Source organism: Lithobates pipiens, unplaced genomic scaffold, assembly GCF_037356315.1.
Source record: "Lithobates pipiens isolate NorthernLeopardFrog02 unplaced genomic scaffold, aLitPip1_a1.2 Scaffold_13, whole genome shotgun sequence".
Lineage (NCBI taxonomy): Eukaryota > Metazoa > Chordata > Amphibia > Anura > Ranidae > Lithobates > Lithobates pipiens.
In genome coordinates, this window is record NW_027507718.1 from 84,974,916 (window position 1) to 85,047,004 (window position 72,089).

Genomic DNA, 72,089 nt, shown 5'->3' on the forward strand with positions numbered 1-72,089 from the left:
TTGGAGCTCACCCGGACGTTTGCCTGTAGTGACTGCCGCCCTATACATGCCCTCTCGGCTCCCGACACCGATGCTTTGGGGTGGCCTGGGGTCTTTGGCGCCCTGTCTTCCAGTGCATACATATCTGTAAGCCATTTTTTCTTATACAGATCTTTGGGGGGGTTTTATCCATCCCCCCTACCCTGATTGAAAATACTTACCCACAAACATTTTCCTATTATAGATACCTTACATGTCTGCTCCTGAAGAGCGGTTTAAAGCCGCGAAACGCGTCGAGCTACCGATGTATGAACTACATAACCACCATGAGATGTGTTATATTCTTTCCAACATATTTGGGTTTTTGAGCCTATTGACAGTGCAGATACTATTACCCTAACAATTGTACCTAATTATGAGTATGGTGGTCCCTTTTATTTTACTCTGAATACTAATGGTTGTAAATATGTTATTATCAATTGTTACCAGGTTGCAGAGTGACACCATGTTATGGGCGCATTTTTGTATACATGGAATGAATTGTATGTAAATTTGTTTTTTATGTATTATTAAATCTTTATTTTCCACCATTTTACTCATCTTTGTCATCTTGAGCTTCATTTAAAGTCCCACTCCTTTTTGCATCACCGCCGCCTTCTGCCGTGGTGAAGCTTTTTTCAGATGATAGGGATGGAGGCACATGACTTTACCCAGCCATGGCTTCACTCAAAGTCCCAAACCCCCCAATTCCCCCCTTTTTTAGTATTCATTCCGGGATGGAAGCTCTCGATGACATCTATGGCTTTATAATTGTAACTGTCATTCCTGCACTCAGCCTTACTGGCTCAATATTGGCTTTCCCCTGACTAGCTGCATAATTGTTCTAAGTATATAACTTTTTTTACTGATCATTACTGTGATTACCTTATGGCATAATACTATATATTGTTACTTTCAATACTATATGCACTGATTGTCTGGGTAGTCTGAGCTCGTTTGCTGCCCGTATTTGATTGGTGCGGGAGTCGTGACACACACTGGGGTTTTTTTCCCCCCGCCCGCAATTGACGCTCGGGGGGCGGGTCTGCCGCCACTGTGTGTCGACGTCACATATGCGCGCCAGCTGTACGGCGCCTTTGTTGCGTGGTCCCTCTGGTTCAGCGCTGTCCATTCTCCCGACTATAGGTGGGGTTGGGGTGGTGCCGACCGCCTGGCGCATGTGCGTCCGGGCGTCGGCGTCCCCGCGGCCCCCCCCCCTCTATGTCTGTGGTTGTGGCGTAGGGGGCGTGGCTGTGGCGGCGTGTGTTTATGGGCGCCAGTCCGGATGTGTTCTGAGTTCCTCCGAGCCCTACACTACAATGGACATCACATTAACTATGCTCTGCTTCTTTTCTTCCCAAATACAGGTATATCTTACACTCTATCTTCATTTAATTCTTTATCCATTGAATGTTTCGGTGATGACCTCTTACCATGGTCTTCCACCATCACTTCCGTTTGGATTCCATTTTCTCACTTTCACATTCATTATTTTTCATCAATCCTTATCCTCCTTCTCACATCCCACACACTCACTCTTCAAACATTGTTTTCAGTCCTTTTGTATGGTTTGTTTTCTGTTTTTCGTTTTTGGTTTTGGCTTTCACTCATTGCCTTCACCACACCTCACCAGTTCTCATATTCACACTAGGGATGCTTGGAGCTCACCCGGACGTTTGCCTGTAGTGACTGCCGCCCTATACATGCCCTCTCGGCTCCCGACACCGATGCTTTGGGGTGGCCTGGGGTCTTTGGCGCCCTGTCTTCCAGTGCATACATATCTGTAAGCCATTTTTTCTTATACAGATCTTTGGGGGGGTTTTATCCATCCCCCCTACCCTGATTGAAAATACTTACCCACAAACATTTTCCTATTATAGATACCTTACATGTCTGCTCCTGAAGAGCGGTTTAAAGCCGCGAAACGCGTCGAGCTACCGATGTATGAACTACATAACCACCATGAGATGTGTTATATTCTTTCCAACATATTTGGGTTTTTGAGCCTATTGACAGTGCAGATACTATTACCCTAACAATTGTACCTAATTATGAGTATGGTGGTCCCTTTTATTTTACTCTGAATACTAATGGTTGTAAATATGTTATTATCAATTGTTACCAGGTTGCAGAGTGACACCATGTTATGGGCGCATTTTTGTATACATGGAATGAATTGTATGTAAATTTGTTTTTTATGTATTATTAAATCTTTATTTTCCACCATTTTACTCATCTTTGTCATCTTGAGCTTCATTTAAAGTCCCACTCCTTTTTGCATCACCGCCGCCTTCTGCCGTGGTGAAGCTTTTTTCAGATGATAGGGATGGAGGCACATGACTTTACCCAGCCATGGCTTCACTCAAAGTCCCAAACTCCCCAATTCCCCCCTTTTTTAGTATTCATTCAGGGATGGAAGCTCTCGATGACATCTATGGCTTTATAATTGTAACTGTCATTCCTGCACTCAGCCTTACTGGCTCAATATTGGCTTTCCCCTGACTAGCTGCATAATTGTTCTAAGTATATAACTTTTTTTACTGATCATTACTGTGATTACCTTATGGCATAATACTATATATTGTTACTTTCAATACTATATGCACTGATTGTCTGGGTAGTCTGAGCTCGTTTGCTGCCCGTATTTGATTGGTGCGGGAGTCGTGACACACACTGGGGTTTTTTTCCCCCCGCCCGCAATTGACGCTCGGGGGGCGGGTCTGCCGCCACTGTGTGTCGACGTCACATATGCGCGCCAGCTGTACGGCGCCTTTGTTGCGTGGTCCCTCTGGTTCAGCGCTGTCCATTCTCCCGACTATAGGTGGGGTTGGGGTGGTGCCGACCGCCTGGCGCATGTGCGTCCGGGCGTCGGCGTCCCCGCGGCCCCCCCCCCTCTATGTCTGTGGTTGTGGCGTAGGGGGCGTGGCTGTGGCGGCGTGTGTTTATGGGCGCCAGTCCGGATGTGTTCTGAGTTCCTCCGAGCCCTACACTACAATGGACATCACATTAACTATGCTCTGCTTCTTTTCTTCCCAAATACAGGTATATCTTACACTCTATCTTCATTTAATTCTTTATCCATTGAATGTTTCGGTGATGACCTCTTACCATGGTCTTCCACCATCACTTCCGTTTGGATTCCATTTTCTCACTTTCACATTCATTATTTTTCATCAATCCTTATCCTCCTTCTCACATCCCACACACTCACTCTTCAAACATTGTTTTCAGTCCTTTTGTATGGTTTGTTTTCTGTTTTTCGTTTTTGGTTTTGGCTTTCACTCATTGCCTTCACCACACCTCACCAGTTCTCATATTCACACTAGGGATGCTTGGAGCTCACCCGGACGTTTGCCTGTAGTGACTGCCGCCCTATACATGCCCTCTCGGCTCCCGACACCGATGCTTTGGGGTGGCCTGGGGTCTTTGGCGCCCTGTCTTCCAGTGCATACATATCTGTAAGCCATTTTTTCTTATACAGATCTTTGGGGGGGTTTTATCCATCCCCCCTACCCTGATTGAAAATACTTACCCACAAACATTTTCCTATTATAGATACCTTACATGTCTGCTCCTGAAGAGCGGTTTAAAGCCGCGAAACGCGTCGAGCTACCGATGTATGAACTACATAACCACCATGAGATGTGTTATATTCTTTCCAACATATTTGGGTTTTTGAGCCTATTGACAGTGCAGATACTATTACCCTAACAATTGTACCTAATTATGAGTATGGTGGTCCCTTTTATTTTACTCTGAATACTAATGGTTGTAAATATGTTATTATCAATTGTTACCAGGTTGCAGAGTGACACCATGTTATGGGCGCATTTTTGTATACATGGAATGAATTGTATGTAAATTTGTTTTTTATGTATTATTAAATCTTTATTTTCCACCATTTTACTCATCTTTGTCATCTTGAGCTTCATTTAAAGTCCCACTCCTTTTTGCATCACCGCCGCCTTCTGCCGTGGTGAAGCTTTTTTCAGATGATAGGGATGGAGGCACATGACTTTACCCAGCCATGGCTTCACTCAAAGTCCCAAACTCCCCAATTCCCCCCTTTTTTAGTATTCATTCAGGGATGGAAGCTCTCGATGACATCTATGGCTTTATAATTGTAACTGTCATTCCTGCACTCAGCCTTACTGGCTCAATATTGGCTTTCCCCTGACTAGCTGCATAATTGTTCTAAGTATATAACTTTTTTTACTGATCATTACTGTGATTACCTTATGGCATAATACTATATATTGTTACTTTCAATACTATATGCACTGATTGTCTGGGTAGTCTGAGCTCGTTTGCTGCCCGTATTTGATTGGTGCGGGAGTCGTGACACACACTGGGGTTTTTTTCCCCCCGCCCGCAATTGACGCTCGGGGGGCGGGTCTGCCGCCACTGTGTGTCGACGTCACATATGCGCGCCAGCTGTACGGCGCCTTTGTTGCGTGGTCCCTCTGGTTCAGCGCTGTCCATTCTCCCGACTATAGGTGGGGTTGGGGTGGTGCCGACCGCCTGGCGCATGTGCGTCCGGGCGTCGGCGTCCCCGCGGCCCCCCCCCCTCTATGTCTGTGGTTGTGGCGTAGGGGGCGTGGCTGTGGCGGCGTGTATTTATGGGCGCCAGTCCGGATGTGTTCTGAGTTCCTCCGAGCCCTACACTACAATGGACATCACATTAACTATGCTCTGCTTCTTTTCTTCCCAAATACAGGTATATCTTACACTCTATCTTCATTTAATTCTTTATCCATTGAATGTTTCGGTGATGACCTCTTACCATGGTCTTCCACCATCACTTCCGTTTGGATTCCATTTTCTCACTTTCACATTCATTATTTTTCATCAATCCTTATCCTCCTTCTCACATCCCACACACTCACTCTTCAAACATTGTTTTCAGTCCTTTTGTATGGTTTGTTTTCTGTTTTTCGTTTTTGGTTTTGGCTTTCACTCATTGCCTTCACCACACCTCACCAGTTCTCATATTCACACTAGGGATGCTTGGAGCTCACCCGGACGTTTGCCTGTAGTGACTGCCGCCCTATACATGCCCTCTCGGCTCCCGACACCGATGCTTTGGGGTGGCCTGGGGTCTTTGGCGCCCTGTCTTCCAGTGCATACATATCTGTAAGCCATTTTTTCTTATACAGATCTTTGGGGGGGTTTTATCCATCCCCCCTACCCTGATTGAAAATACTTACCCACAAACATTTTCCTATTATAGATACCTTACATGTCTGCTCCTGAAGAGCGGTTTAAAGCCGCGAAACGCGTCGAGCTACCGATGTATGAACTACATAACCACCATGAGATGTGTTATATTCTTTCCAACATATTTGGGTTTTTGAGCCTATTGACAGTGCAGATACTATTACCCTAACAATTGTACCTAATTATGAGTATGGTGGTCCCTTTTATTTTACTCTGAATACTAATGGTTGTAAATATGTTATTATCAATTGTTACCAGGTTGCAGAGTGACACCATGTTATGGGCGCATTTTTGTATACATGGAATGAATTGTATGTAAATTTGTTTTTTATGTATTATTAAATCTTTATTTTCCACCATTTTACTCATCTTTGTCATCTTGAGCTTCATTTAAAGTCCCACTCCTTTTTGCATCACCGCCGCCTTCTGCCGTGGTGAAGCTTTTTTCAGATGATAGGGATGGAGGCACATGACTTTACCCAGCCATGGCTTCACTCAAAGTCCCAAACTCCCCAATTCCCCCCTTTTTTAGTATTCATTCAGGGATGGAAGCTCTCGATGACATCTATGGCTTTATAATTGTAACTGTCATTCCTGCACTCAGCCTTACTGGCTCAATATTGGCTTTCCCCTGACTAGCTGCATAATTGTTCTAAGTATATAACTTTTTTTACTGATCATTACTGTGATTACCTTATGGCATAATACTATATATTGTTACTTTCAATACTATATGCACTGATTGTCTGGGTAGTCTGAGCTCGTTTGCTGCCCGTATTTGATTGGTGCGGGAGTCGTGACACACACTGGGGTTTTTTTCCCCCCGCCCGCAATTGACGCTCGGGGGGCGGGTCTGCCGCCACTGTGTGTCGACGTCACATATGCGCGCCAGCTGTACGGCGCCTTTGTTGCGTGGTCCCTCTGGTTCAGCGCTGTCCATTCTCCCGACTATAGGTGGGGTTGGGGTGGTGCCGACCGCCTGGCGCATGTGCGTCCGGGCGTCGGCGTCCCCGCGGCCCCCCCCCCTCTATGTCTGTGGTTGTGGCGTAGGGGGCGTGGCTGTGGCGGCGTGTGTTTATGGGCGCCAGTCCGGATGTGTTCTGAGTTCCTCCGAGCCCTACACTACAATGGACATCACATTAACTATGCTCTGCTTCTTTTCTTCCCAAATACAGGTATATCTTACACTCTATCTTCATTTAATTCTTTATCCATTGAATGTTTCGGTGATGACCTCTTACCATGGTCTTCCACCATCACTTCCGTTTGGATTCCATTTTCTCACTTTCACATTCATTATTTTTCATCAATCCTTATCCTCCTTCTCACATCCCACACACTCACTCTTCAAACATTGTTTTCAGTCCTTTTGTATGGTTTGTTTTCTGTTTTTCGTTTTTGGTTTTGGCTTTCACTCATTGCCTTCACCACACCTCACCAGTTCTCATATTCACACTAGGGATGCTTGGAGCTCACCCGGACGTTTGCCTGTAGTGACTGCCGCCCTATACATGCCCTCTCGGCTCCCGACACCGATGCTTTGGGGTGGCCTGGGGTCTTTGGCGCCCTGTCTTCCAGTGCATACATATCTGTAAGCCATTTTTTCTTATACAGATCTTTGGGGGGGTTTTATCCATCCCCCCTACCCTGATTGAAAATACTTACCCACAAACATTTTCCTATTATAGATACCTTACATGTCTGCTCCTGAAGAGCGGTTTAAAGCCGCGAAACGCGTCGAGCTACCGATGTATGAACTACATAACCACCATGAGATGTGTTATATTCTTTCCAACATATTTGGGTTTTTGAGCCTATTGACAGTGCAGATACTATTACCCTAACAATTGTACCTAATTATGAGTATGGTGGTCCCTTTTATTTTACTCTGAATACTAATGGTTGTAAATATGTTATTATCAATTGTTACCAGGTTGCAGAGTGACACCATGTTATGGGCGCATTTTTGTATACATGGAATGAATTGTATGTAAATTTGTTTTTTATGTATTATTAAATCTTTATTTTCCACCATTTTACTCATCTTTGTCATCTTGAGCTTCATTTAAAGTCCCACTCCTTTTTGCATCACCGCCGCCTTCTGCCGTGGTGAAGCTTTTTTCAGATGATAGGGATGGAGGCACATGACTTTACCCAGCCATGGCTTCACTCAAAGTCCCAAACTCCCCAATTCCCCCCTTTTTTAGTAAACCCCACTCGGAGATGGCTGTGTGTGCAGCTGGTCTCTGCATGGAGTCTGCACACACTGGCCGTCTTGTCTGCTGGTGTTGTTTTTAGGAGCGATGTTTAGGTGAAAAATCTCTTTTCTCCTTCTACTCACACTTCATCTCTGTTCTGATTGTACTTGACCCTGCCTATGCTCATGGTTACTACCTTTTGTCTTAAGCCACTATACTAGCTTTTATAAATATTACCATTACTATCATTAAAGTTTACCTTATACTTTTTTTTTTTTTTTCTCCATGCTGGTTGTGCGAACAGTATCAGCTGTGGATAGTTAAAGGGGCCTTTATTTTCAGAGCCGCCCTGACCGATGTCTGCAGACCTTATTGGCAGGACGCCAGCTGGACGGATCTCTCATCCTAATATCTTGTCTGCTGGTGTTTTAGGAGCGATTTTTAGGTGAAAAATCTTTTTTCTCCTACTACTCACACCTTTTCTTTTCTTGCTGACTGGTAATTCTGTCACTCTCCTTGTCTATCATGGTCTATGTACACCCTTCATCAATTTTCTTCACTTTTTGTTAAACTGCACACTCACACTTTCTTTTACACTATTACATTTCTTTAATTTTTGCACACCATTCACTGTTTACATTCATCTGCATATACTTACTACATAGTATATACTTGGCTTATGGCCAGCACTCTCTCTGTACTCTTTGAGGGTCACTATCAATTTTCAATTACTTTTGCATCACATTATTTTCATTAATCATACATACTATTAACATTTTGTTTTTAGATATGTTGTTTTCAACAATTGCCACACATTCCATATCTGATACTCTTCAACACTGCTGTATCTTTTTGGTTTCGCCTGATATCGCATCCATGTCTATGCCGCCTCAGTTCCCGGGGAGGGATCTTGCCCATGGCCCACCCTACGCCCACTGCCGCACACTGCACTTTCCATCCGGATTGGTGAGTCTGCCCTGGCTAACCATTTACACGCATTAAATCCCTATTAATTTATTTTTATTTATATGGTTAGTATATTATATTATTCTTTATTCTATTCCATAGGAATTTTTTGGTCGCATCAGCTCCTGATGAGTAGGGAGACACCCACGAAACGCGTCGAGATTTTGAAATGATGTCCCAGTTATACTTTATATGGAACTATATTTATTTTATTATGAATTTACTTTTTTAACTATATACTAAATTTATTTTTGTTTTACATCTAGTGGATGCATATCTATTATGTGGATGTACTTGCTGATGTCGGTTTTGCTGTCATAGGCACTACCATGCCATATTACCCAATTATTTTATTTACTACTACTATGTGCTGCTATATGTGAATACTATATATCATGCTTCTACTGTACTTAGGCCTATATACTTTATGAATTTGTTATGAATTTACTTTTTTAACTATATACTAAATTTATTTTTGTTTTACATCTAGTGGATGCATATGTATTATGTGGATGTACTTGCTGATGTCGGTTTTGCTATCATAGGCACTACCATGCCATATTACCCAATTATTTTATTTATTACTACTATGTGCTGCTATATGTGAATATTATATATCATGCTTGTACTGTACTTACGCCTATATACTTTATGAATTTGATCCTTATTATTTTTTATGATCTGTTACCGAACAATCAATAAAAAATTATATATATTTTTTTCAATGTGGTTAAAACCTACCTCCATTATCCTAGTGCTTCATTTTAAAGTCCCAAACTCCCTCTATTACGTACAGATTACCGGGATGGAGGCACATACTTGTGCTTCATTTAAAGTCCCAAAATTCCCCTCCTTTTTTGTTTTAAAATCCATACTAGACCCTCTGGTCTGGTATGGATTTTGGGGGGGCCTCTACACCATTTTTTTTTATTTGGCACAGGGTTCCCCTTAATTTACATATCAGACCCGAAGGGCCTGGTATGGATTTTAGGTGGACCCCCACCCAATTTTTTTTTAATTTTGGTTCGAGGTTCCCCTTAATATTCTGGACTGGGGGGATCCCATGCTCTTTTTTTCAATTAGTTTTATTTATATTGCCAAGACCCGACAATTCATTACAGCCGCGATCAGTTTTAAATGACAATTTTTCCTTAGCAATGTCATTTTGCTGTGGTACTGTTCTAAACACGGGAAAAATTTGCCACTTTACAGGCATACTATAGACACCCCCCAGGCATGACATTTAAAGGAATATTTAATTTTTATTGTTTTACTTTAAGCATTAAAAATAATCACTGCTCCCAAAAAACGTCTTCATCAATGATCTTCTTCCCCAAATCCCTTAATCTGTTTGCTATAACTGAAACCTGGCTCCAGGAATTTGACAGTACCTCTCCAGCTGCCCTGTCCCACAGTGGCTTCCTTTGGACTCACTCCACCAGACCCAGTGGATGAAAAGGAGGTGGCGTCGGACTTCTCCTCTCCCCACAATGCAACTTTCAGGTACTTCCCACACCTCTCTCTTTCCTCCTGCTCTTTCGAAATGCACTACATTCATCTTTTCTCTCCAGTTTGTCTGAGGGTCGCAGTTATTTTTCGACCTCCTGGACCAGTGTCAAGCTTTCTGGATGACTTCTCTGCATGGCTACCCTATTTTCTCTCATGTGAAGTACCTGCCATCATCCTAGGTGACTTTTAAGAGGAAGTAAACCCTGATGAGTTTACTTCCTCTTTCATTCCCTGCAAAGGTAAAGCATAATGGACTACTATGCATCACTTACCTGACACAGGAGCCAGCGAAGTCACCGCTGTCCCCTGTAGTCCGGCGCATCCATCTTCTCGGTGGGTCTCGCTGCTCTGCCGCTGTCATTCGGCGAAGCCGCAATGACGTCACTCCCACGCATGCGCACGGGAGCCGCCACACGTGGCATATCACCATTGACGGTGGCGCGCTCAGTGACGCACCGCAGGCGCACTGAGTGCGCCACCGTCAATGGTGATATGCCGTGCGTGGCGGCTCCCGTGCGCATGCGTGGGAGTGACGTCATCGCTGCTTTGCCGAATGACAGCGGCGGAGCAGCGAGACCCACCGAGAAGATGGATGCGCCGGACTACAAGGGACAGCAGTGACTTCGCTGGCTCCTGTGTCAGGTAAGTGATGCATAGTAGTCCATTATGCTTTACCTTTGCAGGGAATGAAAGAGGAAGTAAACTCAGACAGCGGTGCCTGTTTTTCAGCAAATATCTCCTAAACCGTGTAGGTTTAGGAGATATTTCTTGGACCTACAGGTAAGCCTTAATCTAGGCTTACCTGTAGGTCAACGTGTGTTGTAAGGGTTTACAACCACTTTAACATTCCAATCAATGTTAATACTACTACCACATCTAAACTAGTCAACCTAACCTCCTCTTTTAACCTAACACAATAGACACAAACCACCACTCACTCCAACGGTAACACTCTCGACCTAGTATTCTCCCATCGCTGCACCCCCTTGCAATCTCTCTAACACAGCCTTTACTCTCTCTGATCACAACCTTATCCAGTTCACTCTCTCCTTGTCTCCTACATCCCATGCTGCCAACCTACAAACCACTACCCGCAGAAACCTTCGCAACCTCAACCCTTCCCATCTTCACTCTGCTATTGATGGCCTTTATGACAAAATCGCACCCCTGTCCTGCCCAGACCTAACCACTTCCATCTACAACAACACGCTCTCATCCTCCCTAGATGTACTTTCTGCTCTTTCTACACGCAGAACAAGGCCCCGTCTGCCCCAACCCTGGCAATCAGACAACACCAGAAGTCTCAAGAGACACAGTCATGCTCTTGAGCGAGCATGGTGTAAATCTAAGTCCCTGCAAGACTTTACCCTCTACAAATCTGCCCTTCTCAAATACAATCCTGCCTCCACACTGCTAAACAAACCTATTAAAACACTCTCATCAAAACCCTCTCATCCAAACCTCGTCCACTCTTTTCTACCCTTAATTCCTTACTTCACCCCCCACTGTCCCCGCCCACCCACTTGCTTACCGCTCAACAGATTGCCAACCATTTCAATAGCAAAATTGACACAATTTGCAAGGAGATATGCAGCATTCAACTTCCTCCCCTACCCAACACAACAGGTCCAACACCACGCTCAATACTCTCCTCTTTTTGCCCAGTTACCACAGATGAAGTTAATAAACTCCTCTCCATGGCCCACCTCACTACCTGTTCCCTGGACCCTGTCCCCTCCCAATTACTGCTACCACCTTCCCACTCTATCCTCAACTCCCTAACCCACATCTTCAACCTCTCCCTCTCCTCCGACACCTTTCCTTCCCTGCTCAAACATGCACTGGTTACCCCCTTACTCAAAAAACCCTCACTAGACCCCACCTGTTTGAACAACTTAAGACCCATCTCCTTGCTCCCATTTGCCTCCAAGCTCATCGAACGCCTTGTCCATGACCAAATGTGTTGCTACCTCATGGACAACAACCTTCTCGACCCCCTACATTCTGGCTTCCACCCACAACATTCTACTGAAACTGCCCTACTAAAACTCACCAATGACCTACTAACTGCTAAAACCGATGGGCACTACTCCTTACTCAGACTTTTAGACCTCTCTGATGCCTTTGACACAGTTGACCACCTGCTCCTCCCTAGCAATTTACGCTCCCTTGGCCTCCGCGATTCTGCTTTATCCTGGTTTTTCTCCTACCAATCTCAGCGCACTTTCAGTGTGACTTACAACTCCATCTCCTCCGCTTCCCTTCCTCTTTCTGTTGGGGTACCCCAAGGTTCTGTCCTCGGGCCCCTCCTATTTTCACTCTATACCTCTTCCCTGGGCCAGTTGATAACCTCCCATGGTTTCCAATACCACCTCTAATGCCAATGACACCCAAATTTATCTCTCCACTCCTCAACTCACCCCCTCAATCTCCTCACAGATCTATAAAATATCAGTATGGATGTCACACCACTTCCTCAAACTCAATCTTTCTAAAACTGAGCTTATTATATTTCCTCCTTCACAATCCTCCCCCTGTGGTTTCACCATTAATATCAACAACACAACCATTGGTCCCGCCATATAAGCCAGGGTCGTGTGTGTAATCCTTGACTCTGACCTCTCCTTCAGCCCCCATATCCAATCACTGGCTAAATCCTGCCGCCTTCACCTCCGCAACATCTCTAGAATTCGACCCTTCCTGACTAATGACACCACAAAGCAACTCATTCACACCTTGATTATTTCCCGCCTTGACTACTGCAACGGCTACTCATTAATGGCCTACCCTTAAGCAGGCTATCCCCCCTTCACTCTATTATGAATGCTGCTGCTAGACTAATACACCTCACTAATCATTCCGTGACTGCCCCACCCTCTGCCAATCCCTTCACTGGCTTCCCCTACCCCACCGTGTAAAATTCAAAATGCTAACCATAACATACAAAGCCATCCACAACATTGCCCCCAGCTATATCACCAACCTCGTATGCAGATATCGTCCAAATCGTCCCCTCCCCTCCTCCCAGGACCTCCTGCTTTCTAGCTCCCTTGTTACCTCCTCTCATGCTCGCCTTCAAGACTTCTCCAGAACCTCTCCCATCCTCTTGAACTCCCTGCCCCAGTCTGTCCGATCGGCCCTTTCCACCTTTAGGAGAGCCCTGAAAACTAATTTATTCAGGGAAACCTATCCCACCCCCACCTAACAACTGTCCCCGAGCCACCCCCATCAAATCATTCTCTGCAGCTATTACCTTTTGTACCACCACCCCCTCCCTTTAGAATGCAAGCTCTACGAGCAGGGCCCTCTTGTACGTTTTGTATTGTACTGTAATTGTGTTGCCCCCCCTTATACATTGTAAAGCGCTGCATAAACTGTTGGTGCTATATAAATCGTGTAATAACAATAATAATAATAATAATAATAATATTTTTTTTTTGCATTGATACATGTCCCCTGGGGCAGGAGCCAGGTCCCCAAACACTTTTTATGACAGTAACGTGCATATAAGCCTTGAAAATTAGCACTTTTGATTATTCATTTTTGTGTCCCATAGAATTTAACAGTGTTCGTGTGTTCTGCCAAATTTTTTGCCTGTTCGGTATGTTCTGGTGCGAACCGGACCGGGGGATGTTCGGCTCATCCCTATTCAGCATTAATAGTAAATGAGAGGGGGGATCTATATGATCAGATTACGAGCTGCATGAGACTTCCACCTGAGAACTGAGCAGAGATGTTCACTGGACGAGATGTGTCATCTAATCATCGCCTAATATAGGCTAACACGATGATATGGGTGAGGTTTTGATTTGTCACATATCTCACATTCGCGCTGGTTACCCTTTATCCCTTACTGTACATAGCCAACTGGGCTTCAGAAGTGCCCGTCCCTTCTCTCTGAATCCATTAGCAATGGTTTGATAATTTGACAGAACACCAATGTTCTGTCAGATGAGCAAACTCGTCACGTAAGAGGACGCATTGTTCTATAAAAATAAGAATGGTGGTGAGAAGCGCACAGCCCTGCCTCTCGCCAGCTGCAGCCCCACCCCTTCAATCCCATTTATATGTTAGCTTATCAGGTGGAGATCGTTCGGCCCTGCCTCTCACTGGACCTACCCATTCCCATGAAAATAAATAATTATTTAATGTTTACCAGTTAGGAGGCGTAGACACACCTCTAGCTGGAACCAGCCCTGCCCCTGAAATCCTATAGCCTACCTTCTGCTGTAGAGAACACAAATATGCTGTAATTCCCACCTGATATACTGATAATACGAGGATATGGGGTGTGGGGATCTGCAATGTTCCTCCTATCCCTTATTAAAGATGTCCACTCCTTCCTCCGAATCCCCCCAGCCACTATATCTGCCCTTTTCCCTCTCAGCAGTTTTGTTGTTGTACACATAAACGTGGGAACTTTTTAGGGAGCGCAGACACACAAAACCGCTCCTGTGGTCGGCTCTCTTTCTGTCCCACAGGAGTCACTCACTATGGAGATACTGGCTTAAGGCGATTGCGGTCTGGGAGAGGATTCTGTTCTGTATATGTTGGATGCATGGTCTCATTTATATTGTAGTTGTGAGGAACTGGAAGCCTGCTCCCCAACCAGGCCACCACAAAAGACATGTGGGCATTTTGGACTATCGCGGTACAGTAAGATAATAAAATATAAATGTGTGGCAAGTATACAATTGTAAACAATATAAAAATGGTTTTATTAATGCAAAAATTGTAATAGTCAGTTACACATAAAAAACATAACAATAATTCATATATGTCACCAAAACTATTAACCCCAGGATGGGGGGGTCGCAGTGGGACAATTCATCACAAGAAACAACTCAACTAGTTTCGTAGACAATAGCTGCTTCATCAGAAGAGTATCTGTGGATTAATTAACAAATGATCAAACAACAGTATTACTGCCCTAAGGCATGAACAGTAAAAAGGTTTATAATATGACACGACATTTAAACAAAGTATTTAATACATAAGGGGGGGGGGGGGGGAGCAAAACTGCTTACCCATGTTCCGACAGGCCCTGATCGCAGGGCATAGCCACCAAAAGGTGGGTCTCCCGCGGCGACCTGGGGGAGCTACAAGGCATGATGGACTGGAATCTGGATGATTAAGTTAAAACAAAGGGTAAATGTACTATGGGCCTTCAGAGCCATACAATGGTGAACCAGTGAGGGGATGTTAATATTGTGAATGATCTAGTGAAACATACTAAAGCAACAGTGAAAATGGTGAAGGAAGTAAAATCAAAAGTGTAAATGATGAAAGGTGTGGACCTCCGACAAAGGCAGTGTCCTCCTGCCATCTTACATTCCATTTGATAGAATCGAGTGAATGTATGTACTGACGACCAAGTAGCAGCCTTGCAAACCTGAGTCACAGAGGCTTGGTGTTGCACTGCCCATGAAACACTGACTGCCCTGGTAGAGTGCTTTAATCTTAAAGGGAGGAATCCATAATGGGAGTATCTCAGTTTCAGTTTTTTCGCCAGTGTCTAAGGTGTTGGTTGCTAAGAGAGCTCCGCTAAGCAATCCCTGGCGGGATCAAGGAGCTGTGGAGTGGACCCATGAAAGGGGACCCAGTCCTTGAAGGTCTGCCATGACACGGCCCACCGTGATGGGTGAAGGCTGGATCTGTCTGTGGTAATTTCCAGTAGTCCTGCGGCGGGGATCGGGTAAGTCCGAAAGTCAGGGAATGTATATATATATATATATATATATATATATATATATATATATATATATATATATATATATGATTCACTTGGTCTTTCTATTGTGAGTATGCAATGCCTTGCCTGTGTTTTGCCACTAGAGGGTGTAAAAGATACATACCTGGCTTCCAGCATTCTATGCTTTCCCTATCATGTGCTCAAGTGTCAGCAAAGGTTTCCTGTGGCAGCTTTGCTAGGAGATTAGGACCTCCCGTGCTAAAGACCCACCAGCCCCCCTCGTTCCGCCCTCACAACAGGGCCGGGTACCTCTGTGCACAGCGTGGGAAAGGAATCCTTTTTTTTTAAAGGGGGTGTATCCTAAGTCGGCGATGGGCGTGGCTTAAATGCCCCCTGCGTGCACGTGGAGCACAAGGCTCACTGCTTAAAAGCTTTACACTCTGGGAGTGTCTGGTTGGGTGATGGAGAGACACAGAGCGCACAAGGGCATGTAAGCTGTATGGGTGTGCAGATACAGGCATTTCCAAGGGGCACGTTTACTCAGCACTGAGACTGAGCATTTATAGGAGCATATTATGTAAATTGTTAGACTAAAGCTCGGCAGTAGATGCATTTTGTTTAGTACCTCTGCTTTTTTTATGCTTAGGACTATGTCTGCCCGTAGGAGGGGTAATTCATCAGGGGGAGTGCAAAGTCACTGCGGTCACAGCCTGAGGCTCCTAGTCACACGCCCGCAGTTCCAACCCCCTGAAGGACCTGGAGCATCTAGCAAATCTGAGCCATCTTGTCTCACAGGCATGGTGGCTACCCCCAACATGTCAGCTTCTGCATTCGTCAGTAAGGGCAATTTAGCTTTGGCTCTGGCTGATTTGGAGGGAAAAATAGCCGATTTGTTCGCGTCATCCTCTCCAGAGGTGAGAACATGCAGCAGGTCCCCTTCTCCTGCCCTTAACCTTTTTGGAACAACAATGGGCAGATGATAGTGGGGTACCTTTGAGGGAAGGAGGTTCATGTAACTCCTCTTCTGAGGATTCAGCATCTGAAGAACCTTTCTCAACTTTGCAATCTCAGAAATTGCTAATTCATTCCCTTACGGGTTTTGGATATAAGTTGCCTCCTGCAGAGGTGAATGAGGTTTCCTTCTCCTCTTTTGGTTTGCTAAAACCCCTATATGGTTCTCATGTTTTCCCTATGCACCCGTTACTGGAGCAACTGATTTATGCTCATTGGGATCACCCAGATAAACAGTTTTCTCCCCCTAAGAAATTTTTGATTTCTTTACCCTATGGAAAAAAAGTTCTCAAAGAGATGGGATTTGCCAGCAGTGGTGCTGCTATCTCCTCTGTGAACCGAAGTTTAACTTGTCCAGTGGACAATATACAAGTATTTAGAGATCCAGCTGATAGAAAGTTGGAATCTCTACCAAAAGCCTAATTTGCTGTAGCCGGTGCGGTGGTACAGCCTGCAGTAGCAGCAATAGGCATCTGTCAATCCTTTCAGTATGAACTCAAGCAGGTTATTTAAAAAGTTCCTGCTCAAGCTGATAAGGCCCAAAGTTTAGCTGTGTTACCTAGGGCCCTATACTTTGCAGTGGACACTATCAAGGATTCCATCCATCAGGCGTCTCGCCTTGTGCTTATGTTGATACATATGCACAGGCCTCTGTGGCTTAAAAATTGGTCAGCTGAGTTACCATGCAAGGAGCTCTTGGCTGGGTTTCCCTTTCATGGAGAAAGGTTGTTTGGGGAAGATTTGGATAAGTATATACAAAAGATTTCTGGGTGAAAGAGTACCCTTCTGCCGTTTAAGAAAAAGAATAGAAGGCCTTCTTTCAAGACTTACCCTCCTATGCCTGGGGCAACAACCTCCAGGCAGTATCGACAGCCTCCACCGTCAGGGGCAAAGGGTAAGCCTCATACCCAGACACAGGGCTACAGAAAGCCCTGGAGTCAGAAGTCCACAAGACAGAATCCCAAGGCTTTCTTGTGAAGGGGTGCCCCCACTCGATTGACTGCGGTGGTTTTCAGAAACTTGGCAAGAGGAAATTCAAGACAAGTGGGTCCTCTCTGTAGTATAGGCTACAAACTAGAGTTCCAAGAGTTTCCACCATCGTGTTTTCAAAAATGTTCCCAAGGACCCAGTAAAGAAAAAGTCCTTATTTCTGGCACTGGACCGATTACTGTGTCAGGGAGTGATAATAGAGGTTCCCTCAGAAGAGAGAGACATGGGGTTTTATTCAAATCTCTTTATGGGACCAGAACCAAATGGAGATGTCAGATCCATTCTAGATCTCAGGTATCTGAATCACTTCCTAAACATCCACTCCTTTCGAATGGATTTGATTTGGTCAGTTGTTTCAACCCTATGGGGAGGAGAGGTTCTAGCATCCATAGATATCAAGGATGCGTATCTACATGTGCCAATATTTCCCGCTCACCAGAAGTTTCTGCGGTTTGCGGTAGAGCAGCGCCACTTTCAGTTTGTGGCCTTGCCTTTCGGTTAGCCACCGCTCCCCGACTGTTTACAAAAGTGTTAGCTACAGTACTAGCAAGACTAAGGAGCCAGGGTATAGCAGTAATAGCATACCTAGATGACCTGCTACTGGTAGATCAGTCAATACAGGGTTAAATCTAGGGGATGTCCAGAACAGTCAGTTTTCTGAGACACCTGGGTTGGATTCTCAATCTAGAGAAATCATCCTTGCAGCTGGTAAGAAGGCTGCAGTATTTGGGCCTGGTCATAAACACAACCCAGGAAAGGGTGTTCTTGCCTTGTCAATGCTCAATGCCTTTGCATGAGACTACTAGGGAATATGCTAGCTTCCTTCAAAGTGGTTCCCTATGCCCAGTTTCATTCAAGACTGTTGCAACACAGCATTCTGTCTGCTTGGAACAAACATATCCAAGCCTTGGATTATCCAATGAATCTGGCTCCAAAGGTACACCAGAGTCTCAACTGGTGGTTGATAATCAGGAATTTACAGAAGGGGAAATCCTTCATTCCAGTTTCCTGGAATGTAGTAACAATGTATGCCAGTCTATCAGGCTGGGGAGCATTTCTAGAAGAGAGCACTGTTCAAGGGAAGTGGTCAGAGTCCGAGAAGACCTTGCCCATCAATATCCTAGAGATTCGGGCAGTACGTCTGGCTCCAATAGCCTGGGCGTCCAGGTTGCGGAATGCTCCTATCAGGATACAATCTGACAATGCCACAGCCGTGGCTTATATCAATCACCAAGGGGGCACCAGGAGCCACGTTGCCCAAAGGGAGGTGGACCATATTTTGTCTTGGGCAGAGAAACATGTTCCTTGCCTATCTGCAGTTTGCATTCCAGGACTGTAAAAAATTGTCAGGCAGCTTTTCTGAGCCGTCAACAGTTGTTGCCAGGAGAATGGTCTCTACATCCCGATGTCTTTTTGTCCATATGCCAAAGATGAGGTACGCCGGTCGTAGATCTATTGGTGTCCAGGTTCAACAAGAAGTTGGACAACTTTGTGGCGAGAACAAGGGATCCACTTGCACTCGGAGTAGATGCGTTACTGATCCCATGGAATCAGTTTTTTCTTTTTGAAATTTTTTTTATTCAGATTTACTTCTAAGAACAAGCAATCGTCATACATAAACAAAAAGAGCAAAAGCAGTACATAAAGCATATACATGGTTCGTATCGTATAGTAACATGCCTAAATACCACACAAACAAGACAGGGTGTATAGGAGCGAGAGCACGGTTTACCTCTGAGCAATTAACATAATACCATAGAGCCATCAAGACATTGTATCTATTACTCATCACTTATTACTAATTGTTCAGGGGGTTTTCTCCCTTGTCGCCCTGCTGGGTATCTTTAGGATGCCCAGAGAGTTAGTAAGATCTCTTTTGAGATACCATTCTGTGTATCGGAATGGCTGCATAGTCGTGTGTATGGCCTCCTTAGAGAAAACATGCTCCATAAATTTGTGCCATCTCGAAAAAAAACGTGTGGTAGATTTAAAGCTTAGCAGGATGGTATCCAATCGTTCGAGGTAAAAAAGAGTTTCCAGGGCTTTTTTCACAGCCTGTAGTGAGGGCGGTGATGCTTTGATCCATTGTGTCAGGATAGTTCTTCGTGCGACCAGAAGACATAAATGAACCCATTGAGGTATACCAGTAGAGTTATCCGCAAGGTGTAGTTCAGGAATCAGTTTTCACTGATTTATGCATTCCCTCCAGTACAGCTGCTACCACGGCTGCTTCACAGGATCAGGGAAGAAGGGAAGCCACTAATCCTAGTGGCCCCGGCATGGCCCAGAAGACCCTGGTATGTAGGGATAGTGAGAATGGCAGTAGCGCAGTCTTTGACTCTTTCAACTCGTGAAGACCTGCTGTCTAGTGATGGCCGAACGGTTCGCCCGGCGGTCGTTTCGCGGCGAATTTCCGACTTTCGCCGTCCGCGGGTTCGAACGCCTTTTTCCGTCGTTCGCCCCGGCGGACTTACGTGTTTAATGTATACAAGAACTTTAACCTTTCGTGACACGTTTATCATGTGTTACAGGACAACCAATTGAGACATGACAGCTCATGGACACTTGGACATTCCCCCTAACCTATAAATACACCCGATCCGGTGGCCATTTTACATTCTTTCTTCTGTCACTGTAGGGAAAGGATCCTGTGTGGAGTAGGGACAGAGAAAACGCTAGCTATTTGGTACACAAAAGTTCTTTTCAGGACTGGTATAGGTGTTAGGTCAGCAGCCTGAGTTTCTTTTGTCAGTTTAGATAAAGGGACAGAGCGCTGTATGCTGCTATTTTAGGGACAGCTCAGCCAGATTAGTCTTTCTTCATCATCATCATCATCATCATCATTAGCTGTTACTATCAGGTCCACAAAAGAGCTGTTCCAGCTAATCGTTCCAGCCTACTCTTTTTTGCCAATTTGTATAGGGACAGGCAGGAAGCAGTGTGTCAGGCAGTGAGGATAATTTTAAAGACTTGCTGTTACTATTAGTTCCACAAAGGTTCTTTTCAGGACTGGTATCAGTGGTACGGTAATAGGCTTGTACACGTATAATATTCTTTCTTCCAAATATAGAAAGAATATTATACTTGACTGCTGCCCTTCTGCTGCAGTCTGCTAATCATTCACAACTCACTTGTTCCACAAAGCTCTTTATCAGGACTGGTAACTTGGTCTGTCTAGGGTGCTACGGTACATAGGCTTGGGTGCGGTACAGTCTGCTGTTCTGTAAGGACCGCTATCGGTCCACAATACATAGGGTTGCCGTGCACTACTGCTGACCGCTGCCCTATACTGCAGCAGTCCTTCAGCGGTATAGGGACTGACGCACAGTCTGCTAAACACTAATACACAACCTGCTTGGTCCACAAAAGTTCTTATAAGGACTGGTAACTTGGTATAGGGTGCTACGGTACATAGGCCTGAGTGCAGTACAGTCTGCTGTTCTGTAAGGACCGCTATCGGTCCACAATACATAGGGTTGCCGTGCACTACTGCTGACCGCTGCCCTATACTGCAGCAGTCCTTCATTGGTATAGGGACTGACGTACAGTCTGCTAATCACTAACACACAACCTGCTTGGTCCACAAAAGTTCTTATAAGGACTGGTAACTTGGTATAGGGTGCTACGGTACATAGGCCTGAGTGCAGTACAGTCTGCTGTTCTGTAAGGACCGCTATCGGTCCACAATACATAGGGTTGCCGTGCACTACTGCTGACCGCTGCCCTATACTGCAGCAGTCCTTCATTGGTATAGGGACTGACGTACAGTCTGCTAATCACTAACACACAACCTGCTTGGTCCACAAAAGTTCTTATAAGGACTGGTAACTTGGTATAGGGTGCTACGGTACATAGGCCTGAGTGCGTTACAGTCTGCTGTTCTGTAAGGACCGCTATCGGTCCACAATACATAGGGTTGCCGTGCACTACTGCTGACCGCTGCCCTATACTGCAGCAGTCCTTCAGCGGTATAGGGACTGACGCACAGTCTGCTAAACACTAACACACAACCTGCTTGGTCCACAAAAGTTTTTATAAGGACTGGTAACTTGGTATAGGGTGCTACGGTACATAGGCCTGAGTGCAGTACAGTCTGCTGTTCTGTAAGGACCGCTATCGGTCCACAATACATAGGGTTGCCGTGCACTACTGCTGACCGCTGCCCTATACTGCAGCAGTCCTTCATTGGTATAGGGACTGACGTACAGTCTGCTAATCACTAACACACAACCTGCTTGGTCCACAAAAGTTCTTATAAGGACTGGTAACTTGGTATAGGGTGCTACGGTACATAGGCCTGAGTGCGTTACAGTCTGCTGTTCTGTAAGGACCGCTATCGGTCCACAATACATAGGGTTGCCGTGCACTACTGCTGACCGCTGCCCTATACTGCAGCAGTCCTTCATTGGTATAGGGACTGACGTACAGTCTGCTAATCACTAACACACAACCTGCTTGGTCCACAAAAGTTCTTATAAGGACTGGTAACTTGGTATAGGGTGCTACGGTACATAGGCCTGAGTGCGTTACAGTCTGCTGTTCTGTAAGGACCGCTATCGGTCCACAATACATAGGGTTGCCGTGCACTACTGCTGACCGCTGCCCTATACTGCAGCAGTCCTTCATTGGTATAGGGACTGACGTACAGTCTGCTAAACACTAATACACAACCTGCTTGGTCCACAAAAGTTCTTATAAGGACTGGTAACTTGGTATAGGGTGCTACGGTACATAGGCTTGAGTGCGGTACAGTCTGCTGTTCTGTAAGGACCGCTATCGGTCCACAATAGATAGGGTTGACGTGCACCACTGCTGACCGCTGCCCTATACTGCAGCAGTCCTTCAGCGGTATAGGGACTGACGTACAGTCTGCTAAACACTAATACACAACCTGCTTGGTCCACAAAAGTTCTTATAAGGACTGGTAACTTGGTATAGGGTGCTACGGTACATAGGCTTGAGTGCGGTACAGTCTGCTGTTCTGTAAGGACCGCTATCGGTCCACAATAGATAGGGTTGACGTGCACCACTGCTGACCGCTGCCCTATACTGCAGCAGTCCTTCAGCGGTATAGGGACTGACGTACAGTCTGCTAAACACTAATACACAACCTGCTTGGTCCACAAAAGTTCTTATAAGGACTGGTAACTTGGTATAGGGTGCTACGGTACATAGGCTTGAGTGCGGTACAGTCTGCTGTTCTGTAAGGACCGCTATCGGTCCACAATAGATAGGGTTGACGTGCACCACTGCTGACCGCTGCCCTATACTGCAGCAGTCCTTCAGCGGTATAGGGACTGACGTACAGTCTGCTAAACACTAATACACAACCTGCTTGGTCCACAAAAGTTCTTATAAGGACTGGTAACTTGGTATAGGGTGCTACGGTACATAGGCTTGAGTGCGGTACAGTCTGCTGTTCTGTAAGGACCGCTATCGGTCCACAATAGATAGGGTTGACGTGCACCACTGCTGACCGCTGCCCTATACTGCAGCAGTCCTTCAGCGGTATAGGGACTGACGTACAGTCTGCTAAACACTAATACACAACCTGCTTGGTCCACAAAAGTTCTTATAAGGACTGGTAACTTGGTATAGGGTGCTACGGTACATAGGCTTGAGTGCGGTACAGTCTGCTGTTCTGTAAGGACCGCTATCGGTCCACAATAGATAGGGTTGACGTGCACCACTGCTGACCGCTGCCCTATACTGCAGCAGTCCTTCAGCGGTATAGGGACTGACGTACAGTCTGCTAAACACTAATACACAACCTGCTTGGTCCACAAAAGTTCTTATAAGGACTGGTAACTTGGTATAGGGTGCTACGGTACATAGGCTTGAGTGCGGTACAGTCTGCTGTTCTGTAAGGACCGCTATAGGTCCACAATAGATAGGGTTGACGTGCACCACTGCTGACCGCTCACCTATACTGCAGCAGTCCTTCAGCGGTATAGGGACTAAGAGTTTTGTCACAGGGTCATTTAAAAAATGACATGCAGAGGAAGAGGCAGGCCCTTCCGCAGGGGTGGTAGGGGTAGGGCAGGAGCAACAGGCTTGAGCCAAAGTGGGAAGTTGCAGAAGGTGCGTTCAATTACTTTAAAGGATGCACCAGACTTGGTTGAGTGGCTCGCTCAGCCTTACTCTTCTGCACCCTCCTCATCCTCTCGATCTGCACCCTCTTCTTCACTCTCTGCTATGTGCACCCCCAAAGACACTACCACCAACAACACGACCACCACCACCACCACCACATACCTTCCGCTTGAGTCACTGGAATTATTTTCCGATCCATATCAAGAGGACATTTCTGATGCGCAGCCACTCTTGGTATTGGATCAGGAAGAGGAGGTAGCAACAAGCGCTACTCAGCAGTCTGACGCCAGTACCCAGATCAGCCCAAGGAGGAGGTTGGTCCCCGGTGTTGCTGCCTACTCTACTTATAGCGGTGGGGAAGGTGACGTTGATGATGACGTGTCTAGTGATGTCACGTGGGTGCCCACAAGAGAGGAAGAGGAGGGGAGTTCAGAGGGAGATATGGACCAGCAGATAGGGAGGAGAAGCAGCAATGACTTACATTGCACAGCAGGGACAAAGCAGACTGCAAATGTATCAGGAGCGAGTCATCGACCATGTACGGTCACATCTGGCGCTCCCAGGACACCGGCACATGGCTCCGCAGTGTGGGCTTTTTTTAACGTGTCCGCTGCTGACAATAGCGTTGCCATCTGCAATCTTTGCAGTCAACGCGTTAGTCGCGGTAAGCCCAATACTCACCTAGGGACGACCGCCTTAAGAAGGCACATGAGCAGCCATCACCGAGCCCAGTGGGAGCAACGGAACACACAAAGCCACACTGCAGGCTCTCACCGTCCAGCCTCGTCTTCTACTTCTCCTTCTCCTCTCTCCTCACAATTGTCCTCCACTCCACCTTCCATCACGCCAAGCTCACATTTTTCTGCAAAAAGGCAGGCTTCCGTGGGCCTAATGTTTGAGCGTAAAAAAATGATGACGCCGGATAACCCTCTTGCCCAACGGTTGGCGGCTGGCTTGTCAGAACTCATAGCCCGCCAACTACTGCCATATAAACTGGTGGACTCGGAGGCCTTTCGCAAATTTGTGGCCATTGGAACACCACAATGGAAGGTCCCAGGAAGGAAGTATTTCTCAGAGAAGGGCATCCCAGAGCTATATGGCCATGTTCAGCGGCAAGTGAATGTATCTCTGGCACACAGTGTCGGTGCCAAGATACATCTGACCACAGACACGTGGTCTAGCAAACACGGGCAGGGAAGGTATATCAGTTTTACTGCCCACTGGGTGAACCTTCTGACGGCCGTCAAGCATGTAACCCGTGGCACCCGTGTAGATTTGGTTTTACCGCCACGGATTGCATGCAGGCCTGACTCTTCTTCTCCTCCTCCTACTCCATCCTCCTCCCTCTCCTCCTCAGCTGCCTCCTCCTTTTCCGCTGCTAGCGTCTCTTCCACTGCACCGCCCAAGCTCCCCAGAACCTATTCCACATGCCAGGTGAGACGTTGCCATGCCGTGCTGCGTCTGTTGTGCCTGGAAGCAAAGAGCCACACTGGCCCGGCACTCCTTTCAGCTTTGCGTTCACAGGCAGATGAGTGGCTAACACCGCTCAATTTGACAGTTGGTAAAGTGGTGTGTGACAACGGTGCCAATCTGCTTAGCGCATTGAAACAGGGCAAAATCACGCACGTGCCGTGCATGGCACACGTCTTAAACTTGGTCGTGCAGCGATTCCTTGTCAAATACCCTGGGGTCCAGGACATCTTGCGGCAGGCAAGGAAAATCTCGGCCCATTTCAGAAGATCTTACACGGCCATGGCTCGCCTTGCTGACATTCAGCGGCGACACCATCTGCCGGTCAGACGTCTTATTTGCGATTGCCCGACGCGATGGAACTCAACCTTCTATATGCTTGATAGGCTGCTCCAGCAGAAACGTGCAGTTAACGTCTACCTGTATGAACTCTGCGAAAGAAACGGTTCTGGGGAGCTGGGTTTTTTTTCACCGCGCCAGTGGCTGCTCATGCGCGACACATGCAGACTTCTGCGGCCATTTGAGGAGATCACCAAACTGGTCAGTCGCAGCCATGGCGCCATCAGTGACATGGTACCTTATGCCTTCTTTCTGGAGCGTGCATTGCGTCGTGTCATTGATCAGGCTGTGGAGGAGCAGGAGCGGGAAGATGAGGAAGTCGCAATGCTGGATGAATTCCCAGGGGGGGCTACTCTATCTGAGACAAGTCAACAACAGGAGTCTGATGAGGAGTCAGAGGAGGATGGTGCCGGGGCGGATGAGCAGGAGCAAGAAGAGCATGCTTTAAACCTTTCTGGGATCCCTGTTGTGCGAGGATGGGGAGAGGAGAATGAAGAGGACGACATTATCCTGGATGATGAGCAGGAGCCAGGCCACCACACCGCTTCCACTTTAGTGCAAATGGGGGCCTTCATGCTCCAGTGTTTTAATAGGGACCCCCGTATAAAAAGCATGAGGGTCAAGGACCAGTACTGGGTGGCAACGTACTTAGACCCCCGGTACAAACACAAAATGGCGGAAATGTTACCGCCGTCGCAGAGGGCTGTCAGAATGCAGCACTTCCAGGCCTTGCTTCGAGAAATGCTGCATTCTGCTTTTGCGTGCGCTGGCAGAGGAGCAATTCCCACTCCCAGAGAAGGATTTGCGGGTACCAATCCAACAGCGCCTGCAAGAAGAGGCCGGTTTGAAGATGTGTTGGTGACTTCGGATATGAGGTCATTCTTTCAGCCGACCCATCGACAGGTGTCATCCGGATCCAGCATCAGGGAACGCCTAGACCGTCAGGTGTCCGACTACATTGGGTTAACGGCCGATGTGGACGCTCTGAGGAGTGATGAACCCCTAGACTACTGGGTGGGCAGGCTTGACCTCTGGCCAGAGCTTGCCCAATTTGCAATCGAACTGTTGGCTTGCCCCTCATCCAGTGTCCTGTCCGAAAGGACGTTCAGCGCAGCAGGGGGGATTGTGACCGATAAGCGTACTCGCCTAGCTCACCACAGTGTTAACTACCTCACATTTCTAAAAATGAATGAGGCATGGATCTCGGAGGAATTCAACACATGTGATCAGTAGACCATGTATATGTCTATAAACAATTTTTGGAATCAAGCACACAGACCTTCTTAATTCATTTGGCTCACTTCCCTGACCCAAAAAAGCACACCGTACTATATGCCCCTACCCTCCTCTTTGAAGAGGTTGAGCGGTGTCATATTTCTACTGGGGCTGCTTATTATGAGGGGTTCCCACCATCCCTGTGCTGTGCTGACTTCCTCCTGGGTGTTCTTATTATGAGGGGCTCCCACCATCCCTGTGCTGTGCTGACTTCCTCCTGGGGGTTCTTATTATGAGGGGATCACACCATCCCTGTGCTGTGCTGACTTCCTCCTGGGGCTGCTTACGGTGCTGCTGTCAGCGCTGTATGTCACGGAGCTGCTGTCAGCGCTGTATGTCACGGAGCTGCTGTCAGCGCTGTATGTCACGGAGCTGCTGTCAGCGCTGTATGTCACGGAGCTGCTGTCAGCGCTGTATGTCACGGAGCTGCTGTCAGCGCTGTATGTCACGGAGCTGCTGTCAGCGCTGTATGTCACGGAGCTGCTGTCAGCGCTGTATGTCACGGAGCTGCTGTCAGCGCTGTATGTCACGGAGCTGCTGTCAGCGCTGTATGTCACGGAGCTGCTGTCAGCGCTGTATGTCACGGAGCTGCTGTCAGCGCTGTATGTCACGGAGCTGCTGTCAGCGCTGTATGTCACGGTGCTGCTGTCAGCGCTGTATGTCACGGAGCTGCTGTCAGCGCTGTATGTCACGGAGCTGCTGTCAGTGCTGTATGTCACGGAGCTGCTGTCAGCGCTGTATGTCACGGAGCTGCTGTCAGCGCTGTATGTCACGGAGCTGCTGTCAGCGCTGTATGTCACGGTGCTGCTGTCAGCGCTGTATGTCACGGAGCTGCTGTCAGCGCTGTATGTCACGGAGCTGCTGTCAGCGCTGTATGTCACGGAGCTGCTGTCAGCGCTGTATGTCACGGAGCTGCTGTCAGCGCTGTATGTCACGGAGCTGCTGTCAGCGCTGTATGTCACGGTGCTGATGTCAGTGCTCTGTATTACGGTGCTGCTGTCAGTGCTCTGTATCTCCTGCACCCTCTTGTTTGCCTACCCTGGTCCCTGACCTTCCCTCTCCTCCATTGCCTTCATTAGCTCCATAGTCCTGAATTGTCAGAACAATTTCCCAAATAAAAAAAAAATGCTTGTAGTTATCGATCCCAAATTCACCTCATACATGTATTATGCTATTGTCCAGGTGGTGGGACTACGTGCTACCCCCTAATAATTACCCCGTGGCCGCAAATTCGACCTAAAGGTTTGCGAAATTCGCCTCCCATTGAAGTCAATGGAGCCCGCGGCGAACGGTCGTTTTCGCGAACGTTTGTGTCCGTTCGCGTTTCGCGTTCGCGAAACGTCCCGTCGGAAGTTCGTCCATCACTACTGCTGTCGCAGGGACCGGTATTCCATCCTGCCTTACAAACGCTAAATTTATCAGCGTGGCTGTTGAAGCCCACATACTAAAAAAATCGGAATTGGGGGCTTTCAGGTTCAGTAGTAACTATGCTGATTAATGCCAGAAAGCCAGCCTCCAGGACCATTTATTACAGGGTCTGGAAGGCCTACGTCACTTGGTGTGAAACCAAGGGTTGGCATCCTTGTAAATATGTCATAGGAAGAATTCTGGCCTTTCTACAATTAGGAATAGAAATGAAGCAGGCCATGAGTATACTCAAGGGTCAAATTTTGGCCTTGGCAATGTTTTTCCAAAGGCCGCTTGCTTCGCACTCTTTAGTCCGGGCATTTATACAAGGGGTAACTCGGCTAAAGCCACCAGTTAGAATACCCTTGTGCCCATGGGATTTGAATCTGGTTTTGTCAGTGTTGCAAAGACAACCCTTTGAACCTATACAGAATATTCCTTTGATCCTTTTGACAAGGAAATTGGTATTCCTAGTTGCGATAACCTCTGCAAGAAGAGTATCAGAATTTGCTTCTTTCTCCTGTAAAGAGCCATACTTAATCATTCACAAGGATAAGGTTGTGCTGCGTCCATACCCAAGCTTTTTGCCAAAGGTAGTGTCTGGTTTTCATCTGAATCGAGATGTTTCCTTACCTTCCTTTTTCCCAGAACCTCGTTCTGCAGAAGAAAAATTATTACATTCTCTCGATGTAGTGAAAGCAATTAAAGCCTATCTGAAAGCAACTGCTCAGATACGGAAAACTGATGTTTTGTTTGTGTTGCCGGAAGGCCCTAGACAGGGTCAGGCAACATCTAAATCTACTGTTGCTAAGTGGATTCGTCAGGTGATTAGTCAAGCTTATGGCCAGAAAAGAAGGGTTCCTCCCTTTAAGATTAAAGCACACTCTACCAGGGCAGTCAGTGATTCATGGGCAGGGCATCACCAAGCCTCTGTGGCTCAGGTTTGCAAAGCTGCTACTTGGTCGTCGGTACATAAATTCACGAGATTCTGTCAAATGGATGTAAGATGGCAGGAGGACACTGCCTTTGGGCGCAGTTTGCTGCAGGCAGCAGTATAGCTCCTCATGCCTGGCAGCGGCTATTTGCTTTGTGTCTCCCTCCCCTCAGGTGGCATTGCTTTGGGGCATCCCATATAGTTATTACTATGGTGCTCTGTGTCCCGTGATGTATGATAAAGAAAATAGGATTTTTATAACGGCTTACCTGTAAAATCCTTTTCTTGGAGTACATCACGGGACACAGAGGTCCCTCCCTTCTTATTGGGATATGTGTATATATTGCTTTACTACAAAAACTGAGATATTCCTGGTATGGGAGGTGTTATATAGAGAGGGGCACTTCCTGTTTCCTTTTTGGTTATACCAGTGTCCATTCACCTAAAGGTGGCCTATAACCCATATAGTTATTATTATGGTGCTCTATGTCCCATGATGTACTCCAATAAAAGGATTTTACAGGTAAGCTGTTATAAAAATCCTAATATACACATCCACTTACTCATCCATCATATCATGTATATGAATTGACATGAAATAAAGATTTTGTCTGAATATGATACTGGTTGTATGGACAATTCCTACGAGTTTTGGAGTAACTTGGACTCCTTCTTCAGGGATAGTCTGCTATGCAATTTAGTACAGCTTATAATCTAAAAAAATATAAAGAAACATATTATACATCCATTGAACACTAGATGGCATAAAAGTTGACCATGAGAAGAATTTGTCTACAGTTCCGATACTTACAGAGTTAACAGTCCCATGGATGGCAACCAACAAACACATAGAGTAGTAGAAAAGGAATGAATGGCAAGAGGCTCAATTTAGCTTTAGCAGTAAAACCTGGAAGATGATTGGTTTCTCTGTAGAATTGTGACTAATTTTGCCCTCTCTAGCTTTAGTAAACCCCATAGAGTAATGGGGTTTATTTACTAAAGCTGGAATAATTGAATATATGACCTGCCAGAAGCCACAATACAATAATCTCTCACTGAGTATTAGCCCTTGTACACACGGTCGGAGATTCCGACGGAATGTGTCTGATCGGAGCGGTTTGTCGGATATTCCGACTGTGTGTGGTATGCATCGGACTGTTTCCGTCGGAATATCCGTCGGACCAAATTTTCCAACTTGCTGGAAATATTTTCCAACAAACTGCTCCGATCGGACATACTCCGATCATGTGTAGAGAATTCCAATCGGACAAAGTGCCACGCATGCTCAGATCAAATTCCTACATCAAAGCTATTGGCTACTAGCCTGAACGTAGTCCCATCGTAACGAAATTACGTCATCACGTTCTGAAAGATTGGATTTTCCGACAACTTTGTCCGACCATGTGTATGCAACAGTTTCGGACAAGATCCGTCGGACAAAATCCAACGGACAAAATCCAAAGGATTTGGTTGTCGGAATCTCCGACCGTGTGTACAAGGGCTTAGACATGTGCAGAGTAAAATATTTCGTTTCGGAATTTCGTTTCGTCCGAAAAATTTATTAATTTAGTTACTCCTGAAATTCGTTTTTATTTATTTCGTTTTTCGTTCAAAAATTGCATTCATTCGAAAATCCACATGAATTACGGTCGAATCTGTCTTTGAAGGCTTATGGTGTCTGTCAAATGTATAAAGAAGATTCGACAGAGCTAGTATATAGCATACTTTGTGTGAACTTTAGAACCCTATTAAAGTCTATGGGACTCCAAGGTTCAAAATCTAAAATGCTAATTTTAAAGGCTAATATGCAAGTTACTGTCCTAAAAAGTGTTTGGGGGCCTGGGTCCTGCCCCAGGGGACATGTATCAATGCAAAAAAAAGTTTTAAAAACACCCGTTTTTTCGGGAGCAATGATTTTAATAATGATTAAAGTGAAACAATAAAAGTGTAATATTCCTTTAAATTTCGTACCTGGGGGGTGTCTATAGTATGCCTGTGAAGGGGTGCATGTTTCCCGTGCTTAGAACTGTCCCTGTACAAAGTGTCATTTATGCAGGAAAAAAAGTCCTTTAAAATCCGTAATACAGAAAACACTCATTGAAAGTCATTGATAAAAAAAATTAAATAAATAAATTAAAAAAAAGCGTGGGGGTCCCCCAAATTCAATTATCAATTACCCCGCCCCCCTCTGATGTAACGGAAACCTGCCTGTGTTACATCAGAGGGGGGCGGGGTCACCCATATGTCACGGGGAAGCCCGGGTTTCCCCTTGCGTCAGAGGGGGGCAGGGTCAGGTGACGGGTGGCCCCGCCCTCTGCATATAACAGGCGTTAGGCCGCCGGGATCCCCGCAGTGTCTCCTCCGTGGAGACAGAAGATGGATGGATTTGCTGCGCTGCATCAGGTCAGCTATAGCTGGAGAGATGATCATCCATCGCTGGATAGAAAGAGTGGATTACCACCGCTGGAATCTTTTTTTTAATTTTTTTTATTTTTAATAAAGTAATTTTTCAAAAGTGTGTTTGTCTTATTTAACTATTATTTACACTTTCTTTGTGAAACCATTTCAAACGGGGGGGCGGGATCTGGGGGTCCCCTTGTTAAAGAGGGCTTCCAGATTCTGATAAGCCCCCCGCCAGCAGACCCCCACAACCACCGGCCAGGGTTGTGGGGATGAGGCCCTTGTCCTCATCAACATGGGGAAAGGGGGTTTGAGGGGTCAGCATCCTCCCAATGTTGAGGGCATGTGGCCTGGTACGGTTCAGGAGGGAGGGGGGCGCTCTCTCGTCCTCCCCTCTTTTCCTGCGGCCTGCCAGGTTGCATGCTCAGATAATGGGTCTGGTATGGATTTTTAGGGGGACCCCACGTCAATTTTTTTTTAAATTTGACGCGGGGTTCACCTTAATATCCATACCAGACCTGAAGGGTCTGGTATGAATATTTAGGGGGAACCCCACGTCAATTTTTTTTTAATTTGACGCAGGGTTCCCCTTAATATCCATACCAGACCTGAAGGGCCTGGTAATTGAATTTGGGGGACCCCCACACTTTTTTATTTTATTTATTTATTTATTTATTTTTTATATCAATGACTTTCAATGAATGTTCTCTGTATTACGGAGCAGACAATTCATAATAGCTGCGAGTGATTTTAAAGGACTTTTTTTCCTGCATAAATGACACTTTGTGCAGGGACAGTTCTAAGCACCAGAAACATGTGCCCCTTCACAGGCATACTATAGACACCCCCCAGGTATGAAATTTAAAGGAATATTACACTTTTATTGTTTCACTTTAATCATTATTAACCACTTGCCGACCGCCTCACGCCGATGTACGTCGGCAGAATGGCACGGGCAGGCATAAGCACGTACATGTACGTGATTTGCCTCCCGCGGGTCGGGGGCCCGATCGGGCCCCCGCCCGGTGCCTGCGGCGGTCGGTTTTCGTTCGGGAGCGATCCCGGACGAGGGGACGGCCATTCATTCATGGCCACCCCCTCGCGATCGCTCCCGACGAATGGAAATCCCCGGTGACATCACTTCCTCTCCTGTAATGTAAACACAGGAGAGGAAGTGATGTATTCTCTCCTCCGTGTCGGTATTTTTCGTTCCGACACGGAGGAGAGCGGATCAGTGAGTTGCACCAACACATCCCACACACAGTAGAACATGCCAGGCACACTCACACCCCCCCTTTACCCCCCGATCACCCCCCCAATTACCCCTGCCCCCCCAGTCACAGTGACACCAATGTCATTTTTTTTTTTTTTTTTTTTTTTTTTGCATTGGTGTCATTTGTGACTGTAATAACTGTTAGGGCAGTTAGGGTTAGCCCCCTTTAGTTCTAATGTACCCCCCTAACCCCCCCAATAAAGGTTTAACCCCGTGATCACCCCCCGTCGCCAGTGTCACTAAGGCTGGGTTCACATTGCAGCGGTTTATGAGAACGAATGTGATTCGCACCGCACTGCAGTGCAAATCACATCCGATCTCTGTGCGATTCGAGTTCAGCCATTCGCCGCACCCGCCGCACCCGCCACACCCGCCGCACCCGCCGCAAATTCGCACGGGACCCTTTTTTTGGCCCGCAGCAGAATCGGATCGCATGGGTGTTCACACCATGCGATCCGAGTTTGCAGATCGCACTGCGATATGCGAACTGATCTGGGGGTGTCAGTAACATTTCACTGACACTCCCAGCAGTTCGCATAGGGCAGTGTGAACTGCCGCCGGGAGGCATGCGATGCGGGAACCCGCCGCGGATTCGCGGCGTTTCCGCATCGCTCCAGTGTGAACCCAGCCTAATAAGCGATCATTTTTCTGATCGCCGTATTAGTGTCACAGGTGACGCTAGTTAGGCAGGTAGGTATTTAGGTTCGCCGCAGCTTTTTATAGCGCTAGGGACCCCCATATACTACCGCATAAAGCCCCCTGATTGCCCCCTAGTTAACCCTTTCACCAGTGATCACCATATAACTGTTACAGGTGACGCTGGTTGGTTAGTTATTTTTTTATAGTTTCAGGGCACCCGCCATTTATTACCTAATAAAGGTTTAACCCCCTGATCACCCGGCAGGTGTCATTTGTGACTAATAACTGTTAGGGCAGTTAGGGTTAGCCCCCTTTAGTTCTAAGGTACCCCCCTAACCCCCCCAATAAAGGTTTAACCCCGTGATCACCCCCCGTCGCCAGTGTCACTAAGGCTGGGTTCACATTGCAGCGGTTTATGAGAACGGATGTGATTCGCACCGCACTGCAGTGCAAATCACATCCGATCTCTGTGCGATTCGAGTTCAGCTATACAGATAGTATGGCTGAATTCGTGTCGCACCCGCCGCACCCGCCGCAAACTCGCACGGGACCCTTTTTTTGGTCCGCAGCAGAATCGGATCGCATGGGTGTTCACACCATGCGATCCAAGTTTGCAGATCGCACTGCGATATGCGAACTGATCTGGGGGTGTCATTAACATTTCACTGACACTCCCAGCAGTTCGCATAGGGCAGTGTGAACTGCCGCCGGGAGGCATGCGATGCGGGAACCCGCCGCGCATTCGTGGCGTTCCCGCATCGCTCCAGTGTGAACCCAGCCTAATAAGCGATCGTTTTTCTGATCGCTGTATTAGTGTCACAGGTGACGCTAGTTAGGCAGGTAGGTATTTAGGTTCGCCGCAGCTTTTTATAGCGCCAGGGACCCCCATATACTACCGCATAAAGCCCCCTGATTGCCCCCTAGTTAACCCTTTCACCAGTGATCACCATATAACTGTTACAGGTGACGCTGGTTGGTTAGTTATTTTTTTATAGTTTCAGGGCACCCGCCATTTATTACCTAGTCTCACTAGTGTACCCCTAAATTTAGGGGTGTCTACTTTCTAAAATGGGGTCATTTGGGGGGGGGTTTTGTGCCATCTTGGCATTTTATGGCCTTCAAAACTGTAACGCCCTTAGAAAGCCTGAAGGCGGTGCTTGGTTTTTGGGGCCCCGTACGCGGCTAGGCTCCCAAAAAGTCCCACATATGTGGTATCCCCGTACTCAGGAGAAGCAGCAGAATTTATTTTGGGGTGTCATTTCACATATGCCCATGGCATGCGTGAGCAATATATCATTTAGTGACAACTTTGTGAAAAAAAAAAAAAGTTTGTAATTTTCCCGCAACTTGTGGCAAAATATAAAATATTCCATGGACTCAACATGCCTCTCAGCAAATAGCTTGGGGTGTCTACTTTCTAAAATGGGGTCATTTGTGGGGGTTTTGTGCCATCTTGGCATTTTATGGCCTTCAAAACTGTAATAGGTAGTGAGAAGTGAACTCAAAAAATTACGCCCTTAGAAAGCCTGAAGGCGGTGCTTGGATTTCGGGGCCCCGTACGCGGCTAGGCTCCCAAAAAGTCCCACATATGTGGTATCCCCGTACTCAGGAGAAGCAGCAGAATTTATTTTGGGGTGTCATTTCACATATGCCCATGGCATGCATGAGCAATATATCATTTAGTGACAACTTTGTGAAAAAAAAAAAAAAAAAAAAAAAGTTTGTAATTTTCCCGCAACTTGTGGCAAAATATAAAATATTCCATGGACTCAACATGCCTCTCAGCAAATAGCTTGGGGTGTCTACTTTCTAAAATGGGGTCATTTGTGGGGGTTTTGTGCCATCTTGGCATTTTATGGCCTTCAAAACTGTAATAGGTAGTGAGGCGTGAAATCAAAAATTTACGCCCTTAGAAAGCCTGAAGGCGGTGCTTGGTTTTCGGGGCCCTGTACGCGGCTAGGCTCCCAAAAAGTCCCACATATGTGGTATCCCCGTACTCAGGAGAAGCAGCAGAATTTATTTTGGGGTGTCATTTCACATACGCCCATAGCATGTGTGAGCAATATATCATTTAGTGACAACTTTGTGTAAAAAAAAAAAAAAAATTTTTTTTTTGTCATTATTCAATCGCTTGAGGCAAAAAAATAAAATATTCAATGGGCTCAACATGCCTCTTATCAATTTCCTTAGGGGGTCTACTTTCCAAAATGGGGTCATTTGGGGGGGTTTTGTACTGCCCTGTCATTTTAGCACCTCAAGAAATGAGATAGGCAGTCGTAAACTAAAAGCTGCGTAAATTCCAGAAAACGTACCTTAGTTTGTAGATGTGACAACTTTTGCGCAAACCAATAAATATACAATTATTGACTTTTTTTTTACCAAAGACATGTGGCTGAATACATTTTGGCCTAAATGTATGACTAAAATTGAGTTTATTGGATTTTTCTAATAACAAAAAGTAGAAAATATCATTTTTTTTCAAAATTTGCGGTCTTTTTACGTTTATATCGCAAAAAATAAAAATCGCAGAGGCAATCAAATACCATCAAAAGAAAGCTCTATTTGTGGGAAGAAAAGGACGCAAATTTTGTTTGGGTACAACATTGCATGACCGCGCAATTACCAGTTAAAGCAGCGCAGTGCCAAAGTGTAAAAAGACCTCTGGTCATTTACCAGCAAAATGGTCCGGTCTGAAAGTGGTTAAAATCACTGCTCCCGAAAAAACGGCCATTTTTAAAACTTTTTTTGCATTGATACATGTCCCCTGGGACAGGACCCAGGTCCCCAAACACTTTTTAGGACAGTAACTTGTAGAATCTTTTCTCTCTGTCAAATCTTTTTTCTCTGTCGAATTTTCTCTATATAATCTTGGACTAATAGAGGTAAGGTTAGGCACATTCGACCACAGGTTCTATAGACACAGATTGTTATTGTGAGTCACGTCGAATCTCCTATTCTATATCGAACTGTTGTAACAACGAAAATGAAAATAAAGCATTTATTTATGTCGGATCTTTCATTTTTCAGATTCTGTGCTTTCGTTAACGTTTGTCAAAACGAAAACGAAAATACCTGAAATTCGGATGAAAATGCATTCGGAGGAAAACGAATGCACATGTCTACTGAGTATATAGTGATAAAGTTCAGCTACTCCAGGTATGCTTATTCTTAAAAGTCCAGTCAATCTGCAGCATAGAGCCATGCAAATTTGAATATACCCCTCTTTCTTTGTATAAATTAACTTCTTATATATTACCCTTCTCCCTCTTCCAGAGACGCCAAACTGGTCCCATTATTCATATCTGCAGTCTCCTGCGCAAATTCTTATGACCAGACTCATCTTCTCCAAATGTGATCCCCTTTTGGGGCCTATCCATCCAATATCATTGGTCCTCTTACCAGTCATTCCTTGTCTACTACTCACGGGGGGTTCATTTACTAAAGCTAGAGAGGGCAAAATTAGTCACAATTCTGCAGAGAAACCAATCAGCTTCCAGGTTTTACTGCTAAAGCTCAATTAAACAAGCTTAGGTTAGAAGCTGATTGGTTTCTCTGCAGAATTGTTGTGACCAATTTTTCCCTCTCTAGCATTAGTAAATAAACCCCTATGGGACTGTTAGCTCTGTGAGTATTGGAACTGTAGACCAATGCTTCTCACTGTCAACTTTGCTACCATCTAGTGTTAAATGGATTTATAATATGAGTCTTTATATTTTTTAGATTATAAACTGTACTAAATTATAAAATGGCAATCCCTGAAGAAGGAGTCAAAGTTACTCTGAATTGTCCATGCAACCAGTATCATATTCAGACAACATCATTATTTCATGTCAATTCATATACATGATATGATGTTGTTATTCATCATATGTTAGTCTAGCATCTCTAGTTCAAACTGCTTTTATATGTATTTTGTTATATTTTTGTATATTACCTATTTTGATACTATTACTATTGAATTTTAGAATATTTTTGTCACAATCTGTGCCTTTAAAGTCCCACTTCTAGGGGAAACCTGTATTTTCATGCTTACTATCATTGGTCCTCATCTTGGAGATTTCTCCTCAGTTCCTGTTTGATGGGTGTCTGTCAGAACAAGGAACTCTCTATCCTCTGTAAAGGGGTACACTCTCTTCCCACACTTCACAGCAGGGACTGCGCACACAGATGGGACAGCAGAGAAGAGATGTACAGCAACACTGTACTCTCATGTAATGTAGTCCCAAAATGGACTGTCTACAATCTCTTTTTAGCCCTTTGCACAGAAGAGAACTGCCTAAAGCTGATTTTTGAGCATGTATCTTTCTATGTGAGGTGAGAGACAACACAGACAAATATTTTCTTTTATTGTTTTGTCCACGGTGGGGCAAGACAGACAAACATATTCTACCGTGACAGGATGAAATGCAGATCCTCCTTCTCTGTATTACTTCATCTTTTGCAAGAAGTAGTTGTGTACTGCAACGTGCTCTTTGTTTTTATGGGTCTATTGCCCAATTTGCTCTCTTCTCATCTCCAGACAATTCACTGTACTCTGGGCAAACAGGTCTTGCTGTCTATCCTCTGTAAAGGGGTACACCCTCTTCTCAGACATTACAGCCAAGACTGCATACACCAATGGGACAGCAGAGCCAGAGAAGAGATGTACAGCAAACACTGTACACTCATGTAATGTAGTACCAATGTGGACTGTCTACAATCTCTTTTTAGCCCTTTGCAAAGAAGAGAACTGCCTAAAGCTCATTTTTTGAGCATGTATCTTTCTGTTTGAGGTGAGAGAAAACACAGACAAATATTTGTTTTTATTTTCTTGTCCACGGGGGTGCAAGACAGACAAACATACCCTGCAGGGGGGGTCTAATGAAGGTTTTTTTAAGTATGGGGGTAACCAGTGCATGTTTGAGCGGGGAAGGAAATATGCCAGAGGAGAGAGAAAATAGTTGACAAGGTTTGGATGAGAGGGTTTTGATAAAAGTGCTGTAGTTAGTTTGTTTAGCAGTGTGGAGGCAGGAGTTGTATTCGAGAGGGGCAGATGTGTAGAGGGTAAAGTCTTGCAGGGATTTAGATTTACTACATGCTCGCTCAAGAGCACGGCTGCATCTCTTGATACTTCTGGTGTTGTCTGTTTGCCAGGGTTGTGGCAGATGGGGCCTGGTTCTGTGTGTAGAAAGAGGAGCAAGTATGTCTAGGGAGGATGACAGCGTGTTGTTGTAGCTGTAAGTGGTTAGGTTTGAGCAGGACAGGGGTGCAATTTTGTCGTAAAGTCCATCAGTAGCATAATGAAGAAGGGAAGGGTTGAGGTTGCAAAGGTTTCTGCTATTAGGGGTTTGTGGTTTGGCAGCATGGGAGGTAGGAGACAAGGAGAGCATAAAACAGATAAGGTTATGATCAGAGAGAGGAAAGGGGATGTTTAGAGAGGTTGCAGGGTGAAATAACTTGGAATAAGTTGGAATTGAGATAACTCTTAAACTAAATATTTTTCGAAGGTGATTATGGTTTCCCTCTATTTATTCCATAAATGTATTAACTTGTCTATTCCTATAGTTAGCTAGTCTATTAAAACTCTGATCACATGTTACTGTTGATAGTACAATAATATAAGGTAAGCTATGAAAACAAACACACTGCTTAATAAAACAGCGTCTTATTTACTTCCCAAGAAAATAAGTAAATGCTAACATGAAAATACTAAGGAAAAATATTACAAAGCATAGAACACAGATATCACCCTTCTTCAGACACGGCTCCTATGGAACAGTCCATAACTGTCTTAACGTGTTGCACTTCCCAATATGTATAAGAAAAATGGGTGAACCAACAGTGGGTTCAAGCAGTATGGAGAAGCATCATGTAATTTTCTTAGTTTCAAAATTCATCCAAAACTTAGCCAGAATTAAGAATGATCCAAGCTTCTCAGTTATCAACTTTTTTCCTACCTCACAACTGCACAAAAAAAAACCTTCATAAAGCTTGCCCAAAATTCATGTAGCTGTTGGAAACAGGTACAAGAACTTGAAGCAAGCACCAACATTTGTCATTCAGAAGCACAACGGTAGACATGTGCAGAACGAAAAAAATTGTTTTGTTTTGATTTGATTAATTATTTACTGTATTTGCTGGCGTATAAGACTACCTTTCACACTTAAAAAAAATGCCCAAAAATCGGGGGTCGTCTTATACGCCGGGTATACAGGTATACAATGCTGCCCGATGGATGTCAGCCCCCAAATGTCTGCAGCTACAAACAGTATACGCCGTTGAGCCAATCCCAGCGAGCGATGTATTCTATTAAGAGAGAGAGACAAGGGCTGACGATGCTACAGCCTCTGCCAATCCAAGTAGGAGTTGTATTCATTAAAATAATACACCGCTCACCATACTTCCCTGGGTAAATCCATTCACTGATCTCCTACTACTATACATCCTGCTGTTTGTCTTTGAGGTCCCAGGCACCCAAGAGGGACAGGTAAATCTGGGACATATGACAGGGGGGTTATTAAATGCATTTTGGTAGACAATTCCCATAGAATATAACCCAAAAGTGGTATAGGTTTGGTTAGTGAAAAATTCTACTTTCCAGTGTTGTGGCATTCAATAGATCTGTTTGTGCTATTATTGTTTGATTTACTTTATGACATAACACAGCAAGGCGGATGAGTAGTTGGCATTCTTGCTTTGTATTTTTTAATCGTTCTAATGTTTTTTAAAAAGGGTGTTGCCTCAGAAGGGGGGTAGTCTTATACCACGAGTATTGCCCAAAACCTATGTTTTCACTTGAAAAATAGGGGGTCGTCTTATACGCCCAGTCGTCTTATACGCCGGCAAATACGGTACATAAATTAATTTTGTTAAATTAGTTTCATTCGTTGAATTCATTTTCAGGATTCATTTTGTTTATTCGTTTTCGAATAGTTTTTGAATTCGAAAGGTTTTCCAATTAAAATAGTTTTCCAATTTCCAAAAAGAATAAAATAGAATAGAAAATAAAGGAATAGAATAGAATTTTTTTCGAATTTCATCTGAATTCAAATTTCTTTTTTTCGGATTAATTTAAATTTAGTACTATTCTAATTTGGAAATTCATCTGGAACAAAACGAACAGCATATGTCTACAACAGAGTTTTAAAGAGTGTGGTGTGACACTTAAGGTTCATCTTTAGTACATTCAGTTTCCTTAACTATGAACTGGTGGTAATTATGTTTGAATGTAGGACATACCCCTGTATGTTTCAACCATCTACATACCACCACTGATGATACCAAAATCCTGCTTCTATTGGGAAGAGCACGCAAAACTGACCTAGGTTGAGTCATTATAAGTGCTCATCTCTCCAGTAAAAACAGCATGCAAACTTGTAAGGCTAATTTTAAATAAATTCAAGACACTCAGACTCATGTCACAGGAATACAAACTCTGACAGTGAGGCTTCCTGTGAACAATCAAATCTACAGGAGAAAATCATCTTAAAACAGTGTCAGTGCAACTAGTGCCTCTAAATCACTATCTATCAATCTACTCTACTCTATCAATCTACTATCAATATCAGCATTTACTACAGAGTTGCTTACAGAGGGCCAATTGAGGACCAGTTGCAACCTCAAGCTAATGTTGTTCTTGATTAATCTAAATTAAGACATACATACATACACACACAGTATATGTATATAAATATATATATATATATATATATATATATATATATATATATATATATTAGTACAGGAACCTTTTCTAAAGTTGGAGCAACTTCAGTAGTGCTAATTAAACCAGATCTCACTGACTAAAATCGTATTTCACATATCACGTGACTTGAAGTCTCACAAGTCGGATCTCAAGTGTGAACCGAGCCTAAAGGGTGATCTTCAAAAAGTAAGTTTACAAACTTCAAGATCATTCAGAAAAAATAGAAGCAAGATAGAAATGATTGAATTACAATGCAGAAATTAATAGCTGATTTTGGATTTTGGCCATTTAAACACTTTGACAAACTTTTTTTGAACTTGTAATAATACTTCTTCTTTAACCACTTTCAGACCAGACCATTTTGCTGGCTTAAGACCAGAGCACGTTTTGCGATTCAGCACTGCTTCGCTTTAACTGACAATTGCGCAGTCGTGCGACGTTGCTCCCAAACAAAATTGACGTACCTTTTTCCCACAAATAGAGCTTTCTTTTGGTGGTATTTGATCACCTCTGCGGTTTTTATTTATATAAAAAGAGCGACAATTTTGTATATATATATTTTTTTCCTCAGTTTAGGCCGATATGTATTCTTCTACATATTTTTGGTAAAAAAAAAATGCAATAAGCGATTATTGATTGGTTTGCGCAAAAGTTATAGCATTTAAAAAATAGGGGATAGTTTTATGGCATTTTTATAAAAAAAATGTTTTACTAGTAATGGTGGTGATCAGTGATTTTTATTGTGACTGCCACATTATGGCGGACACATTGGACATTTTTGACACATTTTTGGGACCATTGTCATTTATACAGCAATCAGTGCTATGCAATGCACTGATTCCTGTTGTAAATGACACTGGCAGTGAAGGGGTTAACCAGGAGGTGGCAGTGTAGGGGTTAAGTGTGTCCTAGGGGCGTGTTGCTAACTGTTGGGGGCGTGGCTGTGTTTTACAGATCACTGATCTCTGCTCCAATCACAGGGAGCAGAGATCAGTGTCACTTGTTGCTAGGCGGAACAGGGAGATGCTGTTTACATTGGCATCTCCCCGTTCTTCCTCCCCGTGAGACGATCGCGGGACCCGCGATTGTACTCACGGAGGTCCCGACCCACGTGTGCATGCTGCCACTGGCACGCAACGCGATAGCACAGCGGCAAATTCAAAGGGACATACCTGTACGCCCACATGCCTGTCCATGCCATTCTGCCGACATACATCATTGTGCGCTGTTCCTGAAGCGATTAAGTTTAAGGTCTGTTAAAGTTTTACTAAACCCAAGACCCTATATTCACTATATCTGGTCTCCCACAGCACACAGCACATGGAAATGCAATCGTTTTAGTAAATATAAATTGCTAAATACATTTTACATTTGCTTGTAGGAGGAGCTTTTCATTCTGCTCTGACTGTCCTATAAGGCTGAAGGATCACTTACCCTCTGTCTGGACAGTGCTGATGCACTCTCATAAGAAAGAAAATCTATCTAGCAATACACACCAAACTGAGCATGTGCAGCTTGTCCCCAAGGCTCTGTTATATCAGGAGATGGTTTGGAGACTGTGGAAGCAGGGGAAGAACAGAGAAGACAGAATCAAACAGCCTTTTTACACAATGGGAAGGATTAACCCCTTAGGTTCCACAGTGAGTATAGCAAGCATACTTTACTGCATATACAGGCTGATTTTACTGTTGTGGGTTTTGTAACACTTTAATGAAGCATTTTTAAAGGACTGAATTACAAGTGGTTACCTCTTCTCATAACTGTCAACTATATGGATAAGGCAAGATCTTTTATACATGTTATATCCTCTACTATGTGTTGTGAACTAAACTAAGATATAAACATTTAAACGAATTTCTGGATCTTGAGTATGAATTGAATAGAGGATTGCCTCAATAATATCCTGCTTGTGTTATGAACTTGTAGGCAGGTGCTTACTTTTGAAGTGCACATTGCCTTTGTTGTATTGTATTTTATATGTGTTAATACGTCTTGAACAGTGGGTTTTTCAGGGGGTTAGTCAGGTTTTAAGTCTGCTAACTCCCTGGTGTTCATGGTCCTACCCCATTGTGTTACATACATAGTTACATAGTAGGAGGTTGAAAAAAGACACAAGTCTATCAAGTCCAACCTATGTGTGTGATTTTATGTCAGTACGCATTGGGCTAAAAATAAAAGGGGAACCAGCTCTAGAGGGAGGGGGAATCCTTCCATGGGAACAAACAAGTAGGGTGCTTCAGAATGTGATCTCTACCTTGAAGTGATCGTTTACACAAAAGGCGTGGCCAACTGGGGTGCTGAGGAGGACTAAGGACTTTATAGACTTTGCATTACTCTGTGGTATAAGATGGCAGCCGGGATAGACAACAGCCTGGATAAGAAAGAGCTAGAGTGAGGAAGAATCAACTGTAAAGAGTCTGTATGATGTATCAACTGAATGCGTCTCAGAAAAAGTAACAAGTTAAAGCTGAACTCCAGCTTCTGATACACTCTGCATAGTTCATTTGGGCTTAGGTTTGTACCTCACTAACATGTGAGGCCACTATATGTACGTTATAAACTGTATGTAGCTGAGGCACTGTGTTCCAGGTTCGAGACGAGACTTCCAGTCTCATACCCAGAACACAGTAGAGTCTATCACAGTGGTGCTCAGCTTTTCAGAGTAAGCAATGTATTCTATCAAAGAATACAAAGCTTCCTCTGAGTCAGAGGTTGTGACATCATCAACTAGCCTTAATTAATATTAATTGATAATAGAATACATAATTTTCTCTGAATGGCTGAGCGCCGCTGTGAGAAAATCAAATGTGTTTCGGGTATGAGACTGGAACAATAGCAAGATTTTTATCCAAACCGATACCAGTTCTCCACAAGGATCCATTGCCAGGATGTGGTAAGAGCTGGAAGGGTTTACCTCTCAACCTACATTTTTTATATAGGCAGGCAGATTTTTTTGTATGTTATCCCAAAAGTTCTAAAAGAGCTTTTCTGGCTCCAAATCCTGTTTCTTTGATCTGATTTTTTTTTGTTTTTTTTTTTTGATTACCTGTGGATTAGTTGCCCATATGTGTGCTCTTTATATTGTGTATATTCTATGTGTCACAGCAGATGCTAGCATTGGCTAAAAGGTTCTTCAAGCAGCTGTTTAGTGCTCTTCTCTTTGTCTTGGTTTTTGGTTCCTGGTTTGCCTGGTTCCAGTAGCGACCAGCAGTATTATAATTTTTTGGGGGGGGGGGGCAAACAATCCACCCGCCGACAACCCTCTGGTCGGTCGAATCAGAGGCACCACCCCTCTCCAGTCGGTCAGTCATCAGCCTGGCAATTCCCCAGTCTAGGTCGCGGGAAGCGATTTCTCCGGGCGGTGGCTTCACCCTGCGTCTTCTCTCCTCCTCAGCTTCGTTGGCTACCCCCGCATCTCCACCCTCCTTCTCAGCAGCCAAAAGAATCACCTCTCCTTTCGGCCAATCGGGTGATGGGTCTCAGTACCTGCTTCCTGATTGGCCGGGAGGAGAATCAGGAAGACAATAAGGAATATTAATTGGCTATTGTCACACAACTGGAGGGGCTTGGGACGTAGTGCTCTGCACCCCAAGCCCACCCTTTTTTGAAGCCAATTAGAGCCTCTGGCTCTAATCATGTGCTTCTAAAAAAATAAATAAAAAACTCTATTGGAATCCGGCACCCTGCATGTAGATTAGGGGCCGGGCACATGGATTAGGGGGGCGGCTGCCTGGTTCATTTTTATGTGCAAAAACCAACTGAATTTCCCTCCCCAGCCTTCCTGTCCTTAACCTGATCCTTTAATTCAATGAATTTGCATTCTATGCACCATGGATTATGGCTCAGCATTCCATGTGGATGTTACATAGGTATACATGTGTAGCGCCATGCTCCTGATGAGCAGACGCTATTGTTTTTTTCCAATTTAATTGTCTGAAGCTGTAGTCTGGCTCAGACTAATTTCTCTAAAAGTTCTGGTTTCTGTACCAGTCCAGCTGGGTTGTACTGATTCCCATCTGACTGTAGGTGTCGCTGTCACAGTCGGTGGGTGTGGAACAGCAGCAGGCTGGATGCATTGAATGCCACCTCTTGCTCGGAAATGGTTCAGTGGGTGTGGTTTCGTTGCTGTGCATTCTGGGAGAGGGTATTTAAGGTACGACGCCATTTTTTTAGTTCGTTTTCTGGGGTCCGTGATGCCAACCCCAGGGCCCTCCTGGCCTGGGGTCTGTGTTGCATGGTCTTGCGCCTTGGGACCGGTTGGCCCAAGGCTTCGCAACTGAGAGTGTAGGCCCAGGAATGTCTTGGGACCTGCTGATCCAGGGGTGGTCCTGTGCTGTCTGGCCTGCGGGGAGAAGCCAAGAAAAGCTGGAGGATCCAGGGGAGGACTTTTCCAGTAGAGGACCGAGCGCAAGGCTGGTGTCTCTGGAGGAACCTGGAAAGTCAGTTTGAGGACGCAACCCGGATCAATATCTTTACAGTATCGCCGGGTCGGCTGAAAGAATCTGGTACTGTATGGTAGTTCTTCCTAAAAACTCTCAATAATCTCTAAGTTCAGTTAACAAGTCTGTGACAGAGACGTTGTTGTGCATCTACTCTCAAAACAACTAAGTTCAATTAACAAGTCTGTGGCAGAGACTTTGTTTGGCATCTCATTGGCTGCTAGGTCAAGTGAGAGCGGCCCATCCGGTGATTGCTGGATCTAGTCTGTGGAGCTGTTTGTCCTCTGGATCAGACTAATACCTCTAACCCAAAATTACTAGGTGCCTGAACTCCCCCTTATCCTCTAACCCTCTATTGAAGGACTGTGTCTTGTGTCTTTCTTTGGTGTCACCCCTAAATAAATCTTCAAAAAGGACCACGTGTCTGATCTATCATCATTTGGGCTACTTTCCATGGGGCCCCCCTAAGATGAAGAGGCGAGCAGGTGAGGTAACGGTAAGCCCGAATAAAACCAGCAGCTCCTTTGGGGTTTAGTGCTACACATGCAAATGCTATCTGCCTAGGAATGCCCACTCCTCCAAACTGTCCGACTCTCAAAAATGTAAATTAAATAAAAAGATTCTACACCTATTTATTTTATTTTATTTTTCTAATAAGCATGTTACACTCACCTGCTCCATGCAATGTTTTTGCACAGATCAGCCCAGATTTTCCTATTTTGGGATCCCCCTGCCAGTGCTCCTGCCTCCTGCTCATCAGCGGGTGCCCCTATAGGAAGCAGGTTCCTATGGGGGCGCGTCTGCATGCTCGATCCCGAGCTGTGTTGCCTGCATCCATTGACACAGACAGTGGGGCTCAGTTTCTGTCATTTGCATATATATTGATTAATCCAGTTATTCCATAAATATAGGACATTATAAGCGGTGCAAGTAATGTATTACTACACTATACTGTATTGCACTGTATTATCATACACTCTGTGCTCCATGCTATTGTACTCTATTCCTTTTACTATATATACACATATATATATATATATATATATATATATATATATATATATATATAGACTCAATGCAAGCAAAAATTCAAAGGTTTAAATCACTTACATTGCGATTCCACATTGTAATTAGCCTGTAGAGATTATGATCCAAATAAATAAAACCAAAACAATGGATCTATCACGGGTTATCTGCTGTTAAACTAGAAGAGCATCCGCAACACATTTAGGCCATTTGATAGGGACAATTGGTGTGTGTCTAAACACAGGGAATAGCCAATTATACCTTTTAAATTTCTCCAGATAGTGAACCAAAAACTGACACAGATAATATCAAATGTCCTAATGTAATTCCCTGTGACTATTCTCTGCATTGATAATTTCACACACAAGGAAGAGTATCCTGTTCCACTTATCTCTGTTTTTCTTCACTGGTGCTACAACATCCTACTATCAAAGCTGTAACCCTTGTAACCCAGTCTAAGCTTGATTGATGCTTCTCTTTGAGGGTGTTTGCTTAAATAACTAACCCTCCATTAATCAAGTAGTCATCGTGAGTCAATCTGTGTAATGTTGTTATTGGTGGAATGTTAACGCCACTCAACACTAACCATGCTTAGTTTCAAAGGCTTGAAAGGGCATTGCATACTGCCAGTAAGCATAATTAATAGCATTAAATTATTATTTTTTTTTTTATTAGAACATTTTTTATATATTACTATTAAACTGTTAATAACAGTTTGCTTGCTCTTTTCTGCATCATTCCTACTCCATTTTTTCTGCACTACTGCAACTCCAGCTTTGTTAAGCAAAAAAATTCCATATACAATGCTAGGATCTTAGCAAATCGTATTGCGCCAATTATCTATTCTTGAAATATTTACTCATATCGTGTTGGTATGGGAATTATTGCCATCAACACCTTCCAAGGGAAGATGCAAAAGTCTTCAAAGTTTAAACTACCAGTGTAAGAACTTCACATTTTGAGACTTTTCAGGTGCTGCTTTGGATCAAAACATGTGCATCTATTAAAAAATTAATACTTTTTTAATTGGTTAGCTTAACATTCCTTTAAAAAAAAAAAACATTTTTAAAGGCCAATAGGACCCTGTATCTGGATATGAGTGCAACTATCTGCATGATCATATCACAAATATAGTATTGGTTTACAATCAATTAATACTATATTTGTGATACAATCATGCAATATACAGTTGTAGTCAGATCTAGATTTAGTCTTGTTGGTCTTTTATATAAAATGTTTACCAAAAAAAAGCAATGCTATCATAACAAATAAAATATGTATTAATTTTTAACAGATGTGTATGTTTTGATCCAAAGTAGCACCCGAAAAGTCCCAATATTTTCAATTCTTTTCTGTATTATAGCATCATTTTTCAAGATGTAGTACATATTATTATTATTATTATTATCATATAGGATTTATGTAGCGCCAACAGTTTGCGCAGTGCTTTACAATATGAGGGCAGACAGTACACTTACAATACAAATCAATACAGGAGGGATCAGAGGGCCCTGCTCGTTAGAGCTTACAATCTAGAAGGGAGGGTCATGTTGAAACAAAAGGTAATAACTGTGGGCGATGAGCTGATGGAGAAAATGAAAATACAATTGTCAGGTGTGGGTAGGGTAGGCTTCTCTGAACAGAAGGGTTTTCAGAGATTGTCTAAAAGCTAATAAAGTAGGAGATAGGCGGACAGATTGGGGTAGGGCATTTCATAGGATTGGAGAGGCTTTGGAAAAGAACCATCCTGTAAATTGAATATTACTGTACTGAACTAATAAAGCACCCACCATTTATATTCACCCCCCCGGTTGTAAGGAAAGAGCAACTTATAATGGGACCCAGTGACACTAAGGCTCAGTTCACACCTAGGCGTTCCGAATCGTGTGCGAAATCCCTGTGATTCTACCAACAATTCCCAAATTGATGCACAGACACGCTTGCAACCCCATTACTTTCAATGGCACCCCAATCGCCGTGTGATTTTGTGGCAGTTGTCCCCACCGACAAATCACAACAAAATTGCTTGATGCCTGTTGCCCAAAAGAAGCTCCGAAACGCCTAGGTCCTGAATGTATCCTTATACACTGATCAGTGCTAATAATATGCACCGATACTGTGCTAATGACAATGACTGAGAAGGGGTTAATATCTAGGGGCATCCAAGGGGTTAATTGTGTGCCTAACAATGTATAATGTGTGTACTGTGTACTGATTTTTACCATAGCATGCTTTGTTTATTTTCCCTGCTTTGCAAATGACCATCCCCTCTGTACAGCGCCCTGTGTTGGTTGCCAACACAGGGATCTGGGCTGTGATTGCACACAGCCAGTCTGTAGGTCCTGGCCATGAATCATTGGGCGAGATCTGCTAACAGACTCCAACTGTGTTAAATCACAGGGGAGTAGGCGGGCAGGGGCATGCACCCACAACCCTAAATCTAGGTTTACTCTGTAGTAATGCAGGAACCAGTGTGATTCCAGCTTCGGTTCCCACATTGCATCTCTCCCGCAGGCAGTTCACACTGCCTTCTGTGAACTGCTGCGAGTGTCAATACAATGTTAATGACACCCCCAGGACAGTTTGCAAGATCACAGTGCGAACTGTTGAATCGGACAGGAATCGGATCGCATGGGTGAGAACACACATGCAATCTGATTCTAGTGCAGGAAAAAAGTCCTTGCCCCTTTTGGTAAGGGGACACACTAGACACCTTTGCTTGCATTGCAATTGGCTGGGTGTTAAGTGTGCCCCTGTGCCTTTAAGGAGGGGTGGGCTCCAGTGGTGAGATGATTTGAGCTTTGTGACATGGTACATTATCCTGCTGGAAGTAACCATCGGAAGATGGGTACACTGTAGTCATAAAGGGATGGACATGGTCAGCAACAATACTCAGGTAGGCAATGGCATTTAAACAATGCTCAATTGGTACTAAGGGGCCCAAGTGTACCAGTAGCCAATAGCTGTGTTCTCTCAATTTATTCTGAGCATGCCTGGCACTTTGTCTGTCGGAATTGTCTACACAGGATCGGAATTTAAACAATCTAATTTTGTTGCCGGAAAATTTAAGATCCTGCTCTCAAACTTTGTGTGTCGGAAATTCCGATGGAAAATGTCGGCTGGATCCCAACAACATTTTCCAACAACACGATCCGATCGCACATTTTCTATCGGAAATTCTGACCGTCTGTACAGGGCATAAGATAGGTCAATTTGGTTTGTTGCAGGCTGGTTAGTAAGTTGAGCTGGGAATTTTTCTTTGTTTTTGTTTGATATACGTCGCCCTTCCATGTGCTCCTTGCTGTTAAAGCCAGTTATAGTTTGGCGCAGTTGCCGATTGTTCATACTGTTGGTTATTTGGTGAGGGCACTGGACACCTTTTCTGCCATTGTGCAATTTGCTGGGTGTCCAGTGCGTCCCTGTGCCTTTAAGGAGGGGTGGGCCCCCTCCAGGCAAACCAGCCCTCAATCTATCTATTACTATATACTGTATACTCAACAGCCGCTTTTTAGGTACACCTTGCTAGTAATGGGTTGGGCCACCTTTTGCCTTCAGAACTTCCGCAATTCTTCATGGCATAGATTCAACAAGGTGTTGGAAACATTCCTCAGAGATTTTGGATGTGAATCTCTCATTCCAGCACATCCTAAAGGTGCTCTATTGGATTGAGAGCTGGTGAATTTGAAGGACATTGGAGTACAGTGAACTCATTGTCATATTCAAGAAACCAGTGGTGAGATGATTTGAGCTTTGTGACATTGTGCATTATCCTGCTGGAAATAGCCATCAGAAGATTGCTACACTGTAGTCATAAAGGGATGGTCAGCAACAATACTCAGGTAGGCCGTGACGTTTAAATGATGCTCGATTTGTACTAAGGGACTCAAAGTGTGCCAAGAGAATATTCCCCACACCATTACATCACCACCACCTGCCTGAACCGTTGATACAAGGAGGGATAGATCCATGCTTTCCTGTTGTTTATGCCAAATTCTGACCCTATCATCTGAATGTTGCAGCTGAAATTGAGACTTATCAGACCAGGCAAAGTTTTTCCAATCTTCTATTGTCCAATTTTAGTGAGCCTGTGTGAATTGTAGCCTCAGTTTTCTGTCCTTAGCTGACAGGAGTGGCACCCGGTGTGATCTTCTGCTGCTGTAGCCCATCTTCTTCACGGTTTGATGTGTTGTGAATTTAGAGGTGGTATTCTGCATACCTTGGTTGTAACGAGCTGTTATTTAAGTTATGGTTGCCTTTTTTGTCATCTTGAACCAGTCTGCCCATTCTCCTCTGACCTCTGACATCAATAAGGCATTTTTGTCCACACAACTGCCGCCCACTGGATATTTTCTCTTTTTCTGACCACTCTCTGTAAACCCTATAAATGGTTGTGTGTGAAAATCCCTGTCAATCAACGATTTTTGAAATACTAAGACCAACCAGTCTGGCACCAACAACCATGCCAAGTCACTTAAACCCCCTTTCTTCTCCATTCTTCCATTCTGATGCCTGGTTTGAACCTCAGCAAGTTGTCTTCACCACATCTAGATGCCTGAATGCATTGAGTTGCTGCCATTTGATTGGTTGATCAGCAATTTGTGTTACCAAGCAATTGAACAGGTGTACCTAATAAAGTGGCCAGTGAGTGTATGAGTTCCAACTATGGAGACTCTCAAAATGTATAAAGTTAGGACTGCAGATAATTCTGGGGTACCTTGTTGTGGCCTCTTAGTGCCGGTTCACACAGGGGCGACTCAGATCCGACTTCAAGTCGCCCCAAGTCACCTCAGGTCACACAACATGTAGAAATCAATGTAAGTGAATGAGAGCGTTACAACGCAACGCATGTCAAACAAAAACAAAGAAGAATTTCCATCTCAGCTTACCAACCAGCCTCCAACAAACTAAACTGACCTGTCTAACACTGTATGTTAAAAACGGGGGTTTTGTTTACAAACATTTGCAAATACATGCATAATGCACACTTCTGAAATCGCTCCGACTTCAGAAAAGGTTCCTGTACTACTTCTATCCGACTTTTAGGCGACTGGTACCCATTGATTTCAATGGAGGTCGCCTCCAAGTCGGATCTCCGTCTATACAGAGGCGACTCTCAGAGAATTATCAGCTCTCAAAAGGAGTTCCCCCCTGAGAGCTCATTCTCTGATTGGCCACGGCAAGTCGCCTGGCCTGGGGTGACTTAAAGTAGTGTAAGTCGTGTCCAAGTCACGTCAAGTCACGCCAAGTCACGTCAAGTCACGTCAAGTCACTTCAGGTCAAGTCACGTCAAGTCACATCCAAGTTGCTTCCAAAAGTCGTGTTGCCCCTGTGTGAATCGAGCCTTAGGGCCGGTTCACACAGCGATGCGATGCGAGGCGACACGGCTCGCCTCGCCTCGCTCCCGCAAGTCGCCCCCGTTCAGTACTATGGAACCGTTGTGAGAGGAGCGACTCGAGTCGCTCCGACTCAGAAAAAAGGTTCCTGTACTACTTCTGGGCGACTTCGGGGGCGACTTGCATTGACTTCTATACAGAAGTCCTCTGCAAGTCGCCGCTGAGATCCCCGCAGGTCGCGGCGAGGCAAGTCGGAGACGCCTCGCCGCGCCTCGCTGTGTGAACCGGCCCTTAAGGGTTAATTTTGCTTAGACCTGCACAATCAGTAGAATTCTTTTGGAGCTCCGGAAGCATTCAATGCACAAGACAAGATAGTCATTGAATGAATGCTTGGCTTTAATGGTAAGAATCACAGCTTTATACAAATTATGGACAAAGAATATTGCACAACTCAAAGAGAGAGAGAGAGATGGAGGACAGAGTTCATCACATGACACATAATTCCTATACAAACATCTAGCCTCTCAGACATAGTCTTAGGCCTTGTACATACGGTCGGAGATTTCCGACGGAATGTGTCCGATCGGACCGTTTTGTCGGATATTCCACTGTGTGTGGTCTGCATCGGACTGTTTCCGTCGGAGTATCCGACGGACCAACTTTTCCAACTTGCCGGTAAAATTTTCCAACAAAATGGTCCAATCAGACATACTCCGATCATGTGTAGAGAATTCCGATCCGACAAAGTGCCACGCATGCTCAGATAAAATTCCTACACCAAAGCTATTGGCTACTAGCGTGAACGTAGTCCCGTCGTAATGAAATAACGTCATCACGTTGGATTTTCCGACAACTTTGTCCGACCGTGTGCATGCAACAGTTTCGGACAAAATCCGTCGGACAAAATCCGTCGGACAAAATCCGACGGATTTGGTTGTCAGAATCTCCGTCCATGTGTACAAGGGCTTAAACTAGTATTTTAGCTGACGGGATATTACCTGAAAACATAATTTAAACTAACTTTTAATGCTGATGTTCTGACTTTGTCTGAAGACATCATTTCAAAACCAGTTCTTTCCAGACCTTATCTATACTGTGGTCATCGTGAAAAGCAAGACCCTAAAATAAGAGATTTATCCTCTGTCAGCTATATTCAAGTTTCAGTCATGTTGATTCTTTCTCAATCCTCATGCGTTGCCCTTCCATGTCCTTCTTGCTGTTAAGGCCAGTTATAGGTTGGGGCAGTTGCCATTTGTTTGTATTGTGCTGTCCATATATGAGGAAACATGTGACCTCATGCATGTGAAGGTTCTTGGCTAATGGTCAAATCTGACATGGGAGGTGGGGGGGACTGCTGCAGTAGGGTGGTGGTGAGGGGCTATCTGCAGACACTGTTTGCCTTGATTATAAAAAGTGACAGCGTTTTTTTAAAGACTATGCAAGTCAGGCTACCAGAGATTGTGGGTTTTTCAAATTAAAGACAGCAGGAGGGTCTATTGCTTTCAGACAGAAGTTGTATGGTATGGTATACTTGTGGTGATAAACAGTATAGCGATCAATGATATAAGACAATTGTGCATACTGTATCATGGTCATATATGGCCACCGACACATATACATATGTACATACTTACTGACTGTACATAGAATTTTTTTTATATATATATATTTAGGCACATACACAGAAATTATTTACAATTTTAACATAATTTTTTTACATGTAGGATATATAAAAGTAATAGGAACTGTAATTTATCTTTAATCTATTTAGTGTTTAGTAACATTATAATACAATGAGACCACTTATGTGTTGTCTATGTTTATTATATTATATTTAACTATTTTTAACAAAACCAGAGTTTCTCTTTAAATGCTTTGCTGGTCATGCATACACAGAATACTTTGGAAAAGAATACAGATTGCACAATATGCTGGCAGCACATGTTTTTATGCTACAACGCAAGGGAACAAGGTACTAGTGATTTTCTGAGCTCTGTATCCAAAGGAGATGGTAAAAAATCGTCTTGCAGATGGTCAGCAATGTATCACTTTCTTCCTAATTGCTAGCAGTGAAATCCCCCAGGCCTTTTTAATTCCAGAGATACATTGAAGTGAAATAGTTTTAGCAGACACTGACTCACATGACCTAGCACTCTAATTGTCTGAGAAATGTCTCGGGCCTACACACAAATCAATTTGATAACTGTTGCGGGTTTTCCATTTAATATAAGTCATAAGTCGCTGTAATGGTGTTTTAACAGGAACAGAAGATAGTTCTCTTTTTCATCTATGGTTTATAGTCCTTTTTTGTGTGTGTGGATTTCTCATGTAAATGGTTGGAATATCCTGTCATGATTTTAGATATACAATTGGAAACAATGGACATAATGGTCAAATATTATTTCTGCAGCAATTATATGTACAGCTTATTTAGTGTTGTTATAATGTTTTTATGGGCGTGGAAGATGCAATTGCTGAACCCTTCTTCCAAAGATTGTTTTCAGGCTGTAACACAGTTTCAATGGCTTCATCACTTTCTAAGTTACCGACTTGGAATAAGTATTGAGACTTGATATTCAAACACCATTTAGCATTATCTAATTTGTGTGCACATTGGTCAAAGGGATGAATTACTAAAAGCAAATAGACTGTTTACATTGCAAGGGAATTTAAACATTGTAAAAATAATTTTCCGCAGAGCCTAGTTGATGAATGAAAGCTCTGCTGACATTTATCATGTAATCATGTGCAAGTAAAACATGTTTTTATTTTAATTTTCCCTGCATGTGATTGGTTATTCTTTGCAATGTGAAATTTCCCCACATTCACTAAATTCTGGGGAAAATTCCCTTGCACAGTGGTCAGCCTATTTGCCTGTAGTAAATCCACCCCAGTGTCCATAAGTACTGAAGTCATTATCAGAAGGAGGCTAGCTAGGCAGACTCTGTAATTTTCTCTCTATAGTGTTTCTTTAAAGACCACCATGTTAGGACTTCTGTTTTTTTCCCCTCTGCATATTAGGATTTGTTACCAATTTGTGCTCAGAAATTATTGAAATTTCTCTTTTCTGTCAGTCAAAATGCTGCTTTCTAGCCTTCAGCTCTAGTGCTCTACACTGGCATAGATGAATAGAAGCCTCAACTGTCCTTATACTCCCATGCTCTACACTGGCATAGATGAGTAACCGCCACACTTACCCTTCCACTTCAGTGCTCCTCACTGGCATAGATGTATAACAGCTACACCCGTCCTCCCATTCCAGTGCTCTACACTGGAATACATGAGTAACAACCACACATGCTTTACCACTACAGTGCTCTATACTGGCAAAGATGAGAAACAGCCACATTATTATTATTATTATACAGGATTTATATAGCGCCAACAGTTTCCGCATCGCTTTACAATATAAATAGAGACAACATACCAACAGTACAATTCAAAAACAAGAGGGTTAGATGGGCCCTACTCCTGCAAGCTTGCAATCTAAGAGGGAGGGGCTGGTGAAAAAAAAGGTAGGGACTGTGAGGGATGAACTGATGAGGGAAGTAGAAGCTGTGGTTATTAGCTGGAGGCAGGATAGGCCTCTGTGATGAGGTGAGTTTACAGGGATCGCCTAAAAGTGGACAGATTGGGAGATAACCAGACAAATTGGGGTAATGAGTTCCAGAGGATGGGAGACGCTCTGGAGAAGTCCTGGGGACGAGCTTGGGAGGAGGAGATGGGAGCTAGCGAGCAGAAGGTTTCGGGAGGGACGGGGAGGATGTAGCTTGGGGCAGAATTGTAAATGGCTTTGTATGTTATTGTTAGTGTTTTGAATCCTTCAAAACTATATAAAATGGTGGTTGCTATTACAATGTCTATCTGACTATACATCTACATATTTCTGTGTGCTCATTTAGATCGCAAGTTACAAGCATGATTTGTAGTGGGATGCTTCAATAAGGAGCTTAATGCTCTTTCGTGGACATACAGGCATGAGAGAAGGAAAGCCTAGTTATAAAAAAAGAGACAAGTTATGTTTGGTTAGACAATGTAGAGACTCTCAGTGGCTTCTCTGAGGACATTGAGTGAGGCCACCATTTTGTAGGCCATGATATACACTATAGTATTTAAAGTATTGGGATGCCTGCCTTTACACACACATTCATTTTAATGGCATTCCAATCTTAGTCCATAGGGTTCAATATTGAGTTGGCCCACCCTTTGCAGCTATAACAGCTTCAACTCTTCTGGAAAGGCTGTCCATAAGTTTTAGAAGTGTGTCTATGGGAATGGTTAACCATTATTCCAGAAGCGCATTTATGAGGTCAGGCACTGATGTAGACAAGAAGGCCCGGCTTGCAGTCTCCACTCAAATTCATCCCAAAGGTGTTCTATCGGGTTGCGGTCAGGCCAGTCAAATTCCACCACCCCAAATTCACTCATCCATGTCTTTATGGTCCTTGCTTTGTGCACTGGTGTGCAGTCATGTTGGAACAGGAAGGGGCCATCCTCAAACTTTTCCAACAAAGTTGGGAGCATGAAATTGTTAAAAATGTCTTGGTATGCTAACGCCTTAAGAGTTCCATTCACTGGAACAACCTCTAAAAAAGTGAACCTACACCATAATCCCCCATCCACCAAAAGATTTGGACCTGTGCACAAAGCAAGGTCCATAAAGACATGAATGAGAGAGTCTGGGGTGGAGGAACATGACTGGCTTATTCAGAGTCCTAACCTCAGTGCACTTCCGTTCCTATCACCATTAACACTAAATCACCAAATTTGTGTGCTTTTTTAAAGTCTACATAGTTTTTTTTTTTTTTTACTTCATAGTGATTAAGATTCTTTGCTGGGATAACATGGGATAACAGGACATTATAAATGTCTTCATCCTTTCAGCTTAAGCCACTGACCATGCTATAAAACAACACAAGATTCCAGCTATGCATAAAATAACTGCTGGGACAACATGCGTTATATTTCACTTGGTGTTTGTTTAATTCTTATTTAATTACATTTAATCATTTATTACATTACAAAAAAAAATAATCTAACTATTTAATTAAAGTAATCTCTTCAGGATATCCATAGGGCATTATAACTGAGTCTAAATGTAATTATCATGCTTTGTATTAATCCCACTCATTCCACAAGAAAAAAAAAAAAACAGAGGCTCAGGTCATCCCTGGCCATTTTCATGCCCAAGGCTAGACACCCACTGTTGCTCCTGCTCCTAGCCCATTCTACTAATGCAGAGCAGTTTTTTAAGCATACCCCAAGTATTACATTGTATTATAAGATGAAAAATGTTAGTGAAAAAAAATAATCTGAGTAGGCAAAAGCTGTAGAAAATAAAACAACTTTGTGTTCGAACAGAGAGTGGACTAGACTAGCAAAGTGCAGGAATAAGGACTGTAAGTGCAAACAGTAGTTGTGTAAGGAACTCTTTACATAATAATGTAGATGGGTAACTTGTAAATTGTCATGGTACAAATCATTTAGACCAGTATGTATATAGTAATGGCGATAGCCAGGGCCGTCTTTAAGGCAGGGCAAAGGGAGCAGCTGCCCTGGGCCCTGTCATTATTTTGGGGCCCAAAGCAGCTGCCTCATACTTGCCAACTATCCCAGTTTAAATGCCCTTGTCCTTTGAAGTTTTAGTCATGTGCTGTGTCCCAATATCTCAGTGTGAAGTGCTGGTACTAATGCTGCTCAGCTCTGCCTTATTGTTGTGTACAGATGACTCACCTGCTGACCCTGTGTTTACATGTAAATAACCGGCATTCATAAGTAAATTGCTTCGGCCGTAGGTATTGATATGTAAATAAAGGCGACATTCATATGTAGATCATGCCTCCCTGCAAAGAGCAGATGATGTGCTGTAACCTCTAGCAACCAATCAGTGAGCAGCAATAGTGTACAGTAATCTCTAGCAACCAATTAACAAGCAGAAATCATTTGCTTTAACCTCTAGCAACTAATCAGTGAGCCGTAATGTGTGCTGCAACCTCTAGAAACCAGTCAGTATGCAGTAATGATATGCTGTAACCGCTGGCAACCAATCGCAATTGCTGCCTGATCTGATACAGTAAACTGATTTTAAGTCTAGATGCCATTTATTGTATGTCTCAGAGCAATTGGAGAGTGAAATTGCATGGGGGGGGGGGGGCCCAAGAACATTTTTGCCCAGGGTCCAATCAATATTAGAGACGGCCCTGGCGATAGCATTATTATAGAGGCTACAATTCTAGCAAGCTTTATATAAAGTATAGGGTTGAACCAAACGGGACAAATATCTCTAGAGAAGCAGGTCTAGGATTATGGAGAGCAGGAAGTCATTATACACAGACGTCCCTGATGGCAGTTTGTGCACCAAATACAACTTAGAGTAGCAGACACGGGTAGTAAAAGTAGATGAGGGGTACACAAACAGCAGAAAACCAAACTCATGTAAAAACACACAACTTGAGTAGCTGATTGCTGACAGTCTGTGGTAGTAAATGATGTAGACAAAAGAGGTAATGCAGATCTCCTATCAATCACAAAATGACCTCCCATGGTGAAAAAGCCACATAAGCTCTGTCCATCAGGGCTGGATTTCCATCATTGTAGACTCTAGGCCAATAACTTTTGTCACCCAAAGCAAATAAAGTGCATTTTATTTACTGGTTATAACTAGGGATGAGCCGAACACCCCCCGGTTCGGTTCGCACCAGAACTTTCGAACGGACCCCACGTTCCTTACGAACGTTAGAACCCCATTGAAGTCTATGGGACTCGAACATTCGAAATGGAAAGTGCTAATTTTAACGGCTAATATGCAAGATACTGTCCTAAAAAGGGTTTGGGGACCTGACTCCTGCCCCAGGGGACATGGGTCAATGCCTAAAATGTTTTTAAAAATGGCCGTTTTGGCGGGAGCACTGATTTTAATGACGATTAAAGTGAAAAAAAAAAGTGAAATATTCCTTTAAATATGGTGCCTGGGGGGTGTCTGTAGTATGCCTGTGAAGTGCCACGTGTTTCCCGTGTTTAGAACAGTCCCTGCACAAAATGACATTAAACGGAAATAACACCATTTAAAACTGCTTGCGGTTTTAATGTTATATCTGGTTCCTGCAATATGGTTGAAAATCATTGAGAAAAATGGCATGGGTAGCCCTCCCTGCCCATTACCAGCCTATTTGGGTCTTCTACGCATATTAGGGGGAACCCCGTACCCATATTAAAAAAAGGAAATGCGTGTGGCCCCCAGGCCCTATATACTCAGAACAGCAGTATACAGGCGGTGCAAACAAGACAGGGACTGTGTAGGTTTGTTGTGTTAAGTTGAATCTGTTTGTAATTTTCAACTGGTACATTTTTAAAGTGTAGCTCCAGTCAAAAAAACTATTTTTAAGCTTTTTGGAAAACATAGGGAAGGGTTATCACCCCTGTATAATTTGTTTTGTCGTCCATCTTTTTTCATCTCACTTGCTGTTGTCTCCTTCCGTTTGCAAGTAGGAGATGTTTGTAAATTGGATGTTTGAAAGTAGGGGCCTGCCCTATATGCTCTGCAGAAATGGCGGAACAAGGTGTTGGTTTTGCCACAACATTGTAAGCCCTCAAAGTGACTCTTGGTGGGCGCTGGAGCGCCCTGCTGTGAACGATTATATCAAGAATTGTAATTACATGCCATTGTTGAACAGTGGTAGAAAAATTGACCTTTGGTGGTTGTGGTGCTGGTGCCACAACACTATAAGTCCTCACCGTTACTCTGGGTGGGCACAGGAAGGGGCCCTCCTGTGAAATATTATATCAAGAATTGTAATTACATGTCCCTGTTAAACAGGGGCAGAAAAATTGGGCCTTAGGCACTGGTGCCATCACACTGCAACCTCTGCCATATACTCTAGTTTTATTGCAGGAATTAGCCCTGCTGCAAAGCATTGCATCAAAAATTGTACTTAAACGCCCCTGTTAAACAGGGGCAGAAAAATTGGGCCTTAGGCACTGGTGCTGGTGCCATCACACTGCAACCTCTGCCATATACTCTAGTTTTATTGCAGGAATTAGCCCTGCTGCAAAGCATTGCATCAAAAATTGTACTTAAACGCCCCTGTTAAACAGGGGCAGAAAAATTGGGCCTTAGGCACTGGTGCTGGTGCCACCACACTCCAACCTCTGCCATATACTCTAGTTTTATTGCAGGAATTAGCCCTGCTGCAAAGCATTGCATCAAAAATTGTACTTAAACGCCCCTGTTAAACAGGGGCAGAAAAATTGGGCCTTAGGCACTGGTGCTGGTGCCACCACACTCCAACTTCTGCCATATACTCTAGTTTTATTGCAGGAATTAGCCCTGCTGCAAAGCATTGCATCAAAAATTGTACTTAAACGCCCCTGTTAAACAGGGGCAGAAAAATTGGGCTGCTGGCATCACCCAGAACCAAAAATGTTCTTCCAACATATCAGCGGAGGAGGAAGAGGATAGACAATCAACATAACAGGACAGTCACTCAGCATCAGCATAGGCAGTCTTGAAGGGATGTGGTATTTCAAAAAACATTATTCGGTTACATCAGCTTCAGGTGCTTGGTAGCTGTGGGTGATCCAAGACTGATTCATCTTGATGAAGGTCAGTCGATCAACTGATTCGGTGGACAGGCGCACCCTGTGATCGGTAACAAAGCCACCAGCAGCACTGAAGGTGCGTTCCGAAAGAACGCTGGATGCAGGACAGGCCAGTAGCTCAATTGCATACTGTGCAAGCTCTGGCCAGTGATCCATCCTCAAGACCCAGTAAGCCAGAGGATTTTCAGTGGGAAAGGTGTCCAAGTCTGACCTTGCCCCTAGGTATTCCTGCACCATGTAAATTAGACGCTGGCGATGGGTGCTGGAACCAATCATACCTTGGGGCTGCGGACTAAAAAATTGTCTGAAAGCATCAGTCAGACGGCCACCTTCTCCACTGCTCCTTCTGACTGATGCCTCAGCAACACGTTGTCCAGGACCAGGAGTTTGTGACCTCCCAGTCTCTGGGAACGCGTTGCACAAAGCTTTCTGCAAGGCCTCCCGGAGATGTCTCATCCTCTGCTCCCTCTGCGATGGCAAGATAAGGTCGGCAACCTTACCCTTGTACCGTGGATCAAGGAGAGTGGCCAGCCAGTAATGGTCCCTCTCCTTGATCCGAAGAATACGAGGATCCTTCCGCATGCTTTGCAGGATCAGGGAGGCCATGCAGCGTAGGTTAGCTGAGGCATTCGGTCCGGAGTCCTCTGGGTCACTAAGGACAACATGATCCGCAGCTACCTCCTCCCAGCCACGTACAAGTCCACGTGTTTCTTGGGACTGTAAATCATCCCTATAAGACTGCTGCTGCTGATGCTGATGCTGAGTGCCAGCCTCCACCTCCATGCTGACACAATCATCCTCCTCCTCCTCTTCCTCCTCCTCACCCTCTTCCTGTGTGATGGGTGGCACAGCAGGAACACTGTCTGGATAAAGGGGGCCTTGAGAGGCAAGGAAGTCCTCCTCTTCCTGCCTCTGTTCTGCCTCAAGTGCCCTGTCCATTATTCCACGCAGCGTATGCTCCAAGAGGTGGACAAGAGGTACAGTGTCACTGATGCATGCACTGTCACTGCTCACCATCCTTGTGGCCTCCTCAAACGGTGACAGGACAGTGCATGCATCCCTGATCATGCCCCACTGGCGTGTTGAGAAAAAACCAAGCTCCCCTGACCCTGTCCTGGTGCCGAAGTCGCACAGGTACTCATTGATGGCCCTCTGCTGCGTGTGCAGCCGCTGCAGCATGGCCAATGTTGAGTTCCATCTGGTGGGCATGTCACATATAAGGCGGTTCTTGGGCAGGTTCAACTCCTTTTGGAGCTCAGCCAGCCGAGCACAGGCATTAAATGATCGGCGGAAATGCACACAGACTTTCCTGGCCTGCTTCAGGACATCATGTAAGCCGGGGTACCTGCCCAAGAACCGCTGCACCACCAGGTTAAGGACGTGAGCTACACAGGGCAGATGGGTCAGTTGTCCCTGTCGGAGGGCGGAGAGGAGGTTGGTGCCATTGTCGCAAACCACCATTCCTGGCTTAAGCTGGCATGGCGTCAACCACCTCTGGGCCTGCCCCTGCAGAGCTGACAAAACATCCGCCCCAGTGTGGCTCCTGTCCCCCAAACAAACCAGCGCAAGCACGGCATGGCATCGTTTTGCCTGCGTACTTGCGTAGCCCCTGGAACGCCTACGGAGCACCGCTGGTTCTGAGGACAGAGCACTGGAAGAGGCCATGGAGGAAGAAGAAGAGGAGGGGGTGGAGGAGAGAGGTGTGTCACAACCAATAGTAGCATTTTGGAGGCGTGGTGGCGGAACAACCTCCAACACTACTGCACCTTGTCCTGCATCCTTCCCAGCAGCCAGAAGAGTGACCCAATGGGCCGTGAAAGACAGGTAACGTCCCTGTCCATGCCTGCTGGACCATGAGTCAGCGGTAATATGCACCTTACCGCTGACCGCCCTGTCCAGCGAGGCAAGAACATTGCCTTCCACATGCCGGTAGAGAGCCGGAATCGCCTTCCGTGAGAAAAAGTGGCGTTTGGGGACCTGCCACTGAGGAACCGCACATTGTACAAACTCACGGAAGGGGGCCGAGTCTACCAACTGAAAAGGCAGCAGTTGAAGTGCTAGCAATTTAGCCAAGCTAGCATTCAACCGCTGGGCATGTGGATGGCTGGGAGTAAACTTCTTCCGCCGGTCCAGCAGCTGGGGCAGGGACATTTGCCTGCTATAATCGGATGTGGACTGAAGGTCTAGTGGGGTTGGAGATGCCAGCTGATGAGGAGCAAGGAGAGGTCCGCTTTGTTCTTTGGTGTGGGTCTTTGAGGTACGCTTGCCAACGAGCTGCATGGCAGGTCAACATATGTCTGGTCAAGCATGTGGTGCCCAAGCGGCTGATGTTTTGGCCACGTGAGATACGCTCAAGACATATGTTGCAAATAGCAGCGGTGCGATCTGATGCACTCGTCTCAAAAAAGGCCCACACCAAAGAACTTTTAGAATAACGCGCAGAGGAAGCGCTCTGCGCAGGCGGAGCTCTGCGGTGTGATTCAGTCGGTGTGCTGCCCCTAAGCTGGCCCCCGGAGGGCATCCTGCCTCGTTGGACATGTGCCTCCTCCTCCTCCTCCTCCTCCTCCTCCACCCTCCTTCCAGGCACCCACGTGGAGTCAGTGCCCTCATCATCCCCTCCCTCTTCATCGCTGTAGCAAACCTGGCAGTATGCTGCAGCTTGTGGAACATGACTGCCAGATTGCTGTCCTTCTTGAGCATCCCCTCTCTCTGCGCTCACGCTACTGCCTTCCTCTAGCTGAGTGTCATCATCAGAGCCCACCAAACACTGGGCATCCTCCTGGAGCATGTACCCAACACTGTGCTCAAAGAGTTCAGGAGACTCCTCAGGAGGACGTGGTGGGTCTAGGGAAGGAGTCACTGATGATGACATTGAGAGGAGGGAAGACGATGCGTTGGCAGCTGCTTTGCTACTACCCTGAGACTGGGTGAGAGAGGATGAGGAGGATGAAGAGGGCTTGGTCATCCACTCTACCAAGTCGTTGGCATGTTGCGGTTCAACATGTCCAGCTGCAGAAAAGAAGGACAAGCATGTCCCATGGCCACGTGCTGATGACAATGCACCGCGTCCACGACCAGCACTGTTGTCTCTAGACACAGAGCCTGCTTGCCCTCTTTTATCGGCTCGCGCCTGTCTGCCTCTCCTTGCTGGCCTTCCAGACATGGTAATGGCCTGAAGGGAGTTGGGTAAAACAGTAGTTGGGTAGTTTATATTGTGCTGGAGGCACACAACACCCACTAACTCCTGCAGATGCCTTTTTTATAGAACAGCAGAGATAAACGGGTATATACAGATATATATAGATGTATACTGTGCTGTGCTGGAAGCACACACAACTTCCAATAACTCCTGCAGATGGCAATTGGGCTCAAATAGAGAACAGCTATGTAGGTGGATTATAGCGGTATGTACTGGGTACAGAGCACGCAGACAGCACGCACTATCTCCTGACACTACTGACTGCAAGCTCTATTATTAAAGATGGACCACTAGCTATATAGGTGAGGTGAATATCACGGTGTATACTGCGGTCAGGGCACGCAGACAATAACCAGAAAACAGCAGAGTTAAAGGGGTATATACAGATGTATACTGTGCTGTGCTGGAAGCACACACAACTTCCAATAACTCCTGCAGATGACAATTGGGCCCAAATAGAGAACAGCTATGTAGGTGGATTATAGCGGTATGTACTGGGTACAGAGCACGCAGACAGCACACACTATCTCCTGACACTACTGACTGCAAGCTCTATTATTAAAGATGGACCACTAGCTATATAGGTGAGGTGAATATCACGGTGTATACTGCGGTCAGGGCACGCAGACAATAACCAGAAAACAGCAGAGTTAAAGGGGTATATACAGATGTATACTGTGCTGTGCTGGAAGCACACACAACTTCCAATAACTCCTGCAGATGGCAATTGGGCTCAAATAGAGAACAGCTATGTAGGTGGATTATAGCGGTATGTACTGGGTACAGAGCACGCAGACAGCACGCACTATCTCCTAACACTACTGACTGCAAGCTCTATTATTAAAGCTAGATCACTAGCTATATAGGTGAGGTGAATATAGTGGTGTATACTGCGGTCAGGGCACAGACAATAACCACTACACAAGAGCAAGATAGGAAATCAGCCAAAAACGATTGGTGTGTAACTGTGTTGAAGGTACACAGAACACCCACTGCTTCAGATGCCAACACACTACACGAGGCCGCCTCAAAGGCGGCCTTATATAGTGTGGGGCGTGCACTACACAGCCTGAGCTATGATTGGCCACAGGCAGGATGCCTGTGGCCAATCATGGCTCTCCTCGCTGCTGGCGCTGCGATTGGCCAAGCATGCGGGGTCACAGTGCATGCTTGGCCAATCACGAGCCAGCAATGCACTGCGCCATCGCAGTGCATTGTGGGCCGTGCGCGCCACACGAATTTTGACGCGAACGGACCAAGAGTTCGGATTTCGCCGAACGGACGAACAGCCAATGTTGGAGCCGAACGTACGTTCGACTCGAACACGAAGCTCATCCCTAGTTATAACCTGGTTTATGATATTGTGACAGTTTGCCAATACACTTTAATGTCATGATGTCCAATGATAGGGAAAAAAAAATGCTCAGCACTGGGAAAAATCATCTCTCTGCTTCTGTAAACATTAGACACAAGCCCAGTTTGCCTAATATTAATTCTATATCTGGTACTAAGGTAATTCCAACATTAATGGATGTGCTGAGTTTGAATGTGGCACTAAAGGAACTAAAGGTCTTTTTGTTGTGACAAAGCAGGAAATGCAATGAAGTCATGAGATGCTGCATTAGTGAAACATGTTGTCATCTCTTCACCCAGGGTGCCCTAAGCAACTACCTTATTCACCTAGGAAATGACCCTGCACAGAATACAATTTACATTGGTCCTCCAAATCCAACAAAAGTGACTGCAAGGCACCTTAAAGCGGAGTTCCGCCATTTTTTTTTCTTTTCTTTAAAGTCAGCAGCTACCAATACTTCAGCTGCTGACTTTTAAAATATGGACACCTACTTGTCCAGGGCGTCCACAGTGTCGGCACCCGAAGCCGATCTGTCCCTCGGCTCTCGGGTGCTGCCATCTCCAACTTTAGTAAGCCTTGCGGCTTCACTTCCTGGTTCCCTACATGCGTGACTTGTGCTGCACATTCCCACTGGTCCCTGCTGTCTCCTAAGACCCATGTGTCTCCCAGAAGACAGCGGGTGGGGGGGGGCGTAAAGTGGCGTAGATACCCGCGGGTGGCACTGGTATCTATGCTCAGAAGTGGGAGCAAGATACCTGTATTAGACAGGTATCTGCTCCCCCCTGAAAGGTGACATGTTCAGTTTGGTGTGTATTGCTAGAGAGTTTTTTTTTTTTCTTGGGAGAGTGCATGTGATCAGCACAGGGCCAATCAGCACTGACCAGACAAAAGGTACAGCATCCTGCAGCCACATAGGACAATCAGGGGAGAATGAAAACTCCTCCTACAAGCTTTAGGTTGGGTTCACACTAGTGCGAATTAAGTGTGGTTTTCCACACCTCCAATTTGCATGACAGGAGATTGTGACGTCCGGCACTCAATGGAGCCGATTTACACATTTCCGAAGCGGCTGTGGAGGGGTCCTTGGCTCTGTTTCAAGTCTGGATTCAGGCAAAAATTCTGGCCTGATTCATCCCTGAAAGTGAGAACAGGGACGCATCGGACCCCTGCTGTCAGACGCATACGTCTGCATTGTGAACCCAGCCTGAACCAGTAGTGCTCAACAGTGATAGAAGTCACAAGACTGCTATATACTGCTGATGAGAAAAGGTATTCAGCAGTATATAGTTACTAAAATAATTCCATTTCTATGTTCTGTGTACTGCAGGAGACCAGATATTGTGAATGCAGGGTCCTGGGTTTAGTAACACTTTAACACAACCTGACTGTTGGTCGGAGACCTGGAGACAGAAGTACTGTATATCACAGTTGGAGTTATAAAAAGTAATAATAATAAACAGATGATAGATGATTACCCATTAAAAGTTTATTGTACCACATATAACAATACAGTTAAAAACAAACCCTCCACCCTGCTGGTGACATAAATACTCTAAAAGCTGTAACAGAACAACAATAATCTCTCAGTCTCTTAAAGCAGCCATGTTAAACATGCGATTTTGTTACAACGACTAATAATATCAGAAATTTGTAGCTAGCTATTTAATCGCAAGAGTCACTTGTGTTTTGTCCCTACAGGCATACCCCATTAGAGTGTATTATTAAAAATGATAAAAATTAGAGTGTATTATTTCAGAGACAACAGCCCCACATATTGTATAGAAATATAGGTATACAGGCATACCCCAATTTTAAGTACACAATAGGGTTTATTTACTAAAGCTGGAAAGTGCAAAATCAGGCTCACTTCTGCATAGAAACCAATGAGCTTCTAACCTCGGCTTGTTCAATTAAGCTTTGGTAATAAAATCTGGAAGCTCATTGGTTTCTATGCAGAAGTGAGCCTGATTTTGCACTTTCCAGCTTTAGTAAATAAACCCCATTGTGTACTTAAAAGTGGGGTATGCCTGTATTAAGCGATTTGTCGCTGCTACAAGTTAAATTAGTGCTTCAGCAGTGAGTTGGTGTGCTCTGCTACAAACTGCTCACTTTCAGGGATTTGTAGCTAAGCCATAGAGGTGAAAGCAGAGCGAATGTCACTGGTGAGATTGTCGCTGACATGAATACTTTTTTAAACTCTCAGTCTCTGAGTGACGGAGATACAAGTCACTTTAAATGTTTTCATTTTGATAGAAAAAAAAAAAACGATGCTTTTCTCACTGAGGAAAGAAAAAAGAGGATTGTTGCAAATAAATCACTTGTCCAGCTCTTAGCTTATTTTGAAAGTAATTGTATTACAATGTATTATTTGCCATTAGCTTCAATATACTGAAGTGGAAGTCCCATTAGAAATACATACAAAGTGTTTTGCTGATATCACAGATAAAAGGAAATAATCATTTGCCACATTTCTCGCTATTGGTATTGATCCATTCACTTAGGAGAAGGGGGATATATTCATGCATGGTCTGATCTTTGAATTTGTGTCAATTAAGGTAGATGTCTTTCCAACTCTGCATTGAAGTGACATCTGTAAGCAATAAATGATATAAGATCCACAAATATTAATCAATGGAAGTTTCATGTGATTTTTCCTTGTATGTGGTTCCGTCAGCGTAAGACGCAGCACCTTAAAGAAGGTTCTGTAGAAGACCAGTCATATGGCATGGAGGAAAGCTGCTCATCTCTTTACCAAATACAGGCAGCGCTTCCAGCCTGAACCCCTGCCAGGACCTGAGCTACTGAGACACTACTGATCTATTGAAGGCCATTCCTTCAATGCGCATGCGCCGGTGACATGGCCAGCTGCATTTACAGTAAATATCTCCTAAAGGGTGCACATTTAGGACATTTTTACAGTAGCTATAGGCAAGAATTATTATAAGCTTACCTATAGGTAATAGAGATGGGAGATTACCCCAACTTTAATTCAGGCATTGATTATAATAAGATTCCACATCTGTTGCTGCTGCTTTATTGGCTTTGCCCACCCCTCAGTTGTTCGCATGTCCAAGATTTTCTACAATCCTGTCCTTTAATGGATGATAAAGAAAATTTTTGTACGCACCATAGCTCCCAACTGTCCCTGATTTCTAGGGACTGTACCTCATTTGGAATAGAGTCCCTCTGTCCCTCTTTACTCCTCATTTGTTCCTCATTTTCTCATTTTGGTCTGATCTATATGCTTGTATACATAATCAGTGGCAGCTGGTGCCTACTATTTTTTTTTGGGGGGGCGGCACAACCAACACAACTCCCCCCCCCCTCCGCGGGAGACACACACATGGCCAGCGGCAATCTCCCTGCAGCAACTCCCCTCCAGACACTGACATATCCAGCAGCCATCATCCTGCAGCACAAGGCGGGAGACACAGCCAGCAGTGATCACCTTACCTAGTGGAGGCATGGAGGAGACACGGAGGCAGGGAGAAGGAGGAGCCGGGCCGCTCCAGTGAGGACACAGGCATTCTCCTTTCTGGCCGATTGGAACCCAGAAGTGTGTCCTGAGACATGATTGGCCAGGGAGTCATAAGACTCCCTGGCCAATAGGTGCTCCCTGATTGGCCGGGAGGAGAATGTGTCAGAAGAGTGAATATTCATTCGCTAGTGCAACACAACTGGGTGTGATCAGGACGCACTCTCTGCACCCCGAGCGCACCCTATTTTGAAGCCTATTGGAGCCTCTGGTTCTAATCAGGTGCTTCAAAATACACACCCCCTGCCTATCCCTGCAACTGTAATTCTTGCATCCTGAAAGGGACTGGGCACATCCCGCCACTGTATATTATACACTTTTTATTGTTTTCCAGTGTTAAACTTTTCAACCAATTTCTAAATTACTACATTTGGAAATTTCACAAGCCAATATAAAGGAATAGTAGTGGTAAGAAAAAAGCACTTGTGGGTTTTACTAATTATTTTTTGTATAAGTCTCCTTTAAGGGTATGTGGAATCGGATGTGTGCCTATATACTTCTGCAAATAGGTTTTCTTCACCTCCATCTCAAAAAGTTGGGAGAATTGACTTACCATAACATTGTTTCTTGAAGTCTATTGAGGGTCACAGGTCCCACCCTTCAGTGGTATTAGCCCTATGCACTGCTTGCTCACAAAACGTAGGCATGGCAGTTGGAGGCAGAGTTATACAGAGACTGGTGAAATATTTTTTGTGTCCAAACCTCCTATAGGCAGGCCACATGTCCAAGACTTTCTAAAATCTTGTGTCCCTCAAATGACTTTGAGAAACTGATGTTAAGATAAGCACAAAAATCGTATTTTATATATTTAATGAAAATAAATAAATAAATAATATGAATGCATTCTGAGACATTTCTAGCTTTCAGTTTAAAGTAACACTTTTTACCCCTATACTGTTAATTTCTCAGTGTTGACTATCATTTGTATACATAGGAGCAGTCATATATGCTCATTACTAGAGATAAGCCAAGCCGCACTGCCAAACAGGGATACCAGATGCCAAACCCAAACCCCCTTGAAATGAATGGGAGACAAATATGTCAAATTAGAAATTCCCATTTTCTGGGCTAATAGGCGAGGGACTGGCAAAAATAGCATAGGGTGGGCACTGCCCTTAGGAACATGTATCAATGCAAACATTTTTTTTATAAATTATATTCAGCCAGGACCAGTGAGCTTGTTCCTACTTGATACATATGCTTCTTACTCCTTTACAGAACTACACAATGGTTGTGCTTTAAGGCTTATTTCCCAATGGAAGTCCACAGGTGCCATTCTGTAATGTGAACACAGGAGATCAGCCATTGGGCTCAAGCGCCATTCAAAGATTGCTTTACATTTTCTCAACAAATGCAATGTTACCACTTCAACTCATCCAATCAGAGAGCACTTTGCATATATTGAGAAAATGCAAAGCAATCTCTGAATGGTGCCCGTGCTGAAAAGCCAACCTCCTGCATGTAGAATGCAGTACTGGATTACCACACAAATCGAGAAGAAATACACAAATTCCAGGGAACCTTATCCTGGACACTTGTCAGGCTGCAGTTGTAAAGGCCCAATCCTTGGCAGTTGGTCTCAAGCACTGTAATCCTCACAGGCTCTCTCTCTCACCAGCACACACCAACAGGTCTTTACAGCTGCTAGTCCCACCCTACACATTGGACCTAGCTTTCCCTCTCTAAACTCAGGAAAAAAATGTCCCTTTCTTTATTTCTTTCTTTCTTTCTTATCATGGGTGATGAAGTCTGAAGCCTCATTAGCCACAGTTTAACCCTTTCGGACTATATCTCCCATGATCCTGAGCAGCTGCACATCACATCCTCTCTGCCTCTGCAAACAACTCCAGAGAAGAAGAGGGGAAAGAGCAGAGGATTCCCACACAGCCCACACACCTGCAGCACAGTAAAAGGAGGAATTGGGCATAGGAACACAGTCTGCTCCTCAATCAGCAGGATACCTGGCTACACATACAGTCATGTTTGGCAGAGATGGGTGCATGGACCTGTGTACCTGTCAGATTTAGCTGTGTGGGTGAGTCCATACAGCCAATGCATTAAACTTGATTGTGTAGGTGAGTCCATACAGTCAGTGCATCAAACTCAGTTGTGTAGATGAGTTTGTACAATCAATGTGTCAAACTCAGCTGTGTAGGTGGGTCTATACAGCCAATACATCAAACTGGGCTGTGTAGGTGAGACCATAAAGCCGACACATCAAACTCAGCTTGTGTAGGTGGATCTATACAGCCAATGCATCAAACACAGCTGTGTAGGTGGGTCTATACAGCCAATGCATCAAACTCGACTGTGTAGGTGAGTCTATACAGCTAATGCATCAAACACGGCTGTGTAGGTGGGTCTATACAGCTAATGCATCAAACACGGCTGTGTAGGTGAGTCCATACAGCCAATGCATCAAACTCAGCTGTGTAGGTGGGTCTATACAGCCGATGCATCAAACTCAGCTGTGTAGGAGGGTCTATACAGCCGATACATCAAACTGGGCTGTGTAGGTGAGTCTATACAGCCAATGCATCAAACTCAGCTGTGTAGGTGGGTCTATACAGCCGATGCATCAAACTCAGCTGTGTAGGTGGGTCTATACTGCCGATGCATCAAACTCGGCTGTGTAGGTGGATCTATAAAGCCAACGCATCAAACTCGGCTGTGTAGGTGGATCTATACAGCCAATGCATCAAACTCAGCTGTGTAGATGGGTCTATAAAGCCGACGCATCAAACTCGGCTGTGTAGGTGGATCTATAAAGCCGACGCATCAAACTCGGCTGTGTAGGTGGATCTATACAGCCAATGCATCAAACACGGCTGTGTAGGTGGGTCTATACAGCCAATGCATCAAACTCGACTGTGTAGGTGAGTCTATACAGCTAATGCATCAAACACGGCTGTGTAGGTGAGTCCATACAGCCAATACATCAAACTCAGCTGTGTAGGTGGGTCTATACAGCCAATGCATCAAACTTGACTGTGTAGGTGGGTCTATACAGATAGTGCATCAAACACGGCTGTGTAGGTGGGTCTATACAGCTAATGCATCAAACACGGCTGTTTAGGTGAGTCCATACAGCCAATGCATCAAACTCAGCTGTGTAGGTGGGTCTATACAGCCAATGCATCAAACCTGGCTGTGTAGGTGAGTCTATACAGCCGAAGCATCAAACACAGCTGTGTCAGTGAGTCCATAAAACCAAAGCATCAAACACGGCTGTGTAGGTGAGTCCATAAAACCAATGCATCAAACTGGGCTGTGTAGGTGAGTCTGTACAACCAATGTGTCAAACTTGGCTGTGTAGGTGAGTCCATAAAACCAATGCATCAAATTTGGCTATGTAGGTGAGTTCATAAAACTAATGCATCAAATTCGGCTGTGTAGGTGAGTCCATAAAACCAATGCATCAAATTTGGCTATGTAGGTGAGTTCATAAAACTAATGCATCAAATTCGGCTGTGTAGGTGAGTCCATAAAA